A 72,089-nucleotide genomic window follows, 5' to 3' on the forward strand; every position below is an offset into this window, starting at 1 on the left:
GAATAAATAATGCCCACAGAACCTGTAGAAATACTGCAGGTTTTATTTATTTGTACAGGGATCTGTGTGGTCTGGTAGGGTTGATTCTGTCAAGGGATAATAGTGCTAATGTGCCATCTTGTAGTTGCGATATACACTGAACAAAAATATAAAACGCAACATGAAACAATTTCATGAGTTACAGTTTTTCACTGAGTTACAGTTCAAATAAGGAAATCAGTCAATTGAAATGAATTCAATAGGCCCTAATCTATGGATTTCACGACTGGGAATACAGATATGCATCTGTTGGTCTCAGATACCTTTAAAAAAAGGTAGGGGTGTGGATCAGAAAACCAGTCAATACCTAGTGTGCAGCGCGAGTTGATCAGGCTGTTGATTGTGGCCTGTGGAATGTTGTCCAACTCAATGGCTGTGCGAAGTTGCTGGATATTGGCGGGAACTGGAAAACGCTGTCGTACACGTCGAACCAGAGCATCCCAAACATGCTCAATGGGTGACATGTCTGGTGAGTATGCAGGCCATGGAAGAACTGGGAATTTTCAGCTGTGTACAGATCCTTACGACATGAGGCCGTGCATTATCATGCTGAAACATGAGGTGATGGTGGCGAATGAATGGCACGACAATGGGCCTCAGGATCTCGTCACGGTATCTCTGTGCATTCAAATTGCCATCGATAAAATGCAATTGTGTTCATTATGCCTGCCCATACCATAACCCCACCGCCACCATGGGGCACTCTGTTCATAAGCAAACCGCTCACCCACATGATGCCATGTCTGCCATCTGCCCGGTACATTTGAAACCGGGATGCATCCGTGAAGAGCACACTTCTCCAGCGTGCTAGTGGCCATTGAAGGTGAGCAAACTGCAGTCAGGACAAGACCCTGGTGAGGACGACGAGCACACAGACGAGCATCCCTGAGACGGTTTATGGTTGTGCAAACTCACAGTTTCATCAGCTGTCCGGGTGGCTGGTCTCAGATGATCCCGCAGGTGAAGAAGCCAGATGTGGAGGTCCTGGGCTGGCGTGGTTACACATGGTCTGCGGCTGTGAGTCCGGTTGGACGTACTGCCAAATTCTCTAAAATGACGTTGGAGGCAGCTTATGGTAGAGAAATTAACATTCAATTCTCTGGCAAAAGCTCTGGTGGATATTCCTGCAGTCAGCATGCAAATTGCACGCTCCCTCAAAACTTGAGACATCTGTGGCATTGTGTTGTGAGACAAAACTGCACATTTTAGAGTGGCCTTTTATTGTCCCCAGCACAAGGTACACCTGTGTAATGATCATGCTGTTTAATCAGCTTCTTGATTTGCCACACTTATCAGGTAGATGGATCATCTTGGCAAAGTTGAAATGCTCACTAAAAGGGATGTAAACAAATTTGTGAGAAATACGTTTTTTGTGTCTATGGAACATTTCTGGGATCTTTTATTTAAGCTCATGAAACATGGGACCAACACTTTACATGTTGTGTTTATATTTTTGTTCAGTATAAAAGGCCTTCATTCACCATCCAGAAAAAACAGTAGAGGGATGTCGACCAGGTCCACTTCTGATTGCTGTAATGTTTCTAATGTTCACTGGTATATACAGCTCCCTTGACACATACATCACTTTTTTGTTCATTTGATTTTTAAGTGCAAGTACAGTGGGGTCTGCAATTATTGGATCCCTTGATAAAGATATGCAAAAAAGACTGTATAAATGCCAAACAATTATAAAAAATTGTTTTATACTAATACAATTGCTCAGAGAATTAGATTTTGTTAAAAAAATAAATAAAAGAAGGGTCAAAATGATTGGATCCCGTTTCCAATACTCCAGCACCCTCCCCTTGCGATGGTAACGACACAGCCTTTTTCTAAAATGCTTTATGAGATTGGAGAACATGTTGGGAGGGATCTTAGACCATTCCTCCATACAGAATCTTTCCAGATCCTTGATATCCTTCATCTGCGTTTATGGACTGTCCTCTTCAATTCAAACCACAGGTTTTCAATGAGGTTCATATTTGTAGACAGAGATGGCCATTGCAAAATGTTGATTTTGTGGTCAATTAACAATTTCTTTATGGATTATTATTGTCTTGCTGGAAGATTCACTTGCGGCAAGGTTTCAGCCTCCTGGCAGAGGCAACCAGGCACTTGGTAAAGTTCATGATGCCATTGACCTTAACAAGAAGAAAAATAGCCCCATAACGTTTAAAAATCCACCACCATATCTTACAGTAGGGATGAGGTATTTTCTGCATATGCATTGCTCTTTTGAAGGCCAAACCCAAGGAGCTCTATTTTTGTGTCATATGACCATAGCACCGGCTCCAATCCAAGTGCCAATGTTTAGCAAACTCCAGGCGCTGCTATGGTCAGATGACATGAAACTAGAGCTCCTTGGCCATGCACACCAACGGTGGGTTTGGCCTTCGAAAGAAAAATGCATACGCAGAAAATACTTAATTCCTACTGTAAAATATGGTGGTGGATCCTTGATGTTTTTGGGCTATTTTGCTTCCACTGGTCCTGAGGCCTTGTTAAGGTCAACGGCATCATGAACTTTACCAAGTACCAGGACAATTTATACACAATATATTTATATACAATATAGCTCAGTGTTTGTATTGTTTATTTTATACAGTCTTCTTTGCTCATCTTTATCAAGGAATCCAATAATTCCGGACCCCACTGTATATGAACTTCATGTATCACTTCTCCGCATTTCTGAAGTATAATTATCACATCCTTTTAAAGAAAAACAGAAAAACTGCATTGCATCACTCAGACAGTATCATACATACAACACTTCCTTGAAAAAACATGTTTTTTAATGACACAATTCTGTCTTTTATGTGCACCAGTAATATATTTTTCCACCAGTCTAGAAACAGACCCAGGTGATTTGAGTGTCTTTGTCTCAAAGTTCTGCACCACCCATAGCAGTTCTCTGCCATGTCAGGCGATACAGCATCACAGTTTGTGGCAGCAAAAAAGGGGCTGGTGTCCCGTATAAAAAAGTCTAAACCGAGTGACATTGGGCAGTGTTTCCCATGGCCCACATCAGTATGATAAGGTTTTAGTCAAGACAATGTCGCGGGTTGTGAGAGGACAACCCCTAGCGTATCCTGTAATGCTTGGACCATACCCATAATATGGCATTGGGGGGATGAGGTTGGTGACACAAAGGTGAACATGAGGAATCTTTTTGCGAGCCTTCCAACACTGCACAGTGTCTCTCCCACTGGCTTTACTCACACACGGACTGAGTGCCATCCCAAACAGAGAATCCCAAGTCAGAGAGGTCCTGTAAAAAACAAAAACAAAACCATCCCAGTCTTTTAGCTGCCTTCACAGTTCTACTTGTTTGTAGTCTCTTGTAATTCCATGATTTTAGTAAAATGGCCAAAGGTCCAATACAACGGGACAAGTTCCTATGTCTTCTCTTCGCGTTCTGTTTTGCGCCGCGTAATGTTCCGAGGTTTGATCTTCAGAGACAGCTCCCACAGAGCCTCCTCTGCCAGGTGGTCGCTGAAATCATTGAAGAAGGAGACGATGTCGTCGTTGTGTTTCAGATCATAATGCCTGGGAGAGAGGGAAAACACCATCTAAAACATTGCAAAGGTAGGAAAAGTCCAAGGAAAATATCCTAAAATTCCAATTAATTTTTTTGGGGAGAAAGAAATGTGCGTTGAACATAAAGCTGTATGAGAGCGACGGCCAGATTGGCCACCAGACATGGGCAGAAAATAGTTGTATTTGATAGTTTATTTGAAAATACCAACTTAAGGTAGTCAAATATAGTTCATATAGTTTCAACTAAAAGGCAACTATTTTCTTTGATTTTAAAATAAATACAGGTCTCAGAAAAACAAATAATATTTGAAAGTATTTTGAATACCTCTCAGAAAACCAAATAATATTTGAAGGTATTTGAATATATGCAAGTTATTTGAAAACAACAACTAAAATATTTGATGGCTGCCAAATATTTGATGAACAAAAAACTACAACAGTTGAATTAGCCTAAATATAAGATCATCAAGTTCTAAATGTGTAGTAACTTTGTGATTATTACAATAGCAACATTGTTATTACATAGGACTTTGGAAATTGCTTTATAATTGCATAATAATGGAGTTATTACATACGTGGAATAAGGAACAGTCAATATTCCTGTGTACAGAAGTTACAAAAACTCAGCTCATTGCTATATAATTAAAATGCAATTAACAAAGTATTATGTAACATGCTAATACAATTTTGCTCCAAAAGTAATTACAGTTTTATTACACAGGGACAAGAACAGTTTAATGTTAAGTGTTACTGAGAATGCTAACTGTAACAAAATAGGGCTATTAAGTGTCGAAAGGAAACAAAATATCCCAAAACTGCCTTATTGAATCAACTATAGCCAAGGTAGATGGAAAATCCCTTTAAAGATGGTATAGTGTGTGTTTGAAACAAGAACACTTACCCTCAGATGGACAAAGAGGTTCAAACTTGTTTTTGCTAAGCATCCAACTTGCTGTTTGCAATGTTTGCAAATGGCTTTGAATTACTCTGCAGTATTTTCAGGTATCATAAAATTAATTGCAGCTTTCGACCTTTTCAGTGGCATGTTGAAAAAGTCATGCAGTAGTTGAGCGTCACAACTTATTTATACTTATCTGTACAAAATATCATTGGTTAATTGGTTTGACTTGATTATGTACACATGGGGCAATGGACATTCAGCAGAATGGACATTCAGAAAATGTTAAGATAGAAATGTGTTGTGTAGATCAAGATAGATTGGAGTAGTATAGGAGATTGTGTCCTCTATTAATTATATTTCTATCTTTAACATGCAGTTCCAGATACAGCCCTGCCATTAGTTGAAGGCAGCCAATCCAACAGTTTCAGAAAAGTAGTCACTTCCTGAGATCTGTATTCAAATTGTTTTAAAAAGTAGTTACTTTCTGAGATCTGCATTCAAATAGTTTTGAAAAGTAGTCACTTTCTGAGATCTGTATTCAAATAGTTTTAAAAAGTAGTACTTTTTTGGGGGACGTATTCAAATAGGTGTAGTCACCTCCAAAGTAAATATTTGTTCCCCTGGAAAAATAGTTACTTTCCACAAGGAATATTTAAAAATATAGTTATCCCAGATCTTTTGGCCACTATATACGTACACTTGCTGGAAGCGCCTCATGCTGTCCAGGATATTGAACTGCTGCCAGCGCTTTGAGAAGTTGACCTTCCCATTGATGAGGTCAGGGTTGCCCAGATGGACAAAGGTCAAGTCCTGGAGGATAAGACCCCTGTGTGTCGTGTAAAAAAACAAAAAAAAACAGTCAGTACAATAAAGACAAGAAATACACAGTAAGCAATACATTTTGGAGACCTGCAAATACATTTGTGTCATTTGTGACAACAAAGTGCGTACACCTTGCAACCCAGCAGTTTGACTTACAGATATGGTATACATGGGGGTTCCACGTCTGCCAGTGCCGCTCGGTAGGCCCTGAACGAGGAGGAACTATCTATTAACGTGCAGTATTCCTCTAGGCCCTGTAAACAGAACAGAACAGTGACACCCATCCTTGTTAACCTCAAACACAACACCAAAATGTGTAGATTTCTCATCTTAGAGTAAGTGCTGTGAAGGAAAGATAAACATTAAACTAATGTTTCAGAGCAATCTATGGACATCTATTAGACAACACAGTTCAACTCACCTCTGAGGTTGTTTTCTGCCATTCCAGTCTTCGGATTGGAGCCGAATCCAAGGCAGATAATATTGCCAAATACGAGTTGAAATTATTTAGCTTCCGTAAGTGCTGCAAGACAGTGAAGGGAAACCATCTTAAAATGCACCTGAGAATTTGTTGCTTTTTCAACAAACCCTCCCAATACCACTGTTTGCTCATTCTTAAGTATCCACATTTCAAAACAGGCGTACCTTCATTATTTTGATGAATTTAAGGAGGAGCTTTTCTCGGTCCTGGGCTTTCTCCTGCAGAATGATTATGGAGCGTACCCTGAGGGAGACACGAAGGAGGAGATGCATCAGTTTGTCAATCACGTTCTCCAGACCTGCCTGCTTCAGCAGTGAAGCACGGTGGTGAGTAAGAGAAGATGTGGGGCGCAGGCTTACCAGTAGGACATGTTGTTAAAGTGCTCTGTGAATTGTGTGAGGTTGGGACTCTTCTCCTCATTTTGCTCCTTAGCCCAAAGCAACACCTCAGGGATCTGTGCAGAGGGAAACAGAGGCACATAAATAAGGACTTTTTAGGGAGGGGGCAGCATATGCAGGAGGAGAAAGACTTGGATGCGCTACCTCAATTTTGTAGAAGAGCTCTGCGTCCAGGAGAGTTAGCTGGTCAGCAATCTCGTGACTGCGGAAATCATGCAGGGTCCCCGGTCTAAAGTCGCACACAGGGGGGAATGAAAAAAGTAAATATGGCCAGAGTTAGAACTAGACACTGTGATACATTGATGTTCAGAAAACAACAAAGAATTCCGTTACTGTTGCGGAGCTGAACATTTCCAAATGCGTTTGCAAATGGTAACATCTCTGAAACAATAGGAAATGTGAGGTTTTAGCCGTCACGGTATTCTCGTTCACTAATTGTGTGTGGGCGGGCCTACCTGGCAGCGACACCTCGCGCGGCCAGTGGTCTGAGGGAGTGGGTGTAGCGCAGCAACTTCCTCTGCTCCACCTTGTCCAGGATGTTCTTGCGGAGCACGCGGGCCAGGCTCAGCTCACCGTTACACACCAGCCTGAACACCAAGTCCATCAGCTGCTTCAGAATATCCTCCGTCATCTCCACCAGACTGACACACACACACACACACACAGTTCCAAAGCCGAGGGGATGAGGGTGGTGAAAGAGAAAAAAGACAGGAAAAAGACGCGAGGAGGCGTTTAATTGAAAATGAATCATGATTAGCTAACCCCTCCCCCCTTTCGCAAAAGGAAATGCAAATAAGAATCGTTTAAGTCTGCACTGACATTGTAGGACATGAAAAATGGTCTTTGCAGAGTGCAGGTTTTTGATAGACATGTTTCTAGTCAAATGACAGCCTAGGGAACTCACCACAGCTCGTCCACCACACGGACCAGAACGAAGAAGGTGTTTTTGCTGACTCTCTTCTTGAAGGTGTCTGGGCTGTGACTAAATCTGGTGTATGTGTGGAGGGGTTAAGCGAAACAAACGGTCTCCAATGTTACAGTATTCAGAGTGTTTACGTCTATCGTAGGGATTTTGCTTCCCATTCCCTATTGTCTCAACCAAGCAGGCTTTGTTGAAGGAATCTCTTTTTGTCCACATTAGTCCAAGGGCAACCCATCAAAAATGTGTTTCTCCGTGACCCAGAAAACGAAACGGCAAAATTTCAACAACATTACATAGATATTGTTATGAATATGAATGCTGTGGTTCAAAACTTGTAAAAGTTGCACATTAATTTGTTATTTTTTATAAAAGTTACGATTTTTTGCATCGAAATCATAGCGGATCTTGGATAATTTCCCTAGAAACGTTTCTGACGTTGCTCTGTTTCACCTCGGTTACTTGTTGCACACTGGCGCACAGAACACAAAACTATTTGTGTGTTCATCCTTGCATAAGGTCAAGCAACATGTTACCTGGTCCTTCACTGATCCAGATGAACCCCGAAACAAGGAAATATGTTTTAAGTGGTTTTCTTAGTTAATATAAGATGTTTTGCCAGCTGTATTTAGCCTACAAGGGCCATCATTGCTTTAGACTGCTAGCCAAACTAAAGACAGCACAACTTTTGCTAGGTAACACAGCTCTCAAAACATTCAAGGTCCTGACAGTTACATAAAGCGTTGTTCTAACATCTGGGAAAAATCCATTTACCACCTTTCAACAGCTTATCACGTATTATTTCTGGATTTCTCCGGTCCAGTACATACGTTGCTTTCTGAAAGCATGGACAACGGAACGTGTGTAACAATTGTAACCAAGGTGTAACATGGCAACCTCATGCTAGGGGAAATTACCCAAAATGCGCTATGACTTTGAAATTGTACCTTTGACTTATAATATTTAATTAATGTGCAACTTTTACAAGTTTTGAACCACACAGTGTTCATATTCATAAAATGATCTACGTAATGATGTTGCAACTTTGCAGTTTAGAGTCCTGGGTTACGGAATGCCTTTTCTGAAAACTTTTTTCGTGGGTGGCCCTTGGACTACATGTGAGATGTGAAGCATGGAAAGGATATCTGTAGTGCAGCTTTTTGATGAGATCCTCGGGGGTTATAAATGTTCTGTACGTTGTCAGGAAAGCCTCACAGTATAAGACAAGATCTGGAAAAGAAGACCCCACAGGAGATTAACTAAATATCCTCTCGTTTGTCCAGAGCTCCATTTGAGGGAAGGAAAGTCTGGGTCTAATACGGAAAAAGCCTTATTATTGACAGTAATATACTCAACTTTGGTAGGTCATCACAAAATCAACGAGAGAAATCATGAGAACATAAAAACATTGGCATATAGAAGCATGACATACAGTCCCGTTGACTCCAGTAAGTATGAGGTATAGAAGTAGGAGGGTGGGGAGAAACACCCCCTACTGAGCAGACACAGACCGCATGTAGTAGTCTCCTCTGGGGGATGTGTGTGTGCGCGCGTGCGCTACGGAGGTCATAAATACCTTTGCGGTCTGTTTCTGTGGCGTGGACTAATAAAATATCCCCCGTTCCGGCTCGGACATCTGGACCGTCGTCGCTCTGGTATCACATGGACAGATGAAAGGTTGTACGGGGAGAGAGGATTAGCCTAAGTGTTGACCTCGTGATGAGTCCCAGTGTAGCCCTACGAGTGACTATCCTGACTAAACCGTACCGACAGTATAGAAAAATATTTTTGGAAAAGCCAGACTTGTTAGCCGTGAGAGGGTTATCTATAAGGAGATATGTGCTACTAAAGCTGGTCTGACCTTGCCATGCCAACTCTAGCTTTTCACTGATAATCACATACTTATCCTACTGTGAGATTGTAATCGCATACACAGTAACAGACAGGGACGTTGCCATTGAGTTACAGAGGCAGGGGGTAGCAGAGGACAGGCTCTCTGTAAGCAGCTTTGGGGTGGAGGCTTATTTAGTATTAGGAGTATCCTTCTTGTAGATTCATATGAAGTACCTCAGAAAGAGGCATCTCCTGTGATTAAACGGCTTGAGCTGAAAGAGCCTCGAGGTAAAATGGACTGACCATCAATAGTAGAAACTAAGAAGCATATTTACCTCTTGCTTCAGTGTTATCCGGGACATGATCTCCATGTGATCGATGAGGGAAAGCTCATCCGTCTCCTCGCTACTCGGCCCTTCTTCTGAGGACTTTTGCCTTCGGCTGAGAGAGAAAAAAATGATTATAACGAAAAGGGGAGGGGTGGAGGTGATTTAAGATACAACATCAAAATCATTATAGGTTCACTTGTTCATTATAGGTTCACTTGTTCAAATTGTCGAATCCTTCCTATTGTCAATCGAGAGTAGGAACAATGGAGAATGATGAACTAACAGAAGGGACAGTCTGTCATGGCATGGGCATTTACCTGTCATTGCACATGTCCTTGTTATTGCACAGTGGGTTATCTGAGGCAGTGTCCTCCAGCGAGTCATCTATGGCGGACGAGTCCTAACGACACACAACGTGGTTAGGACAGGGTCAGGTCTCGCACCAAATCCAGCAGCCTGAGGTCATGTTCATTAGGGCATGCGATGGAAAACTATTTGAAATGTTTTGAAGTGGAAAACTAAAATGTGAGATTCTCATTGGACATTTCAATCCCCGTTTCAGTACATGTTCTTCTGTTCGGTGCCTAATGAACATTACCTGGAGGTCATGTTAAAGGTGAAAATGCTTTCTTAGTTAAGGTAGATGTAATTGTACGTTACGTTGTTTAAGGACATGGGAGGTTGCAACCTAGTATTCAGTGAGTTGTTCAGTCAGGTTTGAGTAAGACAGGTAATGGCAGTTCACACACAATATCATTATCAAATGCTGTATGCATACACACATAACTCCAGCCTTACTTCTCTAGTGCAAGTGTAACAGTAAATATACAGGTAATAGAGTACCTCAGTCATAATACCTGTAAAACCTTGCGGTCAAACAGGGAAATGGTTCGAATCGTTTTTCCATTAGGGGATTTTAGAAACACTTAAAATAAATGTTTTGTGTGGGCTTACCCTGGCTTGACGTTTTGATAACTGTGTAAATCTCTCTAGGAAAAGGTGACTTTTATCAATATATTCGCCTGTATTTACCCAACAAAAATGAAATGCTAAGAGAGATTTACATGGTTATCTAAACGTCACGCCAGGGTAAGCTTACACGAAACACAGCCATTTTTACAAGTTTTTCTTAAATTCCCTATGGGAAAAATGTATGGTGGAAAAAGATTGGAACCATTTCCCTGTTTGACTGCTAAGTTTTATGGGTATTATGACACCACTGTGGGGCTCTATACAGTGCCTTCAGAAAGCATTCACAGCCCTGCACTTTTTACACATTTTGTTGTGTTACAAAGTGGGACTAAAATGGATTTAATTGTATTTGTTTGTCAATGATCTAAACAAAATACTCTGTAATGTCAAAGTGGAAGAAAAATTCTAACATTTGCAATAAATGTATGAAAAATAAAACACTAATATATATCTTTGTTAGATAAGTATTCAACCCTGAGTCAATACATGTTAAAATAACCTTTTGCAGCAATTACAGTTGTGAGTCTTTCTGGGTAAGTCTCTTAAGAGCTTTCCACACCTGGATTTTGCAACATCTGCCCATAATTCTTTTAAAAATTATTCAAGCTCTGTCAAATTGGTTGATCTAGACATAGATTTTCAAGTAGATTTAAGTCAAAACTGTAACTCGGCTACTCAGGAACACTGTCTTCTTGGTAAGCAACTCCAGTGTAGATTTGGCCTTGTGTTTTAGGTTATTGTCCGGCTGAAAGGTGAACTCATCTCCCAGTGTCTGGTGGAAAGCAGACTGAACCAGGTTTTCCTCTAGGATTTTGCCTGTGCTTAGCTCCATTCAGTTTCTTTTTTATCCTGAAAAACTCCCCAGTCCTTAAACAATTACAAGTATACCCACAACATAATGCAGCCACCACTATGCTTGAAAATATGGAGAGTGGTACTCAGTAATGTGTGTATTGGATTTTCCCTAAACATAACCCTTTGTACTCAGGACCAAAAGTTAATTGCTTTGCTACATTTTTTGCAGTATTACTTTAGTGCCTTGTTGCAAACAGGGTGCATGTTTTTGAATATTTGTTATTCTGTACAGGCTTCCTTCTTTTCACTCTGTCAATTAGGTTAATATTGTGGAGTAACTACAATATTGTTGATCCATCCTCAGTTTTCTCCTATCACAGCCATTAAACTCTGTAACCATTAGCCTCATGGTGAAATCCCTGAGCAGTTTCCTTCCTCTCTGGCAACTGAGTTAAGAAGGACTCCTGTATCTTTGTAGTGACTGGGTGTACTGATACACCATCCAAAATGTAATAATAACTTCACCATGATCAAACGGATATTCAATGTCAGTTCGTTCTGCCCTGCTAGTGCTGAGAGCTAGAGCTGCCCCGGTCAACTGTAAGTGATGTTATTGTGTAGTGGAAACGTCTAGGAGCAACAACAGCTCAGCCGCAAAATGGTAGGGCACACAAGCTCACAGAACAGGACCGCTGAAGCGTGTAAATATAGTCTGTCCTCAGTTGCAACACTCACTACCAAGTTCCAAACTGCCTCTGTAAGCAACGTCAGCACAAGAACTGTTAGTCGGGAGCTTCATGAAATGGGTTTCCATGGTCGAGCAGCCGCACACAAGCCTAAGATCACAATGCGCAATGCCAAGTGTCGGCTGGAGTGGTGAAAAGCTCGCCGCCATTGGATTCTGGAGCAGTGGAAACGCGTTCTCTGGAGTGATGAATCACGCTTCACCATCTGGCAGTCCGACGGACAAATATGGGTTTGGCGGATGCCAGGAAAACACTACCTGCTCGAATGCATAGTGCCAACTGTAAAGTTTGGTGGAGGAGGAATATGGTCTGAGACTGTTTTTCATGGTTCGGGATAGGCCCCTTAGTTCCAGTGAAGGGAAATCTTAACGCTACAGCATGCAGTGACATTCCAGACGATTCTGAGCTTCTAACTTTGTGGCAACAGTTTGGGGAAGGCCCTTTCCTGTTTCAGCATGATAATGCCCCTGTGCACAAAGCGAGGTCCACACAGAAATGGTTTGTCGAGATCGGTGTGGAACTTGACTGGCATATTAATGCTCATGGTTTTGGAATGAGATGTTCGACGAGCAAGTGTCCACATACTTCTGGTCATTTTGCGTATTATTTGACTTGTTAAGAAAATGTTTACTCCTGAATTTATTTAGGCTTGCCATAACAAAGGGGTTGACTACTTATTGACTCAAGACATTTCAGATTTTCCTTTTTAATTACTTTGTAAACATTTGGAAAAACATAATGCCACTCTGACATTATGGGCTATTGTGTGTAGACCAGTGACACAAAATCAGAATTTAATCCATTTTAAATTCAGGCTGTAACACAACAAAATGTGGAAAAAGTCAAGGGGTGTGAATACTTTCTGAAGGCACTGTATATACCCATCTCCACCCCAAAAGGAGATGCTCTAAGAGGCCAGAATTTTCTTTTAATGTGGGGAGAACTTTGAGTGAGAATGGCTGAAGAAATAAACTGGGTGATTAGTCGTTTTATTGGATTATATCTTCCCTGATAAAAGGCTTGATGGAAGAAGTTAAATACTGGGACTAAACACAAAACCATTAATACTTCCAGTTGAAATTAGTTACTACGCTCTGGACCTGACCCAATGGTCGGGGACAACCACTGATGTCCTTAACGGCCAAATGTCAAGTATGTGAACGTGATAAAAAAAAAACCTAATTCAGACAATGACAGGAGGTGAATTTGGTGTCCTTTGAGCTAAAACTACACATAGGCCCTTACAGTAGGGCATGGGGACAGTCCAGTGGTAGGAGGGGTTTGGGAAAGGAGAACCCATGGTAATGTACGGGCAGTTAGCGAAGCAGGGCATGCCAAGCGGTCGAAGAGACGGTGAACCCTGAGAAGTCAGGTCGAGTTCAAACGGGGTTAGTTAGTGAGGTCCGTTGTCAGTCACGGTGCACCGTGTCTGTGAACGCACACCGCTCTCTCCGCTCTCTTCTTTTTCTCATGCCGCCTCTCTGCTAAGGCTACTTACTCGGCGGGAGAGCGGCCCGTCTCCGTTGGCTTGGCTGGATGAGTACAGATTGACGTACTCTCCCTCCCCGACTTCCTCATTAGCGCTTTCACTCTACGGAGGAAAAAGGAGGACAGCAAAGAGATTGACAGATGCTAGGGAAAAAGCAAATGTGGTAAAAAAAAAAAAGAAGTATACTGCGAATGTGAAAGCTGCTCGCAGTAAGCTGGACAAAACAAACAAGTAGCTATATAATCTCAAGTGAAACCACTAAGAACCAATTGTTCCAATCACCTCAGCATACATATGCTACAGCCTGTTTTTTACTTAAGGCTTGGCCTATTTTCAAGGATAAGAACATCACGTTCCTGACATTGAAACCATTTTTGTACCCATACCCATCTCCACCCCAAAAGGAGATGCTCTAAGAGGCCAGAATTTTGCTCTTACTCCAGCTCAGTTGGTAGCCAGGGTTGTGGGTTCGATTCCCACGAGGGGCCAGTATGAAAAATGTATGCACTCACTAACTGTAAGTCGCTCTGGATAAGAGCTTCTGCTAAATGACTAAAATGTAAAAATGTAGAAAACACCCTCCCTCCCCACTCCCCGCCCATCGAACGCTTCATAGACAATCCCATTTTCTTCTCGCACAGTGCCAAACGCTTGTCACAACACACAGCTAGGGCTCACCAAAGAGGTTTGACGAGTGTCAGAGAAAGAAGAGTCAGTGGGAAGGCAGACTGCAAGAGAGCCACCAGAGCTGTCCAGTGAGCCGTTGGCCACCAGCACAGGGTCAGGGCTGCCAGTGCCTGGGGCAGCTAGGTCCATGCTCTGCGATTGGTGGACAATGGGAGAGTGGGAAGAGACAGATGAGAGGAGATATGGAATGGAAGACTGGCAGAGAGGCGCAAAGTCCTGAGAATAGGACCGGATAATTGTCTTATGCTGAGTGAGCGAGGGCGAGAAAAGAGGGAAAGAGAAAGAGAGATTAGGTTCAAACCTACTTGAGAGATGTAGAAGGTTAAAGAGTAAAACATTTGGAAAAAAAGAATTGAAGAAAGAAGCATTGTCATTCTTGCCATCAGAGAACAATATGACTGTAGGCTATATTGTGTATATGACTGGTTAGTCAGTGACTAGAATTCCTAATCCAACTCAGTCTCTTCAAAATTACATATTCACAAAATGTGCTTGTTGTAACTCAGATCTGTTGAATATCCCAATATTTAATTGCAACCAAGTCAAAATGGTGCAACAAGGATAAACCATTATTCAGCAAGAACAAGTCCTCATCATTGCTCCAAAATTAAATAATTAGACAGAAAATAATACTGAACATGCATTTGATAGGTTTGTATCATAATAATTATGGATGGGGTTCAAGCACTAGTTTTAAAGGATCGACATCAGTTGATTCAAATAACTGTAATATTCATACTGGTCTGAAACATGCACTCTTTGATTTGTATGCTTTGTACGTGACAAATTTCACAAACACTGGATGAAAAAACCCATGTTAAGTGCATGCTTTCTCTCTGACAGAGATTGTCATTTGGAGTGTGTAAACATTGAGAGGTCTGGCTGAGGGTGGCGAATGAAAGTAGGTTTGTCAGTGTGTGTGTGTTTTTTTGCCCAAGATACTCCCTTATCAGTAACCGAACACATCGTGTACAACGGCTAATAAAATAACTTGTTGGATTGTTGTTATTAGTTCTAAAGCAGAAGCAGAGTCTGTGGTGGAGCAGACCAGGGTTCAACTAGTATTGGTTTATACTAGTTGAACCCTGGTCATAGAAAGAAAAAGTCATAGAAAGAAAAACACTATTTGAAGCCAAGTACTGTAGAGAGTGAGCAGAGATAGAGACAGACAGACAGACACAGGCCCATTGAGTGTCACTCACCATGGGGGTGGTCGAGGAGGCCTGGCGGCTCAGGAAGGAGTTAGAGACGGACATGCTGAGCGCAGACCCCGCCTCCTCCACCACCGCAGCCTGCGACTGCTGGAGGTGGCAGGAGAGAGAGGATGAGGACGAGGAAGAGGGAGACGCTGAATGGGAGGCCTGGAGGGGGGAAGGAGATCGTGGGGGAAGGAAGTAGAGGGAGAGAGGCTCAGAGATAAAGTGCAGTGGGAGATGTTAGTTAACAAAAGAAGACGTAGGTCTACGTAGATAGTTAAGCACACAATAGAAGCAGCAGGAAAGAAGAGGCTTGATGGACTAAAATAATGTTACAGCAGACAAAGTGTTAATAGAATCACAGTAGTCCTAAGCATTCTCTAATATTCTACTGTTACCTCAGTATTATGAATCGCTATGATGGAGAGTGGGCTTCCAGAAAGAAAAAAGGAATGAGATTTGATGAGTGCAATGGAAAATTAAGCAAAAAAAACGGAAGAAATTGGACAGTAAATAAAAAGCAAATTTGAACACAATGTAATTTCAAAAAGGAAAACGTAGAAACGTTCTCTACCTCATACATTACATTTCAGACCCGAGACCACATGTAGCCGACTGCGAGCAACACCACAAGCTTTACCAGAGAAAGCTAGGCCTAAATGAGATTCATCGACCACACAATTTTCACACTCGGCTGGTTATTGGACAGCAATTTAACCACTTTAGCTTGGATTCCATATCCTATATATTGTGTATATAATTGACCAAATAATTACTGTTGCAGTTCAAGCTATGTCTACATACTGTGCAAAGCACGTGACTGGCCTAAATGTACATAACTAGCTACTTTCTCAGCTTTGGACCAGACGTAGGTGGGCTTTCTGCTCAGGTAGAAGTCTATTCATTCCGGCAATCAGAAAGTACACATGACTTATCAACAGCCAGCCCAGAAACACATTTTTGATTACATGAAACCCAAACACCCTTTCCTCTCCATCGCTACATCTATAGCTTCAAACCAATCCTTGTTTTCTTTCCCTGCTCCCGAGATAATTCTGTGATGTGATTAGTCTTAATCCACACCCAATATGTACTCGGATGCAGTAATCCCCAAGACCAAATAACAGGGAAAAAACCTGCAGAAATGTTTCTCACATTTTGATCTGCTTTAGATACAGTACGTAAAAAATATTCGTAATCGTGGATAAACCTTGAGCATGGATTTACTCATTTATATCAGTTTCATTTTTTTTTTTTTTTTAACTGCAGAGCAAATTACTTTTTCCAACCATGAATGTCTGGTACAGAGATTATGGCATTGAATTTAATCTGGGAAGTGAACTAATACAGCCTTGCAGAGGTCTCAAACAATCACAACAATGGCAATAACTATGAAAACAAAGGCAAGCACTGTGGTGGGATGTAAGATGGGACGTCATGGAGGGTGTTGAACTAGTCTGTACAAAAGGCCAATCGTCATATGCCATCGGGGTACATTTTTTTCTGTGACAGAAATTCTAGCAATTTCAATTCTACCATAGCACTGATTGTAATTCTGATGCTGAAAAAGTATTGAAATGGATTTTTATGTATAGAAGTAGAGTTGGGAAATGTGTTACCACTACCAAGGGCTCTGCAGCATTGCTTGTCATTTGGATGTTCAGGACTTCCAATTTACCCTGCTTTTCTTCTTCTATTATATATGGATGGGCTAAAACATTATGAACTCACTCGCCACTCCATCCTACAGACTTGGAACAATATATGATGAGAAAATGAGTTTCTTTAAATGTATATGTATTGGGCTAAAAGGCATAGTAAGCGATGGATGTGCATGTTCAAGGTGTGTGGGTGGGCTGGTGTACTGTATGCTGTGCTACTGGTGGGTGTGAGGCCTCGGTGTGACTTCAGTGTGTGAGGTGATCTGTTGGGCTGTAGCTCACCAGCTGCCTCTGTTTGGGTGGCAGTGCCGGGGGTGGGAGGGGCTCGTGAACAGAGTCGCTGCTGCTATACGAGTCGTTGAAGCCGTAGACTTCCTGGAAGCGCTTGTTGCGTTGCTCGTAGATGCTCTCGCTCTGCGGTGTTTGGTAGAACACTGAGGGCTGGGGCTCCGAGTAGTCCTCCACAAACTGCATGTACTTCAGTACTGTGGGGGCGAGATGCGCACACACACACACAAAAAATAAATAATGACAATGCGCTAGCAGATGATAATGATAGTGTTCTTCTGAGTATCTCAAACCGTATAACATTGTTTAAGTGCCTAGGCGAGCAGTGGTTTTTAATATACATATCTACATGTCAAACGTTGGTTTAAAACTGAGCACTTCTCTCTATCACGTAAATTCTAACATTGGAAAATGAAAGTTGAATGAAGAATGGCATTAGGAGTTCATTAAGTGAATTAAATTCAAAACAGCTCCATTTGAAAACAAGAAAACCGTGTTTTGGGGGAAATGAGGGCTGTCCCGACCCAAAAATAATCGATTGGTCGAAATGTTGAAACTGAGCTTGTCTGATGCTTTAAGCACACTGTTTGATTAAATAATTAAGACACACAAATGACTCAAGAAAGACTCACTGTGTTAAAAAAAAAAAAGACAGCAAGGGCCTGTGTGATTGGCGCACGTTGTCTCGCTCTCTTCCCTACTGCAGCGAAAAGGCACCACAGCACAGGAAGTGTTTATTACGCTGTCCGTGCTGAAGCTGCAACATCATTTCAGCCATTTAGTTTCTTACTTGTTTCTGACTGAAAAGTTCTGTTACCGAAATCCCTAATTTGTTTAGGAAAAACTTTCCCTACGCACTCAACCATTGCTCTCTTTACGTGAAACATGTAAGCATCGCATGCATGTGACCAATAGGGCCTGACCTATAGCCTATCATAATCACATCAATAAATTGGTTATAACAAGCTCCGAACACTAACACGTGACAGCAAAATGGATGCGGAGGACATGAAAAATAAACGGGCGAATGTTTACTGGTTGCTCAGGAGGGAAAGGGGAAGTCAGATCTGTGGAAGACATTTGACTTAGTTGTGGAAACTGGAGATCAAGAAAAAGGAGGGTATAGGAGTTAGAGCTGAGTGCATATTATGTGTGACAAACAGGTGCTGTTAGATTACAATATAATTTTTCTGCCTGTTTGGAACAGTGTAGCTAATTAAATTCTATGTAATACCAGATTGTTATAATGAATATATATATTTTTTAAAGCCTTTATTACAGTATAGCAAAGATTAAAAACAGCTGAATCTGTGAAATTGCTTTATCCAACATTTTGCCATTGCATGAGGCTTGGTGCTCATGGAATCAGTAGACTATTAAACAAACACTCAAACAGGCAACAGAAGCAAGGTCTGTCTTATTTCTGTAGATATATATGGATGATTTATAAAGCCAGGCACATTTAACAGTTTGGCTATTGATTATAGACCTAATTAAGTTGGGGTTTCCTCTCTCCTCAATTTTCTTAGACAATTAGGCAAGGGCTGTTTCCTCGTCTCTGCTGCTACTGCCTCCGCCGCATTGTTCTCAATCCTAATATGTTGGTTAACTTTGCTATTATGCACATAGGGAAAGGCGCACTGAAGATTATGTTTCAGAACCGCGGACAGCGACTGTATCCAACGCGAGAGAAAGACCATTTGTTATAAAATTATATTTGATTTATTAGCGTTGCACCATTATATTTACATAATATAACCATATACAATTTCAGAGTGATGGACTGCGCCATCCGCAATGGATTAGTCCACTGAGACAGGCGCGAATCCGACAGGTTTCTTGTGCACCATGAAAAAAATATAATTAATTGCAACTGCCCAACTAAAGATATCTCAGTCGACCAATAGCCTGTCGACCAAACAATCGACAAGTTGACTAAATGGGTTCCGCCCTAGCATAAACCGTCACCATTTAGTTATGAGAACAGTGGAGGCACAATTGCAGCACAATCATGCTGGTCTTGGCTGTAAGCTCTATATAGTGATGCTCCAAATGGGGAATGTGCTGATTATTACATCATTAAGGCCACCCCTCAACACCTCCGCTGAGAGGGTCATTCAGCACATGCTCATTTTCTGCAAGGCCGGGAGAGTCCACTCCTCTATTCACCAACCCAATCCATCAACAAAGGTATTATTCCATGTGCGCTCACAGGGCTGACATCAGTGTTTCCCTCCAGGCCTGTGTGTGTGAGAACACACTGATGGCAGGACTTTCAGCTGTGGACTCATCCACACACATGCACAGAGCCCGAGGGCCAGCCCGCAGCACTAACATGAAGAGCATAGAACTCCCAACTGCTCTCTCTTCAGCAGCAGCATGTCCCGTCCAACATTGTGATGGTCCAGCTAGCAGCAGACAGAGGGTTTAGAGCAAGGTGGAAAAATCACATCCTTCTGGAACATAAGTATGGCAGACCTGCCAGGGATTACGAGCATGTATCAGACAGACACACCAGGCGAATAAGGTGTCTAGTCTGAAGCCAGCCACACCTTATACTGGGATAAAACTAGGTACCCCAATGTTAAAGAGAGAGAGAAAATATAAGTTATATTTCATTCTGTGGTTTTATCATTCTAGTACAGCAGGAGGCATGCATGTGTTTTTCAGACATAACTAAGCGACCTAGTCCGGTGTATTTGGGGCTAAACCCTGGGTTTCTAAACTCTGGTATCAGCAGAGTTTGTGTAATACTTGCTGTGATTCAGATACTCACTGTGGCGGCTCTTCTTCTCTGGGAGTGGGGGTGGACTCTGGGGGACGTCTGCCGTCTCGCTGGCACTGAACTCAGACACAAACCCATCGGCGGCGTGGCACAGGGTCATGGGCGAGACGCCAGGCGTGAACAGGGGGAAGGGAGGCACAGGCGGCATGTCGTCTTCCATGAGGTTGTCATACTGGGACGGGTGACGCTCGAAGGAGACGCGCCAGGAGGAGCCCGAGTAGGAGCCGTCGGAGAGGCCCGAGCAGGCGCCACTGCGGCGCTTCTTTTCCGGCAGGGCGGGGGGCGGCAGGGCGGGAGTCATGCGGGAGTAGAGGGGGGACATGGAGGAGCCCTGGAGAGACGGCTGGGGGGAGGGGGAGGGGTAAGCAGGGCTGAAGTGGGGTTGGGCCAGTGGTGGGACGGGGCCAGGGCACGGGGAGGGGGAGGAGGACTCGCTGTGGGACTCGGGCAGGGGGCTGAGGCACCCCCCCACCGGCAGGGAAGGCATCTGTTCCAGGCTGGACAGATCCTGGTGGAGGAAGTCGTAGTCCGGGTCGTAGTGGTCTGTGGTGTCTGTGGTGGGGGAGAAGATACAGAGAGGGACAGGTGAGTCACTGGGCAGAGCACTGAAAACAAACCTCACTGTGACTTTGGCATAATGAGCACTTTTCTCTACAAACCCCACTCTGAACAATAAGAACACAACTAAGACATTGGCGAAAACCAATTTAATTGGGGGGAGAATTCGGATTTCACAAAGGCGTTGGTTTTGAGGTTCGAGCACCGTGTGTGAAATTGATCCGTGGCACAATGGAGAAGGCACAACACGGCTCGCTTTTCCTTCGTCTGAGAAAAGTGCCACTGGATGACTTGGTGCAACGTTGGTATCCCCACGACAACTCTCACTGCTTATCCCTGGTCCCACAATGTGACCGCCATGGTTTTACAGCTTAGACTTTTTGAGGCTGCACTTCAATAGCGTCACATGGCTTCCTCTCATCGTCTCCTTCCTCTCATCTGCACAGATGTGAAAGAATTTGGACAGCTAAAAATAGGCAAATTCCTAGTGGGCATCCACCATATTGCTTTCCCCTCTGCTATCCTATATTTCCAGACCAGTGCAGATGAAGGAGAGGAGACGAGGAGAGGAGGCCGCTTAAAGACTATTGAGATGCAGCCTCTGTGTCTTGTCTCTTTGCTCACAGGATTGTGGTCACAGCTCGTAAGCCTCGCTCTGTGCTGCTGGAGGCGGCAGGAACAGGAAGCCCCTGCCGGCATTTGTTGATTCATTACACGCATCAGCAGCAGCTTGTTTCCACTGCGGCTGCCACATTAAGACAACCTGTGGTGACCCGGTTGCGACCGAGGTGCACACACACCTTATCAAAGAGACAGCCCTCTCATGCTGGGCTCATAGTGGCTCCTCTCTAACCATCAATACATTAATCTGTCCACTTTGAAGCCAGTGCTGAAACATGTACTGTACGTTTTATGTGTTTGTGTCGTGTGTGTTTCTTGTTTTCGTGTGTCCGTGTATGGGTTTTGTGTGTGTCAGGCTCTCACCCAGAGTCTCACAGCTGGTGTTGCGTGAACATTGTCCACTGTCCACTGTCCAGGACAGCTGCTCGTCCGACTTGCTCAGCTTGCCCATGCTGTTGCAGGGCGACAGGCGCGGCGACTCCCCTCCGTACGAACGGCTGCCCCCTGAGAAGCGCCGCTGCAACGCGTCCACCTCGTACTCCTGCCGACCAGAGAGCGGGACCAGACCCGTTATTAGCCACGGCGTTCGTCAACACGTTTGTCAGAGCATTTGTTGAAAAGACACAATGGCACAAAAAAAGTAAACAGTGCAACAAAGCTACTGTACCTGTTTGTGGAGGCCGATGCCCATGGGAAGACTGGAGCCACTGGTGGCGTGGCTCATGGGGGCCACCACTGCCACCCGGGTGGGGGAGGGGGCCGACTGGCGCTTCTTTGGAGGGAGAGCTGGAGGACTGGAGGGGGAGGAGAAGGGGGCATAATTTCAATATGAGGCAGTGTGCAATGTTCCCACTGTCCAGTATTCCAAAAGCCAAGCATGCAGCTCTAGTAAACCTTAGTAAAAATTCCCTGTATTAGGTCAGTTAGGATCACCACTTTATTTTAAGAATGTGAAATGTAGAAGAGAGAATGATTTATTTCAGATTTTATTTATTTCATCACATTCCCAGTGGGTCAGAAAATTAAATACACTCAATTAGTATTTGGTAGCATTTCCTTTAAATTGTTTAACTTGGGTCAAACGTTTCGGGTAGCCTTCCACAAGCTTCCCACAATAAGTTGGGTGAATTTTGGCCCATTCCTCCTAACAGAGTTGGTGTTACTTGAGTCAGGTTTGTAGGCCTCCTTGCTCGCACACGCTTTTTCAGTTCTGCCCACAAATTTTCTATAGGATTGAGGTCAGGGCTTTGTGATGGCCACTCCAATACTGACTTTTTTTTTTTGTCATTTAGCAGACGCTCTTATCCAGAGCGACTTACAGTAGGGAATCAAACCCACAACCCTGGTGTTGCAAGCGCCATGCTCTACCAACTGAGCCACATGAGACAATGTGATGCCATAGCTTATGTATTTTTTTTGTATTATATTTAAATTTGTAATACAATTCAAGAAGCATTTGCGATAATTTATTCAACGACTTTGAAAAGACAGTGATATTTCCATTTGATTTATCAATTGCAAATTTGCCCAAATCTGCGTTTCACTCTACGTTGACCAAAATGATGCTGTGAACAATGTTCTTGATCTCATCTGTGTACAATGAAATTTGATTAATCAATTGCAAATTACATACGTCTCAGGGTGGGAAGGCCATTTCAAGCCATTAGACTTTTAGGTTGACACGTTCATGATATTTCTTGTAGGGATCATTGACAAACCAGTTCCTCCTCTTCCAGAATTTAGTGGTCATTTTGTCCAAGAGCTTAATCTGTGTTTTGTTACAAAACACATGCTCCCTTAAACGCTTCTTTCTGGCAGGCAACTTCTTCCACAGTTTTTTCTTGTATCCAGCCTTGCGTCTAATCCAAAGGCCACAGTGCAGCCGCATGAACCTCTTCACCACTGACTTCACAGACTTCCTCTTCCCCTTTTTCAGGCTGATATACGTGAGGTTTCTGATTGGCTGCTGGACCAGGCTGGGAATGAGAGGCGCAACCCGTTGCAGGATGCTCGGTTTGGGTGTCTGGAAGGCTTTGGCGGACAGAGAAGCCCATGTAGGAGTAGTGAGCAGAGACCTCTGGACGGTTTGACGATGGATTATGGTGGAGAACCGACATATCTGCTGCCCCCTGGCAAACAGAGTCAACGGCCTCATCAAGCCAGGGACGTTCCTGGCCATTGTGGCTGCCATGTTTCTTATGATGCCGCTGTGAAGCAGGCAATAATAACTAAGTACTTCCGGGTCTTCCGGGACTTTGTTGTCCTTAAGCCATTTTGCCACAACTTTGGAAGTATGCTTGTGGTCATTGTCCATTTGGAAGACACATTTGTGACCAAGCTTTAACTTCCTGACTGATGTCTTGAGATGTTGCTTCAATATATCCACATAATTTTCCTTCCTCATGATGCCATCTATTTTGTGAAGTGCACCAGTCCATACTGCAGCAAAGCACCCCCACAGCATGATGCTACCACCCCCGTGCTTCAAGGTTGGGATGGTGTTCCTCAGCTTGCAAGCCATCCCCCTTTTCCTCCAAACATAACGATGGTCATTATGGCCAAACAGTTCTATTTTTGTTTCATCAGACCAGAGGACATTTCTCTAAAAAGTACGATCTTTGTCCCCATGTGCAGTTGCAAACCGTAGTCTGGCTTTTTGTATGGCGGTTTTGGAGCAGAGCTGAGCGACCTTTCAGGTTATGTCGATATAGGACTTGTTTTACTGTGGATATAGATACTTTTGTACCTGTTTCCTCCAGCATCTTCACAAGATCCTTTGCTGTTGTTCCTGGATTGATTTGCACTTTTCGCACCAAAGTACTTTCATCTCTAGGAGACAGAACGCGTCTCCTTCCTGAGCGGTATGACGGCTGTGTGGTCCCATGATGTTTGTACGTACTATTGTTTGTACAGATGAACGTGGTAACTTCAGGCATTTGGAAATTGCTCCCAAGGATGAGCCAGACTTGTGGAGGTCTACAACTTTTTTCTGAGGTCTTGGCTGATTTCTTTTGATTTTCCCATGATGTCAAGCAAAGAGGCACTGAGTTTGAAGGTAGGCCTTGAAATACATCCACAGGTACACCTCCAATTGACTCAAATGATGTCAATTAGCCTATCAGAAGCTTCTAAAGCCATGACATCATTTTCTGGAATCTTCCAAGCTGTTTAAAGGCACAGTCAACTTAGTGTATGTAAACTTCTGACCCACTGGAATTGTGATACAGTGAATTATAAGTGAAATAATCTGTCTGTAAACAATTGTTGGAAAAATTACTTGTGTCATGTACAAAGTAGATGTCCTAACCAACTTGCCAAAACTATAGTTCGTTAACAAGAAATGTGTGGAGTGGTTGAAAAACGAGTTTTAATGACTCCAACCTAAGTGTATGCAGAGGTGGGTAGTAACGAGTTACATTTACTCCGTTACATTTACTTGAGTAAGTTTTTGAAAAAATTATACTTCTAGGAGTAGTTTTAAATCACTATACTTTTTACTTTTACTTGAGTAGATTTGTGAAGAAGAAACTGTACTCTTACTCCGCTACATTAGGCTACAATGAGGTCGTTACGCAGTTTATGAGAGTTTATGGGCTGCCTCGTTCTAGTTCTGCCTGGTAAAAAAAGTATAAAGGTTTGGAAATGTGTGTTACTTGTGCTTATTTATTTTTTATTTTTTATTATTTTATTAATTTTATTTTTTAAGTACTTGAATTTACCTGAATTATTTTAATTTAAGCTATTTTGTAATTCATTTTAATTAATTTTATTGATTGGATGAACTATAATTTGCCTAAAGATGATTATTTTGTATTTTTGTCTGTCTGATTGTTGTCTTGTGTTAAAAAATAAATCAGACGTTACTCAACAGTTACTCAGTACTTGAGTAGTTTTTTCACCAAGTACTTTTTTACTCTTACTCAAGTAATTATTTGGATGACTACTTTTTACTTTTACTTGAGTCATATTATTCTGAAGTAACAGTACTTTTACTTGAGTACAATTTTTGGCTACTCTACCCACCTCTGAGTGTATGTAAACTTCCGGCTTCAACTGTATTAGGAGGACAATAGCTGACACTCTCCGAGAGCCTTCTGTAGTAGCAGCACAATGGAAAAGTGTGTAGTGCGTGTGTCACTGCCTGGCTGCTTTTTCCTCTCCAAACAGATAGCAGCAGCTACTGAACTGTTTCCACACCGCAGTGCACACAGATGGCCCAATGACAAGAGGGCATGTGGAGAATGCAGGGCAAGCAGGCAGCTGTGGTGGTGAGGAGGAGGAGGAGGTTATCCTCTATGCTAGTAAGGCAAGGGTCAATGACACAGCCCCCAGGGAAGAGGAAAATAAAAAAGAATTACACCAACAACAAAAAAGAGAGACAAAATCTGCAGTGTGCTGCTGCGTAAGACACAGAGACTGGTGCAGAGAGCTACTCGCACCTGCTGCCGGCAAGGTGAAATTCAGAGCGTTAGTGTTTGTATGATCGGAGCACAAGGAAAGGCAGAGAGCCTTTTGTATTTAGGGAAAGGGAAAGGGGATACCTAATCAGTTGTACAACTGAATGCATTCAACTGAAATGTGTCTTCCGCATTTAACCCAACCCCGATTTTCTAAGTGGCTGGATGTGCTGCTGTCCAGCGTGTGTGTGGTGGGCTCTAGAATCTAATGTGGTTACCTTCCATCCCTTTTCGTCCCTCTCTGGCTGTGAGCTCACCAGCCTCTACCGAGCCCAGTTTCTCAGAAAAGTGCCTCAGAGACGGTGCTGCGACAGCTTCCTCACCAGCGGAAGTCTAACTTCTGACACCTCTCTTTACTACACCCTTCAAAGACTATAAAGCCTTCTAAAAAATCAAGACTATTTATAACACACAGTTACCCAGCTACCACTCTTTTCTTCTTGTAAAGAGATGAACGACAAGCACTTTGTTCTTTGCACATTCAACGTTATGAGCGGTAAACAGTGCCTTCAGAAAGTATTCATACCCCTTGACTTTTTCTACATTTTGTTGTGTTACAGCCTGAATTTAAAATAGATTAAATTGAGATTGTGTCACTGATCTACACACAATACCCTATAATGTCAAAGTGGAATTGTGTATTTTTTATTTTTTTATTTGTTTTTAAAAATGAATTACAAATGAAAAGCTGAAATATCTTCAGTCAATAAGTATTCAACCCCTTTGTTATGGCAAGCCTAAATAACTTCAGGAGTAAAAATGTGCTTAACAAGTCAGATAATAAGTTGCATATTAACTGTGTGCAATAACGGTGTTTAACATGATTTTTGAATGACTACACCATATCTGTACCCCACACACAATTATCTGTAATGTCCCTCAGTCAAACAGTAAATTTCAGATTCAAACACAAAGACCAGAGGTTTTCCAATGCCTCACAAATTAGGGCACTTATTGGTTGATACAAATACAAAAAATAAAAAGAAGCAGACATTAAATATCCTTTTGAGCATGGTATAGTTATTATTTACACTTTGGATGGTGTATCAATACACCCAGTCATTACAAAGATACAGGCGTCCTTCCTAACTCAGTTGCAGGAGAGGAAGGAAACCACTCAGGGATTTGACCATGAGGCCAATGGTGACTTTAAAACAGTTACAAAGTTTAATGGCTGTGATAGGAGAAAACTGAGGATGGATCAACAATATTGTAGTTACTCCACAATACTAACCTAAATGACAGAGTGAAAAGAAGGAAGCCTGTACATAATAAATATATTCCAAAACATGCAACCTGTTTGCAATACGGCACTAAAGTAATACTGCACAAAATTTGGCTAAGAAATTAACTTTTTGTCCTGAATACAAAGCATTATGTTTGGGGCAAATACCACTCTTCATATTTTCAAACATGGTGGTGGCTGCATCATGTTATGGGTATGCCTGTCATCGACAAGAATTAGGGAGTTTTTTAGGATAAAAAGAAAAGGAACAGAGCTAAGCACAGGAAAAGTCCTAGAGGAAAACCTGGTTCAGTCTGCTTTCCAACCGACACTTGGAGACAAATACACCTTTCAGCAGGACAATAACCTAAAACGCAAGGCCAATTATTCACTGGAGTTACTTATTAAGACGACATTGAACATTCCTGAGTGGCCTAGGTACAGTTATGACTTAAATCGGCGTGAACATCTATGGAAAGACTTGAAAATGGCTGTCTAACAATGATCAACAACCAACTACACAGAGCTTGAAGAATAAAAAATAAAAAAAATTGACAGATATTGTACAATCCAGGTTTGCAAACCTCTTAGAGCAGGGCTCTCCAACCCTGTTCCTGGAGAGCTACTGTCCTGTTGGTTTTCACGCCAAGCTAATCTAGCACACCTGACTCTAATAATTAGCTGGTTGATAAGCTGAACCAGGTTAGTTACAACTGGGGTTGGAGTGAAAAACTACAGGAGGGTAGCTCTCCAGGAACAGGGTTGGAGACCCCTGTCTTAGAGACTTACCCAAAAAAGACTCACAGCTGTAATTGCTGCCAAAAAGTGAATATAACATTCATTGACTCAGGGGGTTGAATACTTGTCTAATCAAAATATATTGGTGTTTATTTTCCTATATATATTTTTTAAAGTTAGCATTTTTGTTCCACTTTGACATTAGAGTAGTTTGTGTAGATCATTGACCAAAAAGAACAAATCCATTTTAATTCCACTTTGTAACACAACAAAATCTGGAAAAAGTCAGGCTCTGTCGTAGCTGGCCGCGACCGGGAGACCCATGGGGCGGCGCACAATTAATAATAATAATAATAATAATGTATGCACTCACTAACTGTAAGTCGCTCTGGATAAGACCGTCTGCTAAATGACGTAAAATGTAAATGTAAAATGGGTGTGAATACTTCCAGAAGGCGCTGAACGTTTATTTTTGGTGATAAATTGTTGTTGGCGGAGGCTTCAATAGAGCTGTGTGCTGAGCTCTGCTAAACAGTGAATTGTGACGTGGCTAGAGCTCTACTGCATTTACTTCAGACTTGACTCTGACTTGTGCTGTGACATCAATGTTCTGAGAGTAGTCAATGACTGAACGGAAAGGTCATTATCACAAACTGATCTTAGGAAGGGTTAAACTTCCAATCCCCCCCGGTCACACAAATTTCCTAGGTGGCAAAGGTCTAGATGAATATTGTCATTTATTGGTGTAGTAACGACCCCCACCTAGCGACCCATGCAACCTCATGCCGATGCACCACCCAATTTCGAAATTGCACCTTATACATTCTACTATTACAACTTTCAAGAGTAAGTTGTAAGGCCAACTGAGTTCATAAAAAAAAAAGGCCTTTCAACTTACTCCCCCCACCAACCCAGGCGTGCCCCACAGTTTGGGAACCACTGAACTACTGTTTGTTGGAACTATGAAAGGGACATCATCTCCATCAAATGAGCTCTTACTTGTGTTCAGACATCTTTACGCCAGGGAGAGGGGGTTTTGGTGGGGCCACCTCCTCTGCTTCCTCCTCAGTGGGTTCAGTCAAGACTTCCGTAGATTGGGTCGTGGCTGCGCTCTTGTCCAGACTCTCCTTCTCCTTGGCAGGTGGCTCTGCAGCACTGTGGGTATACGAGATGTATACATGTGTTGTTAACATTGTGTACAATTTCCTCACAGTGTAAGATGTGTTCAGTACAGGTTAAAGTGGAGGAGTGTGATTGATATCCTCTGTGGCTCACTCACCTCTCAGTCAGGGCAGCCGGTGGCACTGGTTTGACAGGAGACGTGGGGGAAGGATGCTCCTGTTTCTCTATGGTCAGTTTCACCAGCTCCTGTGGACAATCACCGGGTGCAGTTAATAAATGCTAGCCAACTTCACAGCCACTTTCAACATCTCTTACCCAAAAAGTACCAAGTACTCGACTAGCTACTGTTTCCCCCAAAAACATAACATGCGTTAATTGTTACAAATCATTTGTGACGTCTCATATTTCATGTTCGCTTGTTTTTTTGGTATGCCAACTTTACCTTAACACCGTCGAGCACTGCCTTGATCACAATGGTGACGGTAACGATGGTTTCCTTATCTTCCAGGTTGACCCCCTCCAGCATGACTTGGTCGGACCAGCGGATGAGATTGCCCAGACTCTGGTACACACGGTTCAGACAAGAGGACACCGCTGAGCTGGGAACAACCAAGAGGAAAGATTAGGCTAACAGACTGACAAAAACACTGATTCTGTATTCGGCTTTGAAGGTTTCTTATGATTTCAACCCTATAATACAAATAAATCAACCTTAAATGACATTTGGCTGCACCTCGTCTCATGTCGATTGAAGCGTTGTCTTAAAACACTTAATGGGTGAGCTCCAGATATCCTCCTGGGCCAGACTCACCTGTGTTGGATCCTTGGATCCACTTGGACTAAAGGCAGGATGGCCTCCAGGACCTTACTGGCAGACCCGGGTAACATCTCCAGCACCTTTTTGTCCACCACCATCTTGTCAATGACGGTCTTGAAGTAACGCAAGGCACTGACCACTTCTTTCTCATGCTCCTCTAACCGACTCAGACTCTGCAAAAGGAAGCCAACGTGAGAGCAACCGTGAACATGGTGGTGCATCTTGGTTACGTGATTATTGCATATTGTGAGGCTTTGTCACTGCCTTCACAGTCTCATTCTCTGGTTTCTTGTAGGATATAAATGAACAACTAATTGCACTTATGAGATGGACACAGCAAAAGCTTGAGGCCTATGTAGGAGGGAGAATCAGACATTTAACAAACCTTGTTAGCAGGTTTTTCCGTCTTCACGCTAAGTTCTAAAGGTGGCTTACTGACTTTCTTTGAGGGTGTCCTTTTGATTTTGGGAGAGTGGAACTTGTCCATAAGCTTCATGGTGAAGGAAGACAAATGGGAGCGTTGGGAGTCTGGGGAGGAGAGAGGGAAAGAGAGAGAGGGAGAATTAAGAGAAGAACCTCTAATCTTCATAATCTACAGAGAGTGTGAATTGAGAGAACCCATGTTAGAAATTCACTTTCGGAGACACCACAGGTACGGTAGTTTCATCTAATGTTACATGAGTTGGGACTTAAACACAACCTCTCACAATTGCTCAGATCTTATAAGAAATAAGCCAGTAAAAATGTGTTGTCAGAGTGAGATAATAGAAAACTCATGAACACTAATTAGTCTAAACCGCATTATATGAATGACAGCATTGTAGATCTGTCCTCATTTCAAAAACCATGTACTGTTCTTCAACTGTATGAAAATAATGGTTACCCACAAAACCTGAAATGATTTATAGGCTACATTGACTGTAGCAACTTAGCAACTCGTAAAGACACAGGCGCTGGTTTATTCAACAAAAGCAATGTTGCAACAAAAAAAAAATAACATTGTGACATGGGTAATGTAAACGGCAACTTCAGAAGAAATGTTCTAAAGATCATTTTTATCTGTTCAACAGGGGTTCATTTTTATTTTGTTGAACTTTCTTTATTATGATAAATGATGGAAACAGTGTTTTTTGAATGAATTATCATCGCCTAATAATTCTGAAGGAACGCGGGCATGTGATGTCATCACGTAACTATTAGTGCCAGGACAATACCAGTATCGCGATACTCGTTAGTATCATGGCAAGGAAACAAAACACGAAGCGGATTTAACTTCTTTAGGAAAACAGCCCTGGAAACAAATATGATTATGTTATCATCCAGAGTCACATTTATTTTCCAAGCATTAGCACACAATATTTTACATACTGCAGGTTTTTAAAAGGACCAAAGAGTTTGGTCTGCTTCATATTTCTATTTTTGCCATTTAAAAAAAGGGGCGATACTGGTATCGTCACAGACCTAGTAATTATAAAAGCTCCACTCCCAATTTTATTCTAAATGCCTACTGCTTGCTAAATACATTTTTTCAACTATAACAAATAATATTTCAAATCAAATTGTATTGGTAGCGTACACATATTTAGCAGATGTTATCGCAGGTGTAGCAAAATGCTTATGTTCCTAGCTCCAACAGTGCAGTAATACCTGACAATACAAAACAATACACGCAAATCCCAAACATTTTAAGAAAGGAATTAAGTAACATTGAAATATTAGAATGAGCAATGTCAGAGTCCGGAATACAATATACAGTGTATTCGGAAAGTATTCAGACCCCTTGACTTTTTCTACATTTTGTTAGGTTACAGCCTTATTCTAAAATGGATTAAATTATTTCCCGCCCTCATCAACCTACACATAATAGCCCATAATGACAAAGCAAAAACATATTTTTTATCAATTTTAGCAAATTTATATGAAATAAAAAAAACGGAAATATCACATTTACATAAGTATTCAGACCCTTTATTCAGTACTTTGTTGAAGCACCTTTGGCAGCGATTACAGCCTAGAGTCTTCTTGGGTATGACGCTACAAGCTTCGCACACCTGTATTTGGGGAGTTTCTCCCATTCTTCTCTGCAGATCCTCTCAAGCTCTGTCAGGTTGGAGGGGGAGCGTCGCTGCACAGATATTTTCAGGTCTCTCCAGAGATGTTCGATTGGGCTCAAGTCCGGGCCAATCAATGACATTCAGAGACTTGTCCCAAAGCCACTCCTGCATTGTCTTGGCTGTGTGGTTAGGGTTGTTGTCCTGTTGGAAGGTGTACTTTCATCCCAGTCTGAGGTCCTGAGCAGGTTTTCATCAAGGATCTCTCTGTACTTTGCTCCGTTCACCTTTACCTCGATCCTGACTAGTCTCCCAGTCCCTGAAGCTGAAAAACATCCCCACAGCATGATTCTGCCAACACCATGCTTCACCGTAGGGATGGTGCCAGGTTTCTTCCAGACGTGACGTGTCGGGTTCTTGGTCACCTCCCCCAATTGCTCAGTTTGGCCGGGCGGCCAGCTCTAGGAAGAGTCTCGGTGGTTCCAAACTTCTACCATTTAAGAATGATGGAACCACTGTTTTCTTGGGGATCTTCAATGGTGCAGCAATGTTTTGGTACCCTTCCCCAGATCTGTGCCTCGACACAAGCCTGTCTCGGAGCTCTACGGACAATTACTTCGACCTCATGGCTTGGTTTTTGCTCTTACATGCACTGTCAACTGTGGGACCTTATATAGACAGGTGTGTGCCTTTCCAAATCATGTCCAATCAATTGGATTTACCACAGGTGGACACCAATCAAGTTGTAGAAACATCTCAAGGATGATCAATGGAAACAGGATGCACCTGAGCTCAATTTTGAGTCTCATAGCAAAGGGTCTGAATACTTATGTAAATAAGGTTTTTCTGTTTTTTATTTTTAATACATTTGCAAAAATTTCTACAAATCTGTTTTTGCTTTGTCATTATGGGATATTGTGTGTAGATTGCTGAGGATTTGTATTTATTTAATCCATTTTAGAATAAGGCTGTAACGTAATAAAATGTGGAAAAAGTAAAGGGGTCTGAATACTTTCCGAAGGCACTGTATGGATTATGTCTAGTCTGAAAAAATGAAAAAACTTTATTTATTCAACATTACAAATATTAATACGAATATCTCAAAACCTTTTTGATTTAGTTAATTTTTAGACATTGATTGTGACAATATACTCTTCAAACTTCCAGAATGGGCTCTCTGGTAGTTTTAATAACATTTCCATTTCCCTTTAAAACCAGACTATTTAAACAGAAGTAAAATCTTCTTTGACTACAGACTAAATTGAACAAAAGCATACACAAGTACATTGAAATGCCTTTCTTGCCAGCTCTAACCCCAACAATGCAGTATTCAATAACAAAGTAATACTAAAAATAACAAGGTAGAACAAAAACACAAGATATAAAAATAAGAAGAACACGATAAAGTAAGTAAGCATCCTGTATACAGGGTCAGTTCCAGCACCATATTTACAATGTGCAGGGATACTGGATCGATAGAGGTAGATCTGCATAGGGGTAAGGTGACTCGGCATCAGGATATATGATAAACAGAGTAGCAGCAGCACATATGATGATTGTATGTGTGGGTGTGTGTAGAGTCAGTATAAATGTATGTGCATATTATGCGTGTGTGAGCAAATGGTGGAGTGAGTGTTTGTATGTGTGTTGGAGTATCAGTGTGTGTAGGGCCCTGTGAGTGTGCATAGAGACAGTACAAAAATACGAATAAAATACAAAGGTCAACTCTGATAGTCCGTGTAGCCATTTAGTTAGCTATTTAGTTAGCTATTTAGTTAGCTATTTAGTTAGCTATTTAGCAGTCTTATGGCTTGGGGATAGAAGCTGTTCAGGAGCCTGTTGGTGTCAGACTTGATGCACCGTTACCGCTTGCCGTGCGGAAGCAGAGAGTCTACGGCTTGGGTGGTTGGAGTCTTTAATGATTTTCCGGCCCTTCATTTAACACCGCCTGATATAGAGGTCCTGGATGGCAGGGAGCTCGGCCTCAGTGATGTACTGGGATGTCTGCACCACCCTCTGTAGTGCCATTCGATCAAGGGCGGTGCGATTGCCATACCAAGCAGTGATGCAGCCAGTCAAGATGCTCTCAATGGTACAACCGTAGAACTTTGAGGATTTGAGGGCCCATGCCAAACCTTTTCAACATCCTGAGGGGAAGAGGTGCTGTCGCGCCTTCTTCACGACTGTGTGCGTGTGGACCATTTTAAGTTCTTAGCGATTTGGACACCGAGGAACTTGAAGCTCTCGACCTGCTCCACTGCAGCCCCATCGAAGTGGATTGGGGTGTGCTCGCCGCATTGTGTTTTTATGTCTTTTTTATGTAAGTTTTCCAAGAACCCTTTTCCATCTGTTTATCCAGAAATCAAAGCCTTTACTTATGCCTAATTTGTAAGATGGAAAATGGATCTATAGCCTTTGAGTGGAAAATCTGTCAAACAGCGCAAGAGCTGCTGCAGCATCTTGTGGTGCCTTCAAGACTACTGGGAACTCTGAAAAATAGGAGGTCAAATCATGACGTCAGTGATCTTCAGGTCAGAAAGTCAAAACTCTAGAAAGAGGCCCGAGTTCCAGAGTTGGAGTTCCGAGTTGGATGACCGTTGAACGATTTTTCCCAGTCGGACTTGGAGCTCGTTTTCCGAGTTCCCAGTTGTTTTGAACGCTGCATCAAACGGCAACGGAAGGCAGGCTTCATCAGTGCGTCACACACCACTTTGCAATGAGCTGGAGGCAGTATGCATTTTTAAAACATATACTTCATTGTTTGAAACCTGAAGGTTTTAATACATATGAGGCATGTCTTACCTTGCTTCAAAGTAGCCTATTAGATCTTCTCTCTTTCTAAATGGATATTTTCATCTCTGTCAAATGAAACTGCTGGCATGTGTGGTGCCCTTTTGACAATGGTGTTTTCCCGCTAATTGCATTATGGAACAAACCTTCACATAGTCTACTGCCTTGTACGCATTGCTGCCCTTATAATGTGAATAAATAATAGTTGATCAACATGTTAAGTTAAATGGTCTGATCTGTTGCATCACTCATTGCTACAAAAAAACAAAATTAAATGTTGCCTAGGCCTACTGGTTGGATCTATCGTCCCACAACTGTCCCAGAGTCTGTTTGGAATAGGCTATTTCTTTCTCGACAAGCTGACCAATAGAATAGGTAGCCTTAACTTTTCTACTATAGTAGATTGACATAGGCTAGTGATTTTGCTGTTCATTACTCGTCAATGTGGACAGTTATTCTAACATGTTCAAAGTGCACATCAGAAATCGGTAAGAAGGACCCCACATCATTGCAACCTCGACTTGCATGTTCTGTTAATATGAATTACCATTTTCTAAATGTCATTTCTGTCATTCTGAGCACCGTGGGTGAACGCCCTAATCAGGTTACGCACACAATGCACATGGGTCCAGTACATTTCTCAAATGTCCGCTAAATTCAAATGGTGTCGGTCAAATGTCCGGCGCCACATTTTCCTAATGGAAGCCCTGGTGTGCCATTCAGAGGGTAAATGGGCAAGACAAAATATTGAATTCCCTTTGAACAGGGTATGGTAGTAGGTGCCAAGCGCACCAGTTTGTTTCAAGAACTGCAACGCTGCTGGTTTTTCACACTCAACAGTTTCCCGTGTGTATCAAGAATGGTCCACCACCCAAAGGACATCCAGCCAACTTGACAACTGTGGGATGCATTGGAGTCAATGTAGGCCAGCATTCCTGTGGAACGCTTTCGACACCTTGTAGGAGTTCATGCCCCGACGAATTGAGGCCTTTCTGAGGGGGTGCAACACAATATTAGGAAGGTGTTCTTAATGTTTTGTACACTCAGTGTAGCCTCTTAGCTTTCATTTGACACCCAATTAGATTTTCTCCTAAGAACTTCACGTTTGTGCTCATGGCTCCTTTTCGATCAAAATGCTCTTTACTATCAAACCCGAAAAATCTGGTGTGTGTGGGGTGGGGTGGGAGTGGGGGGGAACTATGAAGAAAAACTATGATTGTTACTGGGTGTGTTGTCTCCGGCTAATTTCATAGACACTTGTCACATAGCAATTTAAAAACTAAGCATATGCATTTTATGATTCCCTTTCCCTGTGCAGTGCTCCACTTGAGATTCCCACTAAAGCTCTATTAGTTCCACCTCAGTGTAGACCTGAGGGCAGATCATGTGGAGAGCTGCACACTACACACCGCAACAGTCTGACCCTGGAGACACCCCTGGCAACAGCTTGTCTGCTCAACTCAGTCTTGCCTGAGCAGCAGTGGCCTTACATACACAGTAGTCCGGACACGAGTCCAATGGTAGCCAGGCATCATGCAGAAAGGACGACACAGTGAACCTCGCTAATGCACACTAGGACACCAAAACAAATCAATGAAATCCATTGGTGTCATATGATTTCTGAATCTAGCACTGCATTCAGTGATAAGAGTATTCATCTTCAGGGGACACAATAGTGGGTATGGATAAAGGCTACTCCCAGTCCCACTACAATAACTGTACAAGTGCTGAGCGATTTCGGTTTTTAAATAACTAATTGATCACATCGGTTCAATTAGTATATTTGAATTCCATTTAGTTCTGGGGGTTTTTCGATGCGCTAAACCCGCTGTTTGTGCCATTTCTCTAGAGATATCTCTTCTGGGACATGTTGTCCAACTCATAATAGTTAAGCGCAGAAAACGTGGTAATTAACTACAATGACCAGAATCCATTGTGCCTACAGCTGCCTGTTCTCATTGGTTTTTGCCGGGCAAGCCTGTAGGGCCGGCAGACAGACACGGAGAGGAAGGGCAATAGAGACATGGAAAGGTATTTTTATTTTATTTAACCTTTATTTAACTAGGCCATTAAGAACAATTTCTTATTTACAATGACGGCCTACCAAGGGGCAAAAATGCCTCCTGTGGGGACGGGGGCTGGGATTAAAAATAAAAATGTAAGACAAGAAACACATCACGACAAGAGCGACACCACAACACTATATAAAGAGAGACCTAAGACAACAACACAACATGCAGCAACACAACATGACAATACAACATGGTAGAGAACGGTTGCTTAGGTATCTCTCCCCGACAATACATATAATTGATTGATAGTTGTTATTTAGCTGTCTTAAAAGTATGCCTTACCTACTTTGAAGAACTACTGAAATAGTGATTTCGTCAGACAGCAGGCAGTTAGCCAGCTAGGTTAGCCTACTAGCCTGAATGATGACTCTTTGGGAAGCACAGAGATAGATGGCTGGCTGGCTGCTACTGCCTGAGCAGAGTCTTTTGTTCTTTCGACTAATCGATTGGTTTACATTTTAAAACGTGTATTTTTCCATATATAGACAAACATGGGTTTTAATAAAATCAACCTTATACATTGAGCTTGTCTGATGCTTTAAGCACACTGTTTGATGAAATAAGACACAAATGACTCAAGAGGGAGCCAGAGATCAAGATAACCAGAAGAAAAAAAACTTAACCTGACCCGAACATCCTCCTCCCACTCCTGCTGGCTTTTGCAGATTCTGCCATTACTCTCCTGAAGTTGCCGGTAACAGGCTACATGAGGAATCGGCAACCTCTCTCATGTGGAATGCCAATTTATCTTACCATTTCTACCGGTCTGTGTGCCAGTTATGGTTTTCATATGCACATTTTCATGGAACAGTTTCATTTAATTTATAATAACGTCTTCCTATCTCAAAATGATTGTCATGTGGTTAATCAAAATTCTATCCAAATCTAAATGAAAATAATACAAACCTAAAAAGTAACTTTTGTTGCCAACTTGGGCCTATGTAAAAAGCCAACATAAAGCCAACAATTAAAAAATTGCAGTCTGCAGGTAGAAAATATCCTGATAAATATAAATATCACATTGGCTACACATGGTCTGTCTACACGAACGTGAAACATTGTATCAAGTATTAACTTGGGTCTAGCCAAAAATATTCTGTGCCCTCAGAGTCAGTGAGCTCGGGACAGACACAGCTGTAGGCCATTTGCGCAAGGGATAAGGGATTTTATTTTATGACATTTCCACTGGATCAGAGCATGACATTTTTCCCTTTCATGCTGAGTAGTTATCGAAAGGGAGAGAGCTGGAAAGATTTTCAAATAAATTGAGGAACTATTGTCATCCTCAAATGGATGTAAAAACAGACTTTGTTTGCTTGCTGTTTGAGCTGAAGAAACCATTACTATGAGAAGCTCCACAGCTCATTAGTGGTGGTGCGTTTAAGCCAATCAGAAATACTATCAGATCCCCAAATGACTACATTTGCACGCAGGCCAGTTAGCCTATAAACCTACTTCTACAGTGCCTTCGGAAAGTATTCAGAAACCTTGACTTTTTCCACATTTTGTTACGTTACAGCCTTATTCTAAAATTGATTAAATAAAAACATTTCCTCAGCAATCTACACACAATACCCCATAATGACAAAGTGAAAACATGTTTTCAGAAAAAAGAAAAATGAAAAACCTTCTTTACATAAGTTTGCTATGAGACTCGAAATTGAGCTCAGGTGCATCCTGTTTCCATTGATCATCCTTGAGATGTTTCTACAACTTGTTTGGAGTCCACCTGTGGTAAATTCAATTGACTGGACATGATTTGGAAAGGCACTCACGCCTATATAAGGTCCCACAGTTGATAGTGCATGTCAGAGCAAAAACCAAGCCATGAGGTTGAAGGAATTGTCCGTAGTGCTCCGAGACAGGATAGTGTCGAGGCACATATCTGGGGAAGGGTACCAAAAATGTCTGCAGCATTGAAGGTCCCCAAGAACACCGTGGCCTCCATCATTCTTAAATGGAAGAAGTTTGGAACCACCAAGACTCTTCCTAGAGCTGGCCGCCGGGCCAAACTGAGCAATCGGGGGAGAAGGGCCTTGGTCAGGGAGGTGACCAAGAACACGATGGTCACTCTGACAGAGCTTTAGAGTTCTTCTGTGGAGATGGGAGAACCTTCCAGAAGGACAACCATCTCTGCAGCACTCCACCAATCAGGCCTTTATGGTAGTGGCCAGACGGAAGCCACTCCTCAGTAAAAGGAAGATGCCAATCTGCTTGGAGTTAGCCAAAGAGCACCTAAAGACTCTCAGACCATGAGAAACAAGATTCTCTGGTCTGATGAAACCAAGATTGAACTCCTTGGCCTGAATGCCAAGCGTCACGACTGGAGGAAACCTGGTACCATGCCTACGGTGAAGCATGTTGGTGGCAGCATCATGCTGTGGGGATGTTTTTCAGTGGCAGGGACTGGGAGACTTGTCAGGATCGAGGTAAAGATGAATGGTGCAAAGTACAGAGAGATCCTTGATGAAAACCTGTTCCATAGTGCTCAGGACCTCAGACTAGCACGAAGGTTCACCTTCCAAAAGGACAACGATCCTAAGCAAACAGCAAAGACAACGCAGGTGTGGCTTCGGGACAAGTCTCTGAATGTCCTTGAGGGGCCCAGCCAGAGCCCGGACTTGAACCCGATCAAACATCTCTGGTGAGACCTGAAAATAGCTGTGCAGCAATGCTCCCCATCCAACCTGACTGAGCTTGAGAGGATCTGCAGAGAAGAATGGGAGAAACACCCCAAATACAGGTGTGCCAAGCTTGTAGCGTCATACCCAATAAGACTTGAGACTGTAATCGCTGCCAAAGGTGCTTCAACAAAGTACTGAGTAAAGGGTCTGAATACTTATGTAAAGTTTAGAATAAGGCTGTAACCTAACAAAATGTGGAAAAAGTCAAGGGCTCTGAATACTTTCCGAAGGCACTGTATGTGTAAATCAGGTGCGCATCCTTACTCAACATTGACTGGAGCGCTCCAAACAAAAGACAATGACTAAATTGATCAAAACTTGTTTTCACAAGTGTAGCATATGTTGTGCGCTTAGTAAACAACGTGTCCACTCCGACAATGAGAACGGTAAACGACTGGAAAAATATATTGAATATATTAACAGAAATTACCGTCAAGAAAGTAACAAACATTGTAGATTATAAATATAGGAATTAACGGTAAAATGTACTACTGGTGATATATGTAATGGGGAATTGATAGACACTAACGATCAAACGCAACATTTCACACAATGAAGATATGAAACAATGAATGTGCACAAATTGGCGGGAGAGAGCGCATTCTGGAGAGAGACGTGCATTGTGCATCTTAGCCACACACCCCTTCTTCTTCAACTGTGCAATCCCCGCAACCTCCGCAATGGATTAGTCTCGGCCTCCGCAATGGATTAGTTCACTGAGATGGGCGCGAATAAGACAGGTGTCTCGTGTGCCATTAAAAAATATATATATATTATATATACAGTACCAGTCAAAGGTTTGGACACACCTACTCATTCCAGGGTTTTTCTTTATTTTTTAAAATGTTCTACATTGTAGAATAATAGTGAAGACATCAAAACTATGAAATAACACATATGGAATAATGTAGTAACCAAGAACGTGTTAAAAAAATCCAAATAGATTTTATATTTGAGATTCTTCAAAGTAGCCACCCTTTTCCTTGATGATCGCTTTGCACACGCTTGGCATTCTCTCAACCAGCTTCATGAGGTAGTCACCCGGAATGCATTTCAATTAACAGGTGTGGCTTCTTAAAAGTTAATTTGTGGAATTTATGTCCTTCTTAGTGCATTTGAACCAATCAGTTGTGTTGTGCCAAGGTAGGGGTGGTGTACAGAAGATAGCCCTATTTGGTAAAAGACCAAGTCCATATTATGCCAAGAACAGCTCAAATAAGCAAAGAGAAATCCCAGTCCATCATTACTTTAAGACATGGTCAGTCAATATGGAACATTTCAAGAACTTTGAAAGTTTCTTCAAGTGCAGTCACAAAAACCTATGATGAAACTGGCTCTCACGAGGATCGCCACAGGAATGGAAGACCCAGAGTTATCTCTGCTACAGAGAATAAGTTCATTAGAGTTACCAGCCTCAGAAATTGCAGCACAAATAAATGCTTCACAGAGTTCAAGTAACAGACACATCTCAACATCAACTGTTCAGAGGGGACTGTGTGAATCAGGCCTTCATGGTCGAATTGCTGCAAAGAAACCACTACTAAAGGACACCAATAAGAAGAAGAGACCTGCTTGTGCCAAGAAACACAAGCAATGGACATTAGACCGGTGGAAATGTGTCCTTTGGTCTGGATGGATTATCTATGCATGTGTATGGAGGAGGACGTGTTATGGTGTGGAGGTGCTTTGCTGGTGACACGGTCTGTGATTTATTTAGGATTCAAGGCACACTTAACCAGCATGGCTACCACAGCATTCTGCAGCGATACGCCATCCCATCTGGTTTGGGCTTAGTGGGACTATAATTTGTTTTTCAACAGGACAATGACCCAACACACCTCCAGGCTGTGTAAGGGTTATTTGACCAAGAAGGAGAGTGATGGCGTGCTGCATCAGATGACCTGGCCTCCACAATCCCCCGACCACAACTCAATTGAGATGGTTTGGGACGAGTCGGACCGCAGATTGAAGGAAAAGCAGCCAACAAGTGCTCAGCATATGTGGGAACTCCTTCAAGACCGTTGGAAAAGCATTCCAGGTGAAGCTGGTTGAGAGAATGCCAAGAGTGTACAAAGCTGTCATCAAGGCAAAGGGTGGCTATTTGAAGAATCTCAAATATAAAATATATTTGTTTAACACTTTTGTTTACTACATGATTCCGACCCGTAGCACTGACGTCTGTAGCCATGAAGTGCTTTGAAAGGCTGGTCATGGCTCACATCAACAGCATTATCCCAGAAACCCTAGACCCACTCCAATTTGCATACCGCCCCAACAGATCCACAGATGATGCAATCTCTATTGCACTCCACACTGCCCTTTCCCACCTGGACAAGAGGAACACCTACGTGAAAATGCTATTCATTGACTACAGCTCAGCATTCAACACCATAGTTCCCTCTAAGCTCATCACTAAGCTAAGGATCCTGGGACTAAACACCTCCCTCTGCAACTGGATCCTGGACTTCCTGATGGGCCGCCCCCAGGTGGTAAGGGTAGGTAACAACACATCTGCCACACTGATCTTCAACACGGGGGCCCCTCAGGGGTGCGTGCTCAATCCCCTCCTGTACTCTCTGTTCACCCATGACTGCATGGCCAGGCACGACTCCAACACCATCATTAAGTTTGCCAATGACACAACAGTGGTAGGCCTGATCACCGACAACGATGAGACAGCCTATAGGGAGGAGGTCAGAGACCTGGCCGTGTGGTGCCAGGACAACAACCTCTCCCTCAACGTGACCAAGACAAAGGAGATGATTGTGGACTACAGGAAAAAAAAGAGGACTGAGCACGCCCCCATTCTCATCGACGGGGCTGTAGTGGAACAGGTTGAGAGCTTCAAGTTCCTTGGTGTCCACATCACCAACGAACTATCATGGTCCAAACACACCAAGACAGTCGTGAAGAGGGCACGACAAAGCCTATTCCCCCTCAGGAGACTGAAAAGATTTGGCATGGGTCCTCAGATCCTAAAAAAATTCTACAGCTGCACCATCGAGAGCATCCTGACTGGTTGCATCACCGCCTGGTATGGCAACTGCTTGGCCTCCGACCGCAAGGCACTACAGAGGGTAGTGCGTACGGCCCAGTACATCACTGGGGCCAAGCTTCCTGCCATCCAGGACCTCTATACCAGGCGGTGTCAGAGGAAGGCCCTCAAAATTGTCAAAGACTCCAGCCACCCTAGTCATAGACTGTTCTCTCTGCTACTGCACGGCAAGCGGTACCGGAGTGCCAAGTCTAGGTCCAAAAGACTTCTCAACAGCTTCTACCCCCAAGCCATAAGACTCCTGAACAGCTAATCATGGCTACCCGGACTATTTGCACTGCCCCCCCACCCCATCCTTTTTACGCTGCTGCTACTCTGTTAATTATTTATGCATAGTCACTTTAACTCTACCCACATGTACATATTACCTCAACTACCTCAACTAGCCGGTGCCCCCGCACATTGACTCTGCAACGGTACCCCCCTGTATATATAGCCTCCCTACTGTTATTTTATTTTACTTCTGCTCTTTTTTTCTCTCAACACTTTTTTTGTTGTTGTTTTATTTTTACTTTTTTTGTTAAAAATAAATGCACTGTTGGTTAAGGGCTGTATGTAAGCATTTCACTGTAATGTCTGCACCTGTTGTATTCGGCGCATGTGACCAATACAATTTGATTTGATTTGATTTGATGTGTTATTTCATAGTTTTGATGTCTTCACTATTATTCTACAATGTCAAAAATTGTAAAAATAAAGAAAAACACTTGAATGAGTAGGTGTTTCCAAACTTCTGACTGGTAGAGTATATGCTACTGTTTGACAAAAAAAAGTATTGGTCGACCAACAGCTTATCGACCAAACAGTTGACCAGTAGACTAATTGGGGTCAGCCCTATGTAATATACACAACAACTGAAATATTTGATTTAGGTAATATGAATAAATGATGGTTAGAGTCTAATAAGTGATAGTAATGGGCAGTCACTACCATCAATTGTTTTATTCTGTGTTGTTACCGCATTGAACCCACATAATGCATTTATAGAATTGAAATCCGACCTGAAACCGAACCAACATCAAAAAACACTAATCACTCAGCACTAAACTGTCCACTATTACTTCAGTCAAGACTTTCAATAGATATATCTTCACACATAGGCTTATACACCTAGCATAAACACTGACTTGCTCAGTGAATTCAGTGGTGTAGACAGGTTGAAGCAAAACAAAAAAGCCTGTTTGCAGCTCATATCTAGGCTACTGCCAACATTGTGACGGCACGGCACACCCAGAGGTCAAATAATACAGAGAGGCTATTACAAAGAGTTGTAAGAAACACTCTGCTCCAATTCAATAGTCCAAGTCATTAAACAGCAAGCAGGGAACAAAAACAATGGCGAACGTGCATAAAGATGGCAGAATTCAGATATGACATCACTCTTTTAGCACTATAGTTTTTTAACTATGCGGCGCGATATGGTTCAATGTGGCAATAAATCAGCACAATCTACTTTTTTGGTTTTTCAAATTTCTGGTATCTTGAAGCTAAAATTGGGATCATGTATACTTTGCTAATGACCATACAAGAAAAGAGTAATGGAGAGCAATGTACAATACGGTGAACTTAGCAAAATAAGGAATTTGTGGTAAGTGCGTGGGGGCCGCTATCTTTATGCACCTCCGCTATTGAGCAGTGCTAAAGTTGAGAAAAATGTTAAGTCTACATCGATCATGTGCGACATAATTAATCATTCTAGGCCTAGACATTGAACAATAAATGAGGCTGTGTGTGTGTGGGTGTTCTGACTGCTCTCCTTCCTGGAAGCTGGCTGTTGCCGTTGAATAGGATGTTAACAGCTGGCTACTGTGGATGACGGGCTATTTCCCCCTGCTCCGCAAGCTATGAAGAGTCACTTTGCTCTCAGGTCAACATGCACACTGACTATTAAACCAAAATATAAACTAAAATGGCTGAGGCATCAGTCTCCAACATTGTGTCAGGCCTGAACCATTTCCCTTCCTGTAATAGATACATTCAGACATCAGCCTACATAGCCTGTTTTATAAAGTCAGGGTCCTCCTCACTACTTCCTTTTCCATTTCAAAATGAATTGAACTAAAACACAGTGCTACTGGAAGTTGACTTAGTTCTTCAATGACTCTTTTGACAACAAGAGGGTACAGTAAACTCGCCTGTTTACTCGGTCTCTGTGTGAGGGTGGAAATCTCTCCACCGAGAGGGAGGTTCTCCACCATGGTTGTAAACAAAGGAGAGGCCAGAACAGCCATGACTGAAGCAGTGTTCTCACTATGTTAGTAGGTCTCAGCCTCTTTTCACAATTAAATAAACCCCAAAACAACCACAGAAGTAGGTCACGCATAAAAAAACATATCTGGTCTCTTGACCAAGACCAACTGCAGAGAACTAGTGGGAGGACTACTGAAGATGAAGGTTCATTTTAGAGATGCAGCCACAACAGACATAGCCTCTATAGTTCTTGCTCCGTGGGAGAAGTGTCTGCCTAAAATATGCCTACTGCTAGTATCAAGCAACACTGCTACAAGAGAAAACACATACAATGAAATGTAGGGCCTCAGACGGTGTTCAATACTGATCTGCCAGCTCTGGTAAGATTTTGTCTGCAAAACATAGACATACTTAAAGTAACTGTCAAGTGAAAATCTCACATATTTTGTGAACTCACTGTTACGGATACAGGTATCCTGGGTCTTTTTGTGTTTTCCTCTCCTTCTGCCCTAATCACAGGTGTCCTGTATGTTCCTGATTGGTGGTCGTTGAGGTGTCTGCTGATTGCTAAGTTGGACCAATCAGTGAACATTCCTCTGCATTGCACCACCTGTTGCTGGTTTTTCAATCACACATCCCATTGTTTAAAAGCCGGTCAGTTGTGTTTGTTGTTAGAGAGATTTTCCGTATGGGAGTATGGATACTGTGGTGTCCTGTGTTTTGTTTACTCACTAAGTTGCTGGTTACTCTGTTTGGTAACTTTGTTAGACTACTTTTCGTATGTGAGTATGGATACTGTGGTGTCCTGTGTTTTTGTGTACTCACTCATTTGCTGGTTACTCTGTTTGGTAACTTTGTGTGTTTCTGGGAAAAGGGGAGTTTAAGCAAGTTGCCCTTGGGCGTACATTACCCGTAGGAAGAAATCTGTCTAAAAACACTAGTTAGACCTGAGCGGACCACCCACTGTACTTTTGTATGATTAGCAGTAGCTTAGCGGTTCTTGAGGCAGGCAAGATCAGTTTAGGGGTGTTTTACAGTATTGTTTCATTTCTTGGGTCCTGCTCAGCCCTTTTTCCCCAAACCTTTACCGTGTGTTTAAAAATAAACCTTTTATGTTTGACGGTAGTTTATGGTTGTTGTGTAGTTTTTGTTCTCACTGTTCCATGTCACGCTTAATGAATTATGTTACGGGTCTCTTCTCCATCCACCCTAGACGTTTAAAGCCACGGGTTTCGTAACACTCACACCCAAATAATGTTGTTGACTTCCTATACTTGTATTTGTGGCCAAAGCATAAATTGTGAAGAGGGGGGGGGGGGGTTAATTATTTTTTTTAACCTCAGACTTGTAACTCAAAAAGACGCTTTCAAAAATGCTTGCCATTTCCTCATGGAGTATGTTGTGAGCTGGCCAATCAGCGTTCTACTCGCATGCATATTTTGAATGACCGGTATACACCCACACCATTCCAACATAGAACCTGTTTTTTAACATACTTAATTACTATTTTTGGAAAGAAAACGATTTAACTCATATTGTAAGTAATTATCGGTCATATTTAATAGAAAATCGGGAAACAATGGACAGTTACTTTAAAATAAAACACAGTAAAGGTGTAGAGCGGGGCGACATGGCCAAAATATCATATTACTATATTTTGACGGTATTTTATGTTTTTGAATAATAAAAGTTCAAAATTTGCTTTAGTAGTGCGTAACCATAGGGTGGCAACACATACATTCTAAGTGATTTCAATGGGTCTTTCTCCATTCTGATTGTTTTATACTGTTCAATTAAAACTTCAATCCCCCCCCAAAAAAGTCTACATTTTCATCAATTTTTGCCTTTCCTGCACTCATTTGAGATCATTAACACACTGCCACGTAGGGCTGCACGATATGGTCAAAAATTCTGAATACAGTGTTTGACATTACCATTAATGAAATACCAGGGAGGATTAATTAAGTGTTGGTCAGTGTTTCCTAGGGGACCCTATAATCTTTGACTACATTACATGTTCTCTCTTAGATACTTCATGTAGCTAACATATTCATGCTTTGCCTATTCCTCTTTGATTTAGAAGATACTGTTGCACAAACAACATGCTGATTTAGGCCTACACCACTGGTATGAGGCTGTATAGCTAGCTACGTTTGCTCTGACTCAGTACATTTATTAGCTAGCTAGCCAGCTAATTAGCATTAGCGGACACCATGAACTAGCGATTAGTATTAGCGCTAACACCATTTAAAAGACAAACGAGATGTTTGCAGATGTAAGAAACAAACCAATAGTGTAATTATAGAGCGCTTGTGGATTTATATTAAGAAGCAAAGCGGAAATAGCATTGTCATCATCAACATTGTTGCATGACCATGCAGACCGAACGCAAGTGTCTCGTGGTCAAGCAACAACAAATGCGCTCCATCGGTGACGGGGGCGGGGCTAGGCCTGTGTTGAAAGCGGCATGGAGAGAGATGACTCAAGTAGTGGAGTAAACTATAAAAATGGACGTTACACACGGTGGATCACACTTAACAAACCAAACATTGAAATACCGTTATAGAAGGTAAAGTAAAAACCCAAACTGGTCCGTGCATCAATACTGGTATATAGTAAAATACAGTATACCCCCTAGTACAGTAAATCCAATTTCCCCCAACTGTGTAGCGCTTGCAACGCCAGGGTTGTGGGTTCGTTTCCCACGGGGGGCCAGTATGAAAATGTATGCACTCATTAACTGTAAGTCGCTCTGGATAAGAGCGTCTGCTAAATGACTAATATGTAAATGTGTAGCCTAGCTGATGTGGAATCGCTAGCTAGTTAGCAGTGCGCTAGTAGCATCCCTTGTGCAAGTGACACCACTCCCCTTGAGACATGAAGTAGGCTAGTTGTTTCCCTTGTTCCACAAAGGGCCATGGCTTTTGTGGAATGGTAGGTAATGATGCATCATGACTGCAAATTGTTGCTGTGCAGAAGATCACTGGTCCCTGGAAGCTCCTAACGAGCACTGCTAGATAGCAAACACTCATTTTGTATAAATCTAAAAGGAATGTGTTTCCAATGGCAGCTAAAGACAAAGAGATTATATCTAAATCAGCTCATTTTAACACCACTGTAATTAATTACACATCCAATGAATCAACATTGTAATTAAAGAGTTAGCTTGTCCACAGTCATTCAGCCTACACCAACCAGCTGCCACAGATGGGAATCACAGCACACAATCCACAAGGACATCCTGATCCTACCACTTCTAGTTCTCCATGCACTAGCAATGAACAACACCTCCTGAGATCAGCGCTGGCCCTGCCATATCAAATTCCAGATGTAGTTAGCTTTCCATGACACTCATTTCTAACAGACAAGAAATCAATAGGCCCTAAACCTTCTCGGAAACATTGAAACTTTAATCTGATTATTCCTGAAACAGTAGTAGTAGAGCATTTCCATCTAAAAGGACCCATGAGCATCAACATGTGTAGTTCATAAGAACATATCAAATTGGGTGTTAAATGAAAGCTAAGAGTCTATATTTTTGGGAAATGAAGGCATAGATACAGTTCAACCACCTTAGAAAACATCTACCAGAAAAAGTCTTTAAAAGGTATCAGAAATACATCAAAACAATAATGTTGACATGAAGACCCCTGCCAACTAATGTCAACACTTTTATAGTTAGTTTTGGAGAAATGGTTTACCTTCTGTAAGTTTAAGAAATATTGCCTTGTCATTCCGTTACCAAACACCCCACATATCTTTTAAGATATTTTCTAATTTCTCTCCCTCATGAGGAGGGAGAATAAGGAAAGGTCACAGAAGTAACAAGTAAATGGTATACCTACCAATTAGTTATAGTGATTTACTGATATCAATTTTGTTTATGAATTATTAACTGATTAAAACTCGTAATTCTTACCCAAACATCTGTAACGGAGTTACTGCAACTGAATTGGCTACAATGGGAAATCATAATAGTCACAAATCACAGTTGGGTCACCTGCTACTGTCCTCTAGGAGTATAACAGTTCAACAAACCCACGTTCGGTATGTATTGTTTTTTGGGTCACGGTTCGGTTTCAGTACAGCGGTAAAATGTAATGTCATTCACAATGTTCAGCATTCACAATGTTCCTTGCATTGTCGGTTGTGATCAGATTGTTATGTTGGGGCTCTCAAATTTCCACTCTGATGCTGCATTTGTAACCATGTGGGAGGTGGGAATTTACCAGTTGTGAAGTCGCAAATACCAGTTGGATGTATTCATGTTGATTTTAACTCTTTGAGAAACACTGATTGGCTAATGGCCAACAAGCTGTGTCAACTATAAACTAAAAGCACAGCATGTTTATAAACAAATTCTACAGTTCAAAAAGCACATTAATAGATTGCTTTTAATAAATAATGTTTTGTTGTTGCATTTAACTGCCGAAAATTCTGTTATAGAGGACATTTCTTTAGTAGGTGACGTCAGAGGTCACCATGTGGGAGAAGTGGGTGCTCAGGATGATAGACAAGTATCCCACTAGTAATTACCAGTTTGAGGGCCATTCAGGTGGATTTTTCCCAGTCGTATGTTAAATTCCCACTTCCCACTTGGTTACGAACACAGCATGACACTGCCTCCTTCAGTGCCAGATGTGCACTTGTGACTTTCATAAAGGGGGCGTGTCTGGAGCACGGTACATCTCCCACTCTGGAGCAATGTGATGGGCTGTCACTGTAATGCACAGCAAAGAAGAGCAGAGTAGGGTAGTGTTTAGTACAGTCTAGTAGCGTATGGTAGAGTATAGTACAGTACAATATACTGTAATCTACTGTACTATACTTTTCTTTACTGTATTGTACTGTACTCTACTGTGCTATCCAAACTTCTGAAACACACATCTATGATGGACTGGACCAAATCTGAACCTATCTGTGGACGTTAACATCCAAGTCCAGGGTGGACTGACCAAATTTCAACTACTTTTCAACGTCCATGGACATCCGGTGTTGGTCGGCGCTCAGTGGGTGAGGATGCTGGTTACAGTAAATGGAACGAGAGAGGGCTCATGGGTAGGTGTCAATAAGAGCTGGGAGAGGTGACATTAACTGGAGAGAGAGAGAGAGATGGAGAGATGGAGAGAGAGGGAGGCGTTTTAACACTCTTGGTTTGACAACCAGACAACAGAAAGACAAAGAAAACAGTTATGAGCTAATCATAACAGTATGCCAGTGGAAGGGAGGACCGTGTAACATATTCATACCGGTTCAGTCCGCACTGTGAACACGAATGAATACATAAAAAATGTATATTTACAAAATAAAAACACTAGGCCTATGCCTCTTGAGTAAATCTGAACTGAAAAAAACATTTCAGGCTATTCCGTGAAAGCAATTAGAGCTTATGGGCACATTGTAATCAAAATTCTAATCTTAATTGCTGCATTTCAAACTGTCCTTTTGTAAGACACAGCCGGGAACTAGTTCTGTACCATGCCGAGTGCTGGGGTCGATAAACCAGAATTGGAGGATCCTCAATCATCGTTTGGGAACATTTTGGCCTCGTGAAGGTGCTCGAGCCACGTTACGAACTTCAGTCTTGCACCCATTTCAGCAAAAAGGTAGTACCCGCTCTATATAAGTAAACCAAAACCGAAGATTTCAAAGAATTGGCCAATGCACCCTGTGTTGCGCTTACTTAACATTCATAATCATGCATTTCTGTGTAGTACAGATCAGGGACCCATGATATACAGTGTCTTTGGAAAGTATTCAGACCCCTTGACTTTTTCCACATTGTTACGTTACAGCCTTATTCTAAAATTGATTAAATTGTATTTTTTCCTCATCAATCTACACCCAATACCCCATAATGACAAAGCAAAAACAGACATATCACATTTACATAAGTATTCACACCCTTTACTCAGTACTTTGTTGAAGCACCTTTGGCAGCAATTACAGCCTTGAGTCTTCTTGGGTATGACGCTACAAGCTTGCCACACCTGTATTTGGGGAATTTCTCCCATTCTTCTCCGCAGATCCTCTCAAGCTCTGTCAGGTTGGATGGGGAGCGTTGCTGCACAGCTATTTTCAGGTCTCACCAGAGATGTTTGATGGGGTTCAAGTCCGGGCTCTGGCTGGTCCACTGAAGGACATTCAGAGACTTGTCCCGAAGCCACTCCTGCGTTGTCTTGGATGTGTGCTTAGGGTCGTTGTCCTGTTGGAAGCTGTACTTGCTCCATTCATCTTTGCCTCGATACTGACTAATCTCCCAGTCCCTGCCGCTGAAAAACACCCTATAGCATGATGCTGCCACCACCATGCTTCACCGTAGGGATGGTGCCAGGTTCCCTCCAGACGTGACGCTTGGCATTCAGGCCAAAGAGTTCAATCTTGGTTTCATCAGACCAGAGAATCTTGTTTCTCATGGTCTGAGAGTCTTTAGGTGCCTTTTGGCAAACTCAAAGCGGGCTGTCATGTGCCTTTTACTGAGGAGTGGCTTCCATCTGGCCACTCTACCATAAAGGCCTGATTGGCGGAGTGCTGCAGAGATGGTTGTCCTTCTGGAAGGTTCTCCCATCTCCACAGAGGAACTCTAGAGCTCTGTCAGAGTGACCATCGGGTTCTTGGTCACCTCCCTGACCAAGGCCCTTCTCCCCGATTGCTCAGTTTGGCCGGGCGGCCAGCTTCTAGGAAGAGTCTTGGTGGTTCCAAACTTCTTCCATTTAAGAATGATGGAGGCCACGGTGTTCTTGGGGACCTTCAATGCTGCAGACATTTTTTGGTACCATTCCCAGATCTGTGCCTCAACACAATCCTGTCTCGGAGCTCTATGGACAATTCCTTCGACCTCATGGCTTGGTTTTTGCTCTGACATGCACTGCCAACTGTGGGACCTTATATAGATAGGTGTGTGCCCAAATTATGTCCAATCAATTGAATTTACCACAGGTGGACTCAAATCAAGTTGTAGAAACATCTTAAGGATGATCAATGGAAACAGGATGCATCCGAGCTCAATTTCGAGTCTCATAGCAAAGGGTCTGAATACCTTTTTTGCAAACATTTCTAAAAACCTGTTTTCGCTTTGTCATTATGGGGTATTGTGTGTAGATTGTGTAGTTCAATAACCAAAATATTTGTTTTCCAAACTCAAGGTGCCATGTCATAGCTGACAAGTCATTATTTCAGCAGACATCTTTGAATCTTAATTTGGAGCAGATACACTACATATACACAAATGTATATATCAGCCACACCCGTTGCGGACAGGTGTATAAAATCGAGCACACAGCCACACAAACTCCATTGACAAACATTGGTAGTAGAATGGCCTTACTGAAGAGCTCAGTGACTTTCAACATAACACAGCATACAATGACATTGTAGATGATTCTGTGCTTCCAACTTTGTGGCAACAGTTTGGCAAAGGCCCTTTCGTGATTCAGCATGACAATGCCCCCGTGCACAAAGCGAGGTCCATATAGAAATTATTTGTGGAAGAACTTGACTGGCCTGCACAGAGCCCTGACCTCAACCCCAATCGAACACCTTTGGGATGAATTGGAATGTTGACTGCTAGCCAGGCCTAATCACCAACATCAGTGCTTGACCTCACTAATGATCTTTTGGCCATTCCAAAATGGCTATTGTGGCTTCTGCTACCTAGCATGAATGAATGAACATTTCTCCTCCCTGGATACAGGTATGTTTTCCGAGCCATATCTCAGGCTGGCTCCGGGGGCGTCTTAAACTTCACAGGAAGCCTGTCCGACCGTAGTGCAGCTGTAAGCAAGCGGGTCGGATCTGCTGGATACTTATAGGGGAGAAAAGACACTTGCTGCTCCACTTGCTTACACTAGCCTAAACCTTTTCCCATGGCTCATGAGTTACGACCTCCATTGGCCAAACCCTCAGAGCTCTCTAAACCAGACTCCATCTGTAGGCTACACCACAGAGTTTGTTTTAATTAGGCTACAGCACCTTTGAAACTCATTTTGGGACAACATGTCTCTAGAATTCCATGATGCTACTTGCTTGTTTCCACAAAACCACAAATTATAGCATAGTGTGGAAACTGAGCTTCCAATGACAGTAGTAGCAGAATCTCTTTTGATTGGGAGGCCACGGCTCGACTTGGGCATATTGCTGCATGAAGACTTCTCACTCACTACTAAACAATTATACAAAGATACACCAGGAGCACATTTTCAATCCATTCATAACCAGAGACAGACATTTGAGTGCAAAAACAAACCAGGGAAATAGACTGAGGAGTAGGGCATACTGTAAATTGGACATACTTACAGTTGAAGTCGGAAGTTTACATACACTTAGGTTGGAGTCATTAAAACTCGTTTTCCAACCACTCCACACATTTCTTGTTAACAAACTATAGTTCTGGCAAGTCGGTTAGGACATCTACTTTGTGCATGACACAAATAATTTTCCCAACAATTGTTTACAGTCAGATTATTTCACGTATCATTCACTGTATCACAATTCCAGTGGGTCAGAAGTTTACATACACTAAGTTGACTGTGCCTTTAAACAGCTTGGAAAATTCCAGAAAATGATGTCATGGCTTTAGAAGCTTCTGATAGGCTAATTGACATCATTTGAGTCAATTGGAGGTGTACCTGTGGATGTATTTCAAGGCCTACCTTCAAACTCAGTGCCTCTTTGCTTGACATCATGGGAAAATCAAAATAAATCAGCCAAGACCTCAGACAAAACATTGTAGACCTCCACATGTCTGGTTCATCCTTGGGAGCAATTTCCAAATGCCTGAAGGTACCACGTTCATCTGTACAAACAATAGTACGCAAGTATAAACACCATGGGCCACGTAGCCGTCATACCGCTCAGGAAGGAGACGCCTTCTGGCTCCTAGAGATGAATGTACTTTGGTGCGAAAAGTCGAAATCAATCCCAGAACAACAGCAAAGGACCTTGTGAAGATGCTGGAGGAAACAGGTACAAAAGTATCTATAGCCACAGTAAAACGAGTCCTATATCGACATAACCTGAAAGGCTGCTCAGCAAGGAAGAAGCCACTGCTCCTAAACTGCCATAAAAAAGCCAGACTATGGTTTGCAACTGCACATGGGGACAAAGATTGTGCTTTTTGGAGAAATGTCCTCTGGTCTGATGAAACAAAAATAGAACTGTTTGGCCATAATGACCATCGTTATGTTTGGAGTAAAAAGGCGGTGCCTTGCAAGCCGAGGAACACCATCCCAACCGTGAAGCACGGGGGTGGCAGCATCATGCTGTGGGGGTGCTTTGCTGCAGGAGGGACTGGTGCATTTCACAAAATAGATGGCATTATGAGGAAGGAAAATGATGTGGATATATTGAAGCAACATCTCAAGACATCAGTCAGGAAGTTAAAGCTTGGTCACAAATGGGTCTTCGAAATGGACAATGACCCCAAGCATACTTCCAAAGTTGTGGCAAAATGGCTTAAGGACAACAAAGTCAAGGTATTGGAATGGCCATCACAAAGCCCTGACCTCAATCCTATAGAAAGTTTGTGGGCAGAACTGAAAAAGTGTGTGCGAGCAAGGAGACCTACAAACCTGACTCAGTTACACCAGCTCTGTCAGGAGGAATGGTCCAAAATTCACCCAACTTATTGTGGGAAGCTTGTGGAACAATTTAAAGGCAACGCTACCAAATACTAATTGAGTGTATGTAAACGTCTGACCAACTGGGAATGTGATGAAATAAATAAAAGCTGAAATAAATCACTCTCTACTATTATTCTGACATTTCACATTCTTAAACTAAAGTGGTGATCCTAACTGACCTAAGACAGGGAATGTTTACTAGGATTAAATGTCAGGAATTGTGAAACACTGAGTTTAAATGTATTTGGCTTCAATTGTAGGAGTTAGACATACAGTACCAGTCAAAGGTTTGGACATACCTACTCATTCAAGGGTCTTTATTTTTTACTATTTTCTACATTGTAGAATAATAGTGAAGACATCAAAACTATGAAATAACACATATGGAATCATATAGTAATCAAAAGTGTTAAACAAATCAAAATATATTTTAAAATGTGAGATTCTTCAAAAGCCACCCTTTGCCTTGATGACAGCTTTGCACACTCTTGGCATTCTCTCAACCAGCTTCACCTGGAATGCTTTTCCAACAGTCTTGAAGGAGTTCCCACATATGCTGAGCACTTGTTGGATGCTTTTCCTTCACTCTGCCGTCTGACTCATCCCAAACCATCTCAATTGGGTTGAGGTCGGGGGATTGTGGAGGCCAGGTCATCTGATGCAGCACTCCATCACTCTCCTTCTTGGTCAAATAGATTACAAATAAAAATCTTACTTATTTACATAAGTATTCAGACCCTTTGCTATGAGACTGGAAATTGAGCTCAGGTGCATCCTGTTTCCATTGATCATCCTTGAGATGTTTCTACAACTTGTTTGGAGTCCACCTGTGGTCAATTTAATTGATTGGACATGATTTGGAAAGGCACACAGAGCAAAAACCAAGCCACGAGGTCGAAGGAATTGTCCATAGAGCTCAAAGACACAGATCTTGGAAAAGGTACCAGAAAATGTCTGCAGCATTGAAGGTCCCCAAGAACACAGTGGCCTCAATCATTCTTAAATGGAAGAAGTTTGGAACCACCAAGACTCTTCCTAGAGCTGGCCACCCGGCCAAACTGAGCAATCGGGGGAGAAGGGCCTTGGTCAGGCTCTGACAGAGCTCCAGAGTTCCTCTGTGGAGATGGGAGAACCTTCCAGAAGGACAACCATCTCTCCAATCAGGCCTTTATGGAAGAGTGGCCATACGGAAGCAGTAAAAGGCACATGACAGCCTGCTTGGAGTTTGCCAAAAGGCACCTAAAGGACTCTCAGACCATGAGAAACAAGATTCTCTGGTCTGATGAAACCAAGATTGAACTCTTTGGTGTGAATGTCAAGCGTCACGTCTGGAGGAAACCTGGCACCATCCCTACCGTGAAGCATTGTGGTGGCAGCATCATGTTGTGGGGATGTTTTTCAGCGGCAGGGACTGGGAGACTAGTCAGGATAGAGGGAAAGATGAACGGAGCAAAGTACAGAGAGATCCTTGAAGAAAACCTGCTCCAAAGCGCCCAGGACCTCAGACTGGGGCCAAGGTTCACCTTCTAACAGGACAACGACCCTAAGTACACAGCCAAGACAACGCAGGCTTCGGGACAAGTCTCTGAATAGCCCGGACTTGAACCCGATCAAACATCTCTGGAGAGACCTGAAAATAGCTGTGCAGTGACGCTCCCCATCCAACCTGACAGAGCTTGAGAGGATCTGCAGAGAAGAATGGGAGAAACTCCCCAAATACAGGTGTGCCAAGCTTGTAGCGTCATACCCAAGAAGACTCGAGGCTGTAATTGCTGCCAAAGGTGCTTCAACAAAGTACTGAGTAAAGGGTCTGAACACTTATGTAAATGTCATATTTCAGTTACATTTTTGATAAATTTGCTAAAATCTATTTAAAAACTGTTTTTGCTTTGTCATTATGGGGTATTGTGTGTAGATTGATGAGGGGAAAAAACAATAATCTATTTTAGAATAAGGCTGTAACTTAACAAAATGCGGAAAAAGTCAAGGGGTCTGAAAACTTTCCGAAGGCACTGTACTTGGACAAATCAGGTATTACATTAACATTTTAGTCATTTAGCAGACGCTCTTATCCAGAGCGACTTACAGTTAGATATGAGTGACATAAACATACCGAATTAATTCCAAAGTGGCAAAAAAATATGGGTTGACTTGACTCCATTCCTTAGCAGTCTGAACTAGCTCTCTAATGACAACTCACAAAATCCATAGCTAGAACACACACTTGACTGAAGAGGAAGAGACTCTCTCCAGTCAAAGGAGGTTCAGTGCACCGTGATATAGAGAACTAGCCATGACTCACAATAGTTCTCGAGAACCCAAGTGAACGGCAAGACTCAAACACTGAATTAGACAAAGTACTTGTTATTCTCCTCGAATAACTAACGTTAGTGCCTGATCAGGAAGGTCAGTGCAGGTGGTGTGGATGGTACTGTAATATTACCAACCCAGATTAGTACCATTATGGGCTATAAATCGTAGGGATGGAGAAAACACTAAATTTACTGTACTAACGTTAGCCCGCTACCTAGCTAGACTCTACCACGTATCCTAGAATGAATAAATGAATGACGACTACTGTCACTGTGCATCTTAAAAGTCACATGGATTAGCAAACTAGTTTAGGATGTAGGTACATTAGCCACCTACAGTAACTAGTTATCTTACTTCAGTAGCTAACTAGTCACATTCTATAACGTTAAATTCGTCACCATCTTTTCAGAAAAAGGGCAGCTAACGTTAGCTAGCTAGCTTGACTAATGTAACCCTAATATAGCTAGCTATATTGCAACATTGTTGCTAGCTAAAACACAATATACGAAAATAGCTAGATAACAGCTACCTAATGTTTTCCATTTCAATAACGTTAGCTAGTTAGCCTAGCATGTAGATAGCAGATTTATCAAATTCTAGCAATCCAACATGATCTGGCTAGCTACCTATCAACAACAATAACAGCTCTATGTAGTTAAACACTGATTGAATGTTTAGCAAATATTGACTAGGTAGTAGATATCTAACTACCGTTAGCTAACGTTAAGGCAAAAATGCAGAAGTTTGGTGTGAGAATCGGCCTTGGATCCACAGCTAGACCAAACCACACTGGCTGGCCGCATTTCTGGCTACAAGAGGCAGACAAACCCCAAACTAACAGTTAGCTATTTAGCTAGCTAGTCTAGACGAGCTTACCTTGCTTACTCTCTATTTTCCCCGACATTTCGAAGCAGAGACGGTAACGTTAAACAAATGAATTCCAGGGAGGTATGTTGTCCTTTTATTCTCTTTTAATCCCACATCCTTTAACCAAAGCACTTTAGCTCGGACCGTTCCGACGCAAATACAACAGCCAGCCAGACCCCGATGATGATGATGATGATGGGCAGACTAGCAGCAGACAACTCGGTTCTGTATCACAATCAACACCTCCCCCTTGCGGCTGGAATTAAAATGTGAGTGCACGCGACGAAAACAGTTTTTTTTTTGTGCCCTCAGGTGATGGATTTAGCTAGACTAGTCAGATTCAAAAGAGAGAGGGAGAGACGTTATTGACTCTCTTTTGTAATCATACATGGTTCAGTATAGGAGAGAAAATATATATATATTTTTTTTACATATTATGGTTTTAGTGGAGTATGCAGCTCATATTATTCCAAATGGAAATCAAAAACAGTAGCTAATTGCAGTGGTGTGTATTAATGGATGCCAAGGGATGCCAGGCCTCCCCCCAAAAAACAAATAAAAAAACATATAAAACATATATATCTTTGGTCTCTGTGTTTTCATAATTTTCCTTCAATTCGCAAGAGGCTGAATGTATCTCACTGGAAAAAGCACCCGAGCGAGCGAAACAGCGCTCCTCTGTCTCTGTATGTGTAGGCCATCTATCTGATACCGTCTGGTCATAAACAGTATGACATTGTTGCCACCCATAGCATTGAATGTAAGGGAAGCCAGCGAGCGTTTGGCCTCCCTTGAGAAAAAAAGTATAAAATAATAGCCAATCAGCATTGAGCTAAAATGATTCAGCTCAACTGTGAATGGTCCTGGCGCACCAAAAAAAAGTGTAAAGGGAAGCCAGTTTGGATTTGGCTTCACTCCATCACATCGCATCAAGAGGAATATGTCATTGACAGAAACAACTTGAATTGTTGCATCTTGTTGTGTTGTTGTCCTACGGTGGCTAACTAGCTAGCTAAAATTGGCCCTTTCCTAAATTAGCCATGGATGGAGATTTTATTTTATTATATTTTTTATTTCACATTTATTTAACCAGGTAAGCCAGTTGAGAACAAGTTCTCATTTACAACTGCGACCTGACCAAGATAAAGCAAAGCAGTGCGATAAAAACAACAACAGAGTTACATATGGGGTAACAAAACATAAAGTCAAAAAATACAACAGAAAATATATATACAGTGTGTGCAAATGTAGCAAGTTATGGAGGTAAGGCAATAAATAGGCTATAGTGCAAAATAATTACAATTAGTATTAACACTGGAATGCTATATGTGCAAGAGATTATGTGCAAATAGAGATACTGGGGTGCAAAAGAGCAAAATAAATAACAATATAGGGATGAGGTAGTTGGGTGGGCTAATTGCAGATGGGCTGTGTACAGGTGCAGTGATCGGTAAGGTGCTCTGACAACTGATGCTTAAAGTTAGTGAGGGAGATAAGAGTCTCCAGCTTCAGAGATTTTTGCAATTCGTTCCAGTCATTGGCAGCAGAGAACTGGAAGGAATGGCGGCCAAAGGAGGTGTTGGCTTTGGGGATGACCAGTGAGATATACCTGCTGGAGCGCAGACTACGGGTGGGTGCTGCTATGGTGACCAATGAGCTAAGATAAGGCGGGGATTTGCCTAGCAGTGTTTTATAGATGGCCTGGAGCCAGTGGGTTTGACGACGAACATGTAGTGAGGACCAGCCAACAAGAGCGTACAGGTCACAGTGGTGGGTAGTGTATGGGGCTTTGGAGACATTATAGGGACTTGTGGTTTTAACCCTGGCCAATGATTATAACGGTGATTCTGATCCAACCATAAATTCATACTTTGTGCCCCTGGACTGAGATGCTGGAAGTTCAATATGTAGCTAGATGTTGAAGTCTAATGTTAACTAGCTAACGTTGCCCATGAAAGGAATTTAGGCTAGCGAGCAAGCATTTTAGCAAGGTAGCCTAGGACAACAAAAAATAAAAGCGTGTACTGTATGACAGTCATAGACCGTTTAATTTGACATTTTAGTCATTTAGCAGATGCTTTTATCCAAAGCAACTTACAGTCATATGTGAGGGTGAGTCAACATGTTTTTTCTACGTTGATTGGACTAAATAGTTTTTGGTATCTTTTAGTTGTAACTGTATTAGACTAAGCATAGGTGATTTGATGATGTTGAAATGTTGAAGTTTAAATTTAGTTGGAATAGTGGAGGCAGTTCCTGTTTTCTTTGCGACTTACGGTAACTCTTTAGTAGTCCGAAAATGTCGGAAACATTAACTTGCTTGACTGTAGGTCATGTAACTGTTTGTTACATGCAATATGCCTCGTGGACTTCATCGGACAGACGTTGTACTCCGGTTTGGTGATGAAACAAAATTCATGTGGTTGAATTTATTCTGCCACTATCTTTTTATTGTCTCGGCCTTAGGCCTATATATCACGGTCACAAGGCATATGAATTAACAGGTTATAGAGCAAACAATGCAATTATCACAAGAGGTTGTAATTTGGCTTTTTTTCTGGCTTCCCCAGTGATTTTACCCATGCACTGCTACTGACTAATTGTTGCAGTGGACCCCTTACCTCCTCAATGAAGTATGTAGCGAACATACACTAACTTTACAAACCATTAGGAACTGATCTTTCCATGACATACAGTAGATTGACCAGGTGAATCCCTTATTGATGTCACCTGTTAAATCTGCTTCAATCATTGTAGATGAAGGGGAGGAGACAGGTTAAAGATGGATTTTTAAGCCTTGAGACATGGATTATGTGTGTGCCATTCAGAGGGTGAATGGGCAAGACAAAATATTTAAATGTCTTTGAACGGGGTATGGTAGTAAGTGCCAGGCGCACCGGTTTGAGTGTGTCAAGAACTGCAACACTGCTGGGGTTTTCACATGCAACAGTTTCTCATGTGTATCAAGAATTGTCCACCACACAAAGGACATCCAGACAACTTGACACAACTGTGGGAAGCATTGGAGTCAACATGGGCCAGCATCCCTGTGGAACACTTTCGACACCTTGTAGTCCATGCCCTGACGAATTGAGGCTGTTCTGAGGGCAATAGGGGGTGCAACTCTATATTAGGTGTTCCTAATGTTTTGTATACTCAGTGTAGAGCAGCAGAAGAATTCAGTTTGAGTCGTCAGGCAAGTCGACCCTAATCGATAAAATGATTAATCAGAAAATATTCATTGATATTTAGGAGACAAGAGCTATTGGTTAAGACAAAATCTGGGATATGTCCTGCTCTTCAATGGTCATTTCAATTGATGATATTGTTGCGACCTTTGTACAACAGCTAGCAACCTTGTCCAAAGGTTCAGACCTCTTGGTGTAACGGTTAAGGTGTTGGGCTGACAGCAGCAGTAACAAACTCACGGCCAGAGCTATCCCTAAACTTGCTACATTGGTGTCTGAAGTGGCATGGCACCCTGGTGAGGCCATCAATAGTGTGTCCCAAAGGTATGGGTGTGAGGGTCTCAAGAGTGTGGGATGCACTCTCCGAAGGAAGAGGGTAGAGTAGCAACCTTGGTACAACACCTAGCAACCTCATCAAGAGGTTATGACCTCTTGGGTTAACTGACAGCCACAGGGACATATGAAGTTAAAAATTAACAACGGATTAAGATTAATACAACTGTAGCCAGAGTTGGATTAATAAAACAGCTGCCTTAATAAAGTATTGTATTGTATTGTATTTGTGTTTCTACTTGTGCTGCTGCTTTTTAGCAGGATTAAACTATGAGAAAATGAACTCCATTGTAACCGTATTCTTTATCATCAAATTCCTACAGGCCCTCCAGAAGAGGTGACTGATAAGTCTAGAAATCATGGTTACACAACCTTAGATGTTGGTTTATGAAAAGGTAACACATTCCTAATTCATTTTTGTAATCAAATAAAAAGCTTCAAAAATCAAAGGGCATATCATAAATTGAAATGAAGTCAGCAGGAAATCTGACAGATTGTGCCTTTCAATAAAGTCCATTCTTGAAGAGATTTCAGGATGGTTGGGCAGGGATGCACTAGCATGGCTGACATGACCCACGTGCCTCACAGCGCAGGGAGAGCTGTGACCACACTGGTCTGGAATGGAGGCTGTTTATTAATGCAATATTCACTCAGAAATTGTGCGACGGGTTTGATTGGTTTTCTCAAATGTTTTTTTCCTTTGGGGGTTGAGACCTCTCATTGTTTGGATTTGAAAATCCAACTGTTGTAATGGAAGGGGGTGGCGCTTGGGGGCTGTGTGTGGCTGTGCATGTGGGTGTTTGAGTGAGAAAGATACAGATGAGAACCAACCAGTAAAAGCACAGCCCCCTTCATTATTGACACATTGTGCCAGCAACATCAAAGAGCCATTCCAGACTCTGAAGTCAGGAGTACTTCGAGAGTTAGGTGTTAGCCAGACTAGGGATGCACTACCTCTGCTCAGGGAAACATATGTATCTATTATAACGCCAAGGTAGTGGGTTCGATCCCCGGGACCACCCATACACAAAAAAAAAATGTATGCACGCATGACTGTAAGTCGCTTTGGATAAAAGCGTCTGCTAAATGGCATATTATTATTTATTATTATTATGGCCATTTGAAGTTATCTCCAAAATGAACTCTTCCACAACCTAAGAATATTCTTTTTTTTTTTTTTTTTTTTTACACCCACTTGGTTTATTGGTGGCCACTAGATGGCCATCTATCTCTATCATCTTTCATCAACTAGTTGCTCAACAAGGTGATTGATTTGACGCACAGGAGCAGGTGAGTTTCCTTCTGCAATCTAACAATTTGTATGTATCTTTTATTGAACCAGGAAATTTACTTCAAGATTGACATTCTCTTTAAGTGAACCCTTCTCAAGAAAAGTAGCATATAAATACACAATGCATTTAAAGCCCTCAGATTGTACTCCATTCTGTACATCTTAAAATGTGACCAATAATGACTTATTGGTAATTTATCATGCATTGATTTGACAAAATATTGTCTCTATTAATTACACTACCATTCAAAAGTTTGGGGTCACTTAGAAATGTCCTTGTTTTCGAAAGAAAAGCAAAAAAAAGTATCCATTAAAATAACATCAAATTGATCAGAAATACAGTGTAGACATTGTTAATGTTGTAAGTGACTATTGTAGCTGGAAACGGCTGATTTTGAATGGAATATCTACATAGGTGTACAGAGGCCCATTATCAGCAACCATCAGTCCTATGTTCCAATGGCACGTTGTGTTTGCTAATCCAAGTTTATCATTTTAAAAGGCTAATTGATAATTAGCAAACCCTTTTGCAATTATGTTAGCACAGCTGAAAACTGTTGTGCTGATTAAAGAAGCAATACAACTGGTCTTCTTGAGACTAGTTGAGTATCTGGAGCATCAGCAATTGCGGGTTCGATTACAGGCTCAAAATGGCCAGAAACAAATAACTTTCTTCTGAATCTCGTCAGTCTATTGTTGTTCTGAGAAATGAAGGCTATTCCATGCGAGACATTGCCAAGAAACTGAAGATCTCGTACAACGCTGTGTACTACTCCCTGTGGTGTAGAGGGAGGGAGGGAGGGGGGTTGGGGGTGACAGGCCATGTTTAATGTAAACCCAACCCACTACACCACTGGGTGTGCAACAACGGGGTCTTTGCTTTTTTGCTATCTAAAAGTTTGCACACCCATTTCACCGGAAGACATAATAACAGAAACACCGTCAGCCATTCCCATATAAATGACATGATGATAAGGTAATGTATCTTCATGTTACCTATACATTGACACATTACCCGCCAATATCCTCTGTCATACCACATTAATGATCTCAGTTGGATCATTTAGGCTGGGGTTACTATATTCAAGTTGTTTCAGTAGTACACTCTTAGGGTGTTTTTACATATAGTCCTCTTTAAAATAACTGATCTCAGTCCTCTTTAAAGATAACTCTGGGGTAAAAAAAAGAGCTAAATAACTCAGTTCTCTTTGTTTTCACACTGCCCTTGCCTTTGAATGAGGACTCAACTCTTTCGCCAGTTTACTTCACCTATTTTGTGGTCCGAGTCCTCTTTGCATTCACATTGCTATGTTTAGAAAATAAACAAGATATTTTTCCATCATTCACTCAATGCACTCCGGGTTTTTACAAAGTGCAGGACAAGCCATTACATCAGAACACGTTATTAGACAGCTAGATACTGTACCTACTTACATTTTGGAAGTTAATAGATTGCATTTAGTTAAAAGATGAGACATAATAATTGTAATCAGAAGATACTATTAACATGTAAATATTATTGTTAACAGAATAAATAGCAGATGAATAACTGCAGATTAAATAATGCTGTAATTGAAAATTGTACACCCAATGTAGGCTACTGCCCCTAGAATAGAATTGAGCTAGAATAGATTTGGTACCCTATGTTGTGATTCTCACCAAATATGTTGTTGTCTTCTCACACTATTCAAACCCCACAATCGAATAAACAGCATATGAAGCCCTCTTAGCCAATAGATCACATAATGAAAACAAACAATCTGAACTGAAACTCCACACGTATTTTGGAATTTCTGTGCATCCTTGACGATCACTAATCAATATCCAAAAACAGCACACCTTTTTTGCTGCGAACCTGCACATCATTATCTTCTCTCGTTTGTGGCACCAATGTGAGGGGTTATGGCAGGGGAAACGGTGTTGCAGTAGTCAAGTGTATGGTGCGGGAATAACGACAAGTGAACCTGGGGAGCTTTGTGTTCATATTGCCCTAAAAAAGGGAACCGGACCATGGAATTCAAGCGAACTGAACTCAGACCACCTCTCGAGATGGTCTCAGTTTGGTTTGCTTCGGGGCTCTTTTGAGGGGTCAGAGTTCCTTTGGAGTGTTCACACTTCACAAAAAATTAAGCGAACCGCACCTTGTTCGTAAAATTGCCTGAAAGGGATCAAATGTGAAAACACTCTTAGAAAAAAAGGAGCCATCTAGAACCTAAAAGGGTTCTTCGGCTGTCCCAACAGGAGAACCCTTTGAAGAAACCCTTTTGGAACCCTTTTTTCTATGAGTGTAGTTGTTCAATGGAAAAGTGACATTAGCTGCAAGAGGTTTGAAAAAGATGCCCACTCTTCCATCCTCGGCAAAGGTCACTTGCAACACACTGCAGTGGGACTATGGCTGTCAAAGTACATAGACAGCTGGGCCAAACCACTCATCCATCGCGAGCTGCCACACACCCCAATACCAGGGGAATTAAGAACAAGTCCAGAGATCAATACATTATTTAAGAGGCAGCATGCAGATTAGTGATGAAAATCAATGAGTAACCCCCACCCCATCCCCCCACCTCTCTCTCTCATTCTCTGTCTCATTCTTTTTTACCCGTCTCTCTTTCTGCCCCCTCCCCCTTTTCTCTTTCTCTTCCTCTCTCTCTCATTCTCTATCTCCCTGTCTCTCGTTCTCTCACCGCCCTCCCCCACCCACACAGACTCACACACTTTCTGTGTGCACATGCTGATTTCTGAAAATTTTTGCTAAAACAATTCTGTAAAATGTAAAACCACCCCCAGGCCTGAGAGATGCACCGTTCCCATCTATTATCGATACAGGCCTTGACAAGTGTTCCATAATAGAGAAGAGGAAGGAAGAAGGCATCTCATCCCAGGCCCCTGTTAGCGGAGTCACATTGTTCCCTCCATTATTATTATTATTACATCTCTGATCTCTGCCCCCCCCCCCGATACTTCTGGTTGATGGTCCATTCCCGAAAACTATTCTTTGCCTATTGCCTACCCTTGCTTGATGCTTCAATCTGTATGCACTTTGACTGTGTACCCTTGAGGAAATGCAGTCTATCCTGGAACAAGAAGAACACATCACTCATTACTGTAGTCTGCAGGGAAGGACGTGCAGCGGTGGTCTCTCCATGACCTTGTCCAAGCAAACAGCAGAGGCCACGGTCCTAAACAGGCTTTTCCCCCAGAGGTAAAGGAAAAGATAAAAGACAGTGTGCTTAAAGAGTGATTAAATAGGGTTTGATAGGCGAAGATCCACTATTTATCCATGTCCATATTACAAGCAGAATGCATCCCTACACTAAAAAACACAATCTGTCGTAGCCGGCCGCGACCGGGAGACCCATGGGGCGGCGCACAATTGGCCCAGCGTCGTCTAGGGTAGGGGAAGGAATGGCCGGCAGGGGATGTAGCTCAGTTCGTAGAGCATGGCGTTTGCAACGCCAGGGTTGTGGGTTTGATTCCCACGGGGGGTATGAAAAAAAAAAAAAAGTAATGTATGCACTAATTGTAAGTCGCTCTGGATAAGAGCGTCTGTTAAATGACTAAAATGTAAATGTAAATGTAATAATTTGGATTGTTGCACTGTCATGGTAGAGCAGACTTACTTTAAGAATCAAGAACTTGATGAGACGTGATCTTATGAATGCTGAGGGATGTCTACAGACAGCAGTGGCAGCAGGTGATTTAAACAGTTGTGGAGGATGATGGAGACACTGATGCAACAAGGGAAAAATGAGCTACTTAGAGGCTGAAAAGCCACGGGTTTATGTTGCTTGGTCAATTTTCTCATCAGTAATACGATATAATAATAAGTTAACAAACTACTTATGATAACATACTTATGAAAGAAGAAATACTTGAAGTGTTGGCTACTTGCAGTAACGACCAGCTAGCTATACATGGCTGACAAAGTGTGCACTCAAAGTCATAGAATTATATGAATTGATTCATTTCAAGATGACTGAAAGCTTGTGCGGACGATTCACTTCTTTGATTATTTTGGAAACCTTTTCTTGAGGATAAATTAACATTTTCCAGTTAAAGGATTATTTACAGAGAAATGCTTGGGAATATTTCACAATGTCACGAATTCAGCCGAGGCTGCCTCTCCTCCTTGCTCGGGCAGGTTTCGGCATTCGTCGTCACCGGCTTACTAGCCACTACCGCTCCATTTATCATCACTCCATTTGTCTTGTCTTGTCAATCACACACACCTGGTACTCATTCACTCATTAGTCTGTGTATAAGTGTTCCCTCTGCCCCCTTGTCCTTTGTGAGTGATTGTTCATTGTGAGAATGAGTAGCTCGGTTGAGCTACTCTTTCCTTGTAAGTAGCCAAGGTTGATTTTCCCCTTGTGCTAGTTTCGTTTTAACGCTTGCTGCGCTTTATTCATGTACACTGAATAAACTCTGGATTTCTGTGTTTTACCTCCTGCGCCTGACTCCGTCATTCACACCTCATCACAGAATCACTCACCTCTATGGAGTCAGCAGGAGAGGAGCGCATGCCTGGAATAGTGGCAAGGGTCCAGGAACATTCCACTATGCTGGCCAGCTTGGGGGAAGCGATGGATCGGGTTCTTCAGGTCGTCCAACGCCTGGAGAGAAGAGGAACCGATCCGTCGAGACCAGCTGGCCAACCGGATCCAGCCACCTACATCACAGCACCCGGAGGGATCCAGATATTTCGACCACGGGCGTTCGATGGGACGCCGGCTCTATGTCAGGGATTCCTTCTCCAACTGGAGCTGTACTGCTCCAGTGTCAGGCCGGCGCCATCAGATCGAGAGTAGGTGTCCGTCCTCATTTCCTGCCTCTCGGGGAAAGCCCTGGAGTGGGCCAACACGGTTTGGAGAGAAGGAGGAGCCTCGTTGGAGGACTACAGGGAATTCGCCCGCCTGTACCTCCCAGGAGTCATGTGTATCCCCTGTCGCAGGCGGAGACGGAGGCTATGGAGACATACGTCACAGAGTCCCTGCGCGAGGGGTACATATGTCCCTCCACTTCACCCGCCTCCTCGAGTTTCTTTTTTGTGAAGAAGAAAGACGGCGGTCTGCGCCCGTGCATTGACTATTGACCACTGAATAAGGAGACGATTAGATTTAGTTATCTTCTCCCCCTCATTCCGTCAGTGGTTGAGTCATTGCATGGAGCGAGCTTCTTCACTAAATTAGATCTCAGGAGTGCATACAACCTGGTGCGTATCCTAAAGGGAGATGAGTGGAAGACAGCATTCAGCACAACCACGGGGCAGTATGAATACCTGGTGATGCCCTATGGTTTGATGAATGCTCCCTCAGTCTTCCAGTCCTTTGTGAACGAGGTGTTTCGGGACATGCTTGGTCACGGTGTAGTGGTCTACATCGATGACATCTTGGTGTATTCCGCTACGTGCGCCGAGCATGTGTCCCTGGTTCGCAAAGTACTGGCCCGACTGTTGGAAAATGAACTTTATGCTAAGGCAGAAAAGTGTATGTTTTGCCAGCAGTCCGTCTCCTTCCTTGGATACCACATTTCTACCACAGGTGTGGAGATGGAGGGCGACCGCATTGCAGCCGTGCGTAATTGGCCGACTCCAACCACGGTAAAGGAGGTGCAGCGCTTCCTTGGCTTCGCCAACTATTATCGGAGGTTTATCCGGGGCTTTGGCAAGGTCGCAGCTCCCATTACATCTCTGTTGAAGGGTGGGCCGTCCTGGCTCTGCTGGTCTGCTGAGGCTGACAGGGCCTTCAGTAACCTAAGGGAACTGTTCACCTCGGCCCCGGTACTGGCCCACCCCGATCCATCTCTACCGTTCGTAGTGGAGGTGGATGCGTCCGAGGTTGGGATGGGAGCAGTCCTGTCTCAACGCTCGGGCACGCCACCCAAGCTCCGCCCCTGTGCGTTCTTCTCAAAGAAACTCAGCCCGGCAGAGCAGAACTACGGCGTTGGTGATCGGGAGCTGTTGGCTGTTGTCCGAGCTCTGACCGTGTGGAGAGGGGGCGAAAACACCCATTCCTCATCTGGACGGACCACCGTAACCTGGAGTACATCCGGGCAGCGAGGAGGCTGAACCCTCGCCAGGCCAGGTGGGCCCTATTCTTCACCCGGTTTGATTTCACACTGTCATACATTCCGGGTACAAAGAACGTGAAGGCAGACGCACTGTCCCCGCTGTATGATACAGAGGAGAGGCCCAGAGACAATACCCCCATACTGCCAGACTCATGCATTGTGGCGCCGGTAGTATGGGCGATGGACGTGGATATAGCGCAGGCATTACGTACAGATCCATCTCCACCGCAGTGTCCAGCTGGGCTGCGGTCCGTGCCTGCGCTTATCCGTGATCGTCTGATCTACTGGGCACACACGTCACCCTCCTCTGGTCACCCAGGTATCGGTCGTACAGTGCGCCGCCTGACCGAAAAGTACTGGTGGCCTACCTTGGCTAAGGACGTGAGGGTGTATGTTTCCTCCTGCTCAGTGTGCGCCCAGACTAAGGCACCTAGGCACCTCCCACCTGTTGATTTTTTAAATGATCTGCCTCTCTCTCAAGGGAACACCACCATCCTGGTCGTTGTGGACCGCTTTTCGAAGGCCTGCCGCCTCCTTCCTCTGTCCGGTCTCCCCACGGCTCTGCAAACTGTGAAGGCCCTGTTTACACACGTCTTCCGACACTACGGGGTACCAGAGAATATAGTGTCTGACCGAGATCCTCAGTTCACGTCAAAAGTCTGGAAGGCGTTCATGGAACGTCTGGGAGTCTCGGTCAGCCTGACCTCTGGGTTCCACCCTGAGAGTAATGGGCAGGTGGAACGGGTAAATCAGGATGTGGGTAGGTTCCTGAGGTCCTATTGCCAGGACCGGCCAGGGGAGTGGTCGGTGTTCCTGCCATGGGCAGAATATGCCCAGAACTCTCTCCGCCACTCCTCTACGTGGGAAGGATATGGTCCGGAGGAACGGTGCTGGGTCCCGGTGAGGGATATCCTTGATCCCTCTCTGTTGAGGGACTTCCATCGTCGCCATCCGACTCGCCCTGCTCCGCGTCCTCCTGGCCGTCCCCGAGGCCGGTGTCGGTGCGCTGCTGGAGCTGCCCCTCCTCCTTACTTGAGCAGGTTTCGGCGTTCGTCGTCACCGGCTTACTAGCCACTACCGCTCCATTTATCATCACTCCATTTGTCTTGTCTTGTCAATCACACACACCTGGTACTCATTCACTCATTAGTCTGTGTATAAGTGTTCCCTCTGCCCCCTTGTCCTTTGTGAGTGATTGTTCATTGTGAGAATGAGTAGCTCGGTTGAGCTACTCTTTCCTTGTGTGTAAAAAGGTGGATTTTTCCCTTGTGCTAGTTTCGTTTTGAAGCTTGCTGCGCTTTATTCATGTACACTGAATAAACTCTGGATTTCTGTGTTTTACCTCCTGCGCCTGACTCCGTCATTCACACCTCATCACACACAAAAATATTTAGAATGTCCCAAACTACCTTTGGCAGTATATGGCAGGAGTATTGATGTTAAAAATATATTTGTATGAGGTAACTTTTAAAGAAAAACTGCTTGAAAGATATTCAAATAGATTTCCCTTCAAAAGGAATTTCTATTCCTACCTCATTGGAATGCATGGTATAGTGTGCTGTATTTTCTCTCTGTGTACATATTTAGTGGGAATATGACAGCTAGCACATCGCTCCCAAAGTAATGAGAAAAGCCGGGATAAATATTCACACATTAATAAAAGTATGATGAAGCATTTTCTTCCAATTGAATTTAGATGCAATATGTTCTTACATAAACTAAAATCAAATGTGTGGTATCTGATTACAGAAATTAGCAGTGTTGACATTTCTTTCATCCTTGTAGTTTAAATGGTTTCTTACCCCAAGGTATGAATTGATAATGATTCAAAGTTATAAACTTTTTCTTTACTTAAGATAAAACTAATTTAAAGTAGTGCTTAATGATGCTCAAACCTTCAGGACATCGAAACTTCCATGGTGATCTTGCTCCTCTTTGAATAGAGCTCAATCAATTTAATTTGTGAACAGGCTCAGTAGGATACTTTATGGCATGTTGCTAGTATTCTGGTCATGCAGTTCCCCCACTCTAAGTATGGGGCCTTCAAACAGCAGAGATATCTCAAATCAAACACATTTAGGCATCATTAAAGAATTGCTCCTGGAGTGATCTGCTCATCTCTAATGAAGGTTAGACTTTCATGCAAATGAAAGAAGCTATGCTCCTGTTAGAGGAGCTAGATCAGAAATAAATTGCACCAAGGGTACGCCATAAGTTCCCTGCTCTGAGTTCAAATTGCAGAATGCAACAGAATTGGTTGCCCATCTGTTGTTCAGTAAATAGCTGCCTCTTATAAATGACTATCTGTTTTATAAATAGTGAAATTATAGTATTACAACAATGTTGAATTATAATTTAATGCTACATCCAAACAAGTGTGTGATCATGTGATTATGCTTTACATTAGATTGGTTTCAGAAACAACAAGCATTCTTAAGAAGACATTGATTGATTGAAATTGTGTCTGTATCACAAAACCAAGAGCACATAAAAAATGAATACTGCAGGAGAACTTCTGGTTCCGGTGGCATGTATTGAAACGCGTGGCTTTCTTGTGGCTTTCTTTTGCAAAATAACTATGAATTTAAATACTTCAAACAATTGTCAACATATAACACCACATGAAGGTGAGGGACATTCACTGTATTACAAGGACCAACTAGCAGGTCTATTTCGCTCCAGAAGCTAGCATAATCTGTCCTTTCACAATTCACCTGTGGGAGGGAACATGGCGGCTCTCAACACCCGACAACAGAAAGAGTTGGCCTCTACTACCCGAGAGATTGTTTGTGAGGAAATTACCTTAAAATCCAACGTATTGCTTGGAATGTGTACAGGCTTCATAATGGGGAAAAAAGCAAATGGTTCTTGAACACTAAAAGAGATTGTCAGCAGAGGTGGTTTTCCTGCAAGAGTTACATTTAAAAAAATGAGAAATTGAATATTTAAAGAGGCGCTGGGTTGGAGATGCCTATGCTGCCACCTACTGTAGTAACAGCAGAGGTGTAGGAATCCTGATAAATAAGAATACACCCTTTTCCCTTATATCCCAGCACACGGACCAACAAGGTTGTTTTCTAATGTTGAATTGTACCTTACATAGTGAAAAATACACATTGATAGCATTGCATGTCCTACCAGGTGTAAATCTGGTGTTTTTAGATAGAATTCAAGCTATGTTAGATCAAATCCAAACAGGAACTATAATTTTGGCAGTCGACCTAAATCATACATTCGATAAGATTAACATACGTAGTAATAAAAAAGGCAAATTCAAGGAACCTCCAAAGAGGCTGAAAGATTTTCATCTCTACAAATAATCTACAGGACGCCTGGAGACTACTACTCCCAACTACAAAATACAAAAAAAATGTCTCTCAAAGTAAGAAAAGCTATTCAAGAGTTGACTACATTTTTATTTCCAAAAATGCACTCAACAATTTATTGGGTTAAAAAATCCATGACATAGTGATATCAGATTCTCCAGTATCATGCTTAAATACACCAACAGAAAATACACTTAGCGACAGAATATGGAGAATGAACAGAGAGCATCTTCAAGACCTTTACCATTTCAAACGTAGACATAGAGGATAGAGAAAAGCCGACCCCCAATTTAATTTGGGATGCTTTTAAGGCGTACATTAGAGGAATGATAATCTCATACTCTGCTAAAGTTAAATCTGAGTTAGAAAGAAAAATGAAAGAAAATAAATCACTATCTTTACAAGGTAAAGAAGAACATTTTATTTCTGAACTTAAGCAGGAATATGATATTTTACCTTTGAAGAGAGCCAACAACTACAGGTTAAACTGAAATAAAGCACACTACTTAATAGCAAATTACCTGGTAAACATCTCGCAGCCCTCACAAAACAAATGAATACACGCCAAACCAGTTATAATCTTAAAAGTTACAAATGCATTAATTATAAACAACAACGCGATTCATGATAATTTTAAAAGCTTCTATGAAAATCTATATAAATCAGAATTAAACAACAGCGGGACTGATCCTACAGCCTTCTTAGACTCAACAACCCTGAAGCAATTATTAGCAGACCAAAATAAATCTCCCAAAAATAAATATTAGACACTTAAAACATTCACGTGGAGAAAAGCTCCAGGAATGGACGGCTTTCCCATAGAA

General features: G+C 42.5%; 2 protein-coding genes across 6 annotated transcripts; both read right to left on the bottom strand.

Annotated features, from left to right (window-relative positions):
- Positions 1–2,136: 2,136 nt before the first annotated feature.
- LOC121550195 (rap guanine nucleotide exchange factor 1) lies at positions 2,137–57,246 on the bottom strand. 5 transcript variants are annotated; one of them, XM_041862330.2, is made up of 26 exons: positions 57,068–57,246; positions 29,802–29,944; positions 29,411–29,589; positions 29,042–29,198; positions 28,757–28,845; positions 28,477–28,632; positions 21,725–21,851; positions 21,421–21,598; positions 19,870–20,430; positions 17,088–17,290; positions 15,151–15,309; positions 13,940–14,080; positions 13,271–13,363; positions 9,577–9,659; positions 9,266–9,371; positions 8,674–8,749; positions 8,243–8,327; positions 7,083–7,175; positions 6,634–6,819; positions 6,323–6,407; positions 6,140–6,234; positions 5,945–6,023; positions 5,721–5,822; positions 5,456–5,553; positions 5,175–5,303; positions 2,137–3,585 (listed from the first exon to the last, which is right to left on the bottom strand). In XM_041862330.2, exons 1-26 carry the CDS (start codon positions 57,093–57,095, stop codon positions 3,435–3,437), a joined length of 3,582 nt encoding a protein of 1,193 aa, XP_041718264.2. In that variant the 5' UTR covers positions 57,096–57,246; the 3' UTR covers positions 2,137–3,434. The 5 variants fall into 5 exon arrangements, with proteins under 5 accessions (XP_041718264.2, XP_041718261.2, XP_041718263.2 ...); XM_041862327.2 differs by having other exon boundaries at positions 13,940–14,194; XM_041862329.2 differs by lacking the exon at positions 13,271–13,363 and having other exon boundaries at positions 13,940–14,194.
- LOC121550196 (39S ribosomal protein L35, mitochondrial) lies at positions 22,508–23,259 on the bottom strand. Its single transcript, XM_041862333.2, has one exon. It carries the CDS (start codon positions 23,246–23,248, stop codon positions 22,721–22,723), a length of 528 nt encoding a protein of 175 aa, XP_041718267.1. The 5' UTR covers positions 23,249–23,259; the 3' UTR covers positions 22,508–22,720.
- Positions 57,247–72,089: the final 14,843 nt, after the last annotated feature.

This window comes from Coregonus clupeaformis, chromosome 18 (assembly GCF_020615455.1).
Source record: "Coregonus clupeaformis isolate EN_2021a chromosome 18, ASM2061545v1, whole genome shotgun sequence".
NCBI classification, from domain to species: Eukaryota; Metazoa; Chordata; class Actinopteri; order Salmoniformes; family Salmonidae; genus Coregonus; species Coregonus clupeaformis.

Excerpts from the sequence above, each read along its gene's own strand:
- LOC121550196 (XM_041862333.2), bottom strand. The coding sequence starts at position 23,248 with ATGGCAGCCACAATGGCCAGGAACGTCCCTGGCTTGATGAGGCCGTTG.
- LOC121550195 (XM_041862327.2), bottom strand. The coding sequence starts at position 57,095 with ATGTCGGGGAAAATAGAGAGTAAGCAAG. Across the intron at positions 15,310-17,087 it reads CACCCAAACAGAGGCAGCTG|GCCTCCCATTCAGCGTCTCC; the intron begins GTGAGCTACAGC and ends TCCCCCCTCCAG. Across the intron at positions 5,304-5,455 it reads CCCCCATGTATACCATATCT|GGGTCTTATCCTCCAGGACT; the intron begins GTAAGTCAAACT and ends CACGACACACAG.